Source organism: Adiantum capillus-veneris, chromosome 10, assembly GCF_014529385.1.
Source record: "Adiantum capillus-veneris isolate H3 chromosome 10, ASM1452938v2, whole genome shotgun sequence".
Classification (NCBI taxonomy): Eukaryota; Viridiplantae; Streptophyta; class Polypodiopsida; order Polypodiales; family Pteridaceae; genus Adiantum; species Adiantum capillus-veneris.
Window position 1 is genome coordinate 146,600,323 of NC_140940.1, and position 72,089 is coordinate 146,672,411.

Genomic DNA, 72,089 nt, shown 5'->3' on the forward strand with positions numbered 1-72,089 from the left:
TTGTGATTGAGTTAAATGTAAGAGAAATTGAGAGTTTCAATAACCCTCCCATGATACCTGAGAGGGACAACAAGGTAAAAAAATCCCCACAAAAAAAAGAGTTTAGACAAAGAAGAACATTATTAAGTGCTTTTGAAGTTGATTGTAAGAATTTTATGTTTTAAGTTAGGTATTCCACCACACCACTATCCCTGAAATAATCAAGCCCGATAGACTAGGGAGGAGTTAGATGTTGAGGGTTTTGGTAGGGACAAGATGGAATGGCACATGGAGGGAGATATAAACACACTAAATTGTATGTACAATGTGTCAAAGGGTGCCAATACCAAAAACCCTTGTATCTTCTACAAGGGTTCATCAAAGGAGTTGAATCCCGCTAATTGGAATAAAATCTCATATAGACTAAAGATCCAAATGTTAAAGCAATTTTGGATATTCTCTCTCATGTGTCTACCTATGCACATTATATACACTGACAAAATAATTGAAAAGATTTTGCACCTTTACATAGGGCATGCATAGAAATTGCAACCTTTATCCAACCAAGAAAATTTCTATTAAAAAAAGGATTGAAAGGGTATTATTGTAAAGTGTGAGCTTTGTCCTAAGGTGTGAGTCAAGGAGAGGAGAGTGGATTTATCCCACATGCTGTGGAGCAAGGCTGTAAAGCTACTTAAAGCTCATTTCATGAATGAATAAACACAACTCCATTTTGCACTACATGCTTGTCTATGGTGAGCTTGTGCTAAGCTAAGTCAATACTCAAGATTGTGTTTATGAGTCCAAGCTAATTCTATCTTGGAACCTAATTCACTTGAGTGATAACCTTGCTTACACACGCTCACACATTGAAGCTATGTTTCTCTTTCATCCACCATAGCTAGCACGATCCAATTCCTAACATATGGTATCAGAGCCATGGTGTGCTAGCTAGGATTGTTGTTATGCATTTGTGTGTTAGTACAACTAGCATTACTCTACCATCATTAGATAAATCCATTTTATTTGCTCTTTTATTGCATAATGCATACCTAATTAGTATTCCATTGGCTAGCATGAGCATGTTCTTGAGCTAAAGACTCTTGAGCCACTACTCACTGGCTTATTGGAAGCTTAATTAGCGTCAAAATTCATTAATTTTCCATTAGGAACTTTGTATCCAAAATCTGCTCCTTGTTTTAGTAAAATTGGCATTTACGATTGGTGTGTGTGCGTAGCCTGTCTCAAGAGCTCTCTACCGACTATTTCCATGCTCAAATCGCACTTCATATGCACATTCTAGAGCTTGATTAATTTCCTCTTGAACACTCTCATTCTCTGAAATTTTCTGCAGAACAGAGCCACAGAGGCACTTTGTGTGTGTGGGGAGGAAGGAGCATTTAATACATTCATCCATTGTTGGGTTTTTTGAAAAAGAGTCGGTGGGACCATTGCCTAAATAAGGCTAAAGGGAATTGACTTTGGCGAGGGCACGCACGTGAAGCCAAGCCCACTCGCGGACGTGAATTGTGCGGTCAATTGCATTGGATGGGAATTTCGGCTTCGAACGGCCGACCGCCGCAAAGCAAGGATATCTCCGCTCGACCAGCGACAGTTGAGTCTACCCCCCGACTGCCCGATCGGCCACGAGTGCCTGACCTCGCCGTCCGGTGTGCCTCGTTTACCCACGCGCTCAACTCCTTTTAAAAGGAATTTCGGGTCCGCCCTTGTTGGGGCCCCCTTCCCGCGCTGCCTCAAGGGCTTCAAGCTCACCTTGCCAACTAGCCCTAGCACCGGATCTCGCCTACGTGACTGCCCGAGCCTCAAGAGCTCCAATCTTCCCGCGGGCCTCAAGTTTCTGAGAGCTTTTTTAGCCCCTACTCCCACGGAGTAGCAATCCCAAGAGGCCCAAAGCTCACCAAGGGACACATTCCCACGAGCTTGCTCAGAAGACCCCTTTAAAGGTTTGCTCCCACCAAACTGCAGCAAGGCACCCGAAAGCTTTCAAAGCCTCAAAGGCATCAAAGAACTCCGAGTGGAAGAGATAAAGCAACCAAAGGCTTTGATATCAACAATTCTTGTCCGAAGAATTTCAAAAAGCTTCATCAAGATTCTCCAAAGCACTCAAAGAAAATCTTCAAAGCATCACCAAGCATCCAAAGGAGCATTACTTCATTGTGAAGAGGGGCTTCACCGACAGTGAAGAGGAGCTTCACATTGAAGGGAAAATCCAAAGTACAAATTGAAATCTTGCAGTCAAGCACAACTTCTTGCAATGTATGTAATTGTATTTGTCTACATGGATAACATTATGTGCTTTTGTAATGGGATAGACATTGGCACTGGAGAGTCTCCAAATTGCTAAAATCTCTCCATGTGTGAAGACTTTGTGACAAATTGTATAAGAAATTCCGCATGCTTGGGCTCTCGGAGTATGACCAAGATGGAAGAGAGCATTAATTTTTGCATAAACCTTTTCATAGGATATTTTAGCATATTGTTGCATGTCATTATGACGCATGGAATAAAGCCTCATTGCACAACAAAAAAGGGGACAGAAGCACTCGTTCGAGGGGAGGATACAAAGTCAGACCATGAAGCAGTTGAAAACAACAGTAGAAGCAACAAAGGCAAGAGACCTGACAGAGGATCAACTCACATAGTAGAAGACAAAAAGGATGAAGACGAGAGCAACGTTGTCTTTTGTGAAGACCCATTTTAAAGATGCACTCTCTACTTGTAGAGGACGACTTTTTCCTGTGTATACATCTTTCTCATGGATTACGGTGTGCCATTGGTCAGATACGAACATCTTACATCTTCCACCGGCTTGAGATTGAGACTAGTAGATTCAGAGGGATACCAACAGCCAGTAGGATATGCCGCCTATGCCATACAGAGCTGGAGACGAAGATGCATTATATATGTCAGTGCACAGTGTACTACGAGATACAGGGTCGCTTCCATTGTCTATTCAGGGACGGCTTCTGACCCCTGTCTAGAGTCATGAGCTATCAAGACCAAAGATGCCTTGGATTGTATCTACTTGACACAGACAACTTACTACGGAGATCTGAAGAGAGACAATCCCAAAGACAGATTATCGATTTCTTCACACCAAACACTAGAGTGACAGAGGAGCAACCACCACGGCAAAGCTCAGCTCATACTCACACTCACGGTACTCTCATTGATCAAGCATTGCAACTAGTAAGGTCGAGATGCCTGAGACTAATGAGAGGAGCGTCACAGCACTGACAAAGACTAAAGCTGAGGATTCGAGCCATACTATCTCGACATCCTGAGTACAAATGAGGATAGACTCATGACCCATTATATCACTCTCTTGTACTAGGCACCCGCACTCCTAGTTTCATTTTAGCATCTTTGTTTTGTACCCATACATGGTATCAAATTCACCAATTTGTAGCAGTTTGGTCTCATAGGTCATTTTGGCCTTTTGAAGACTGCACATTATTTCATTTCATTTCATTCATATTCTCTCTCTCTCTCTCTCTCTCTCTCTCTCTCTCTCTCTCTCTCTCTCTAATTGTGTGTGAGAGAGAATCACAAAAATAAAATTGTTCTATTGCATCGTCAAAATAAAGGTGGAAAAGCTCCGCTGTACCCAAGCTCATAGATGTTTTCTCGGTCCTCGTCTTCAAGTCCCCCTGCTACATGTGATTTCAATATAAAATGTTTCGTCTTAATCGGAACATACGGCTCACATCTCTCTGCTCTTTTGCTAGCATGTTCTATTTCTAGTCAACACATGTCAATATTTGAGTTTTGAGTGGCTAAATCTCTGTATCGTTTTTCCCCATTGCACGGCATCAATTTATCTTTAAGAGTAACATCTTTCAAAGCACAATCTGATCATCCTTCCCATGCGTTCTGCATTGCTTACTTCCAAGCTCCCAAGCTTTTATTTCATTGGTTACCGTTTTTACCCCAAAGCTAGAAAGTCCCGCTTGTACACCAAGTTTCCACATGTTGGTTCATCAAGCATACATCTTATCCGCCATGTGTACGAAAAGTCTTGCTTGAACTCGTGAGAAAATCGCCCAATACTGGTACGGCTAGTCAGAACGCAGTAAGGCCCCATGACCGTGTTGAAACAATCCCCGGATCATGCCTGACAAAGAGATGGTCATTATAATTCTATATCACTCATCATTGGGGGTTCTGCTTCAGATTGTAATTATTGAAAACCTCAGGGGTTTTTCATTTGCCTTCAGCCTTGTAATAATATGAAAATTGTACCAAGCACTGTTTTCTCACAAAGAGGGGGAGGGGGAGGGGGAGGGGGAGAGGGAGAAGGAGAACACCGATCATTTAGGCAAAACCCTATTTCTAGCAAAAATAAAGGCACGAATATCCATTGAAAATAATTTTTCCTCGTTTTGGACTTCGCACCACCTTGCTAGCAAGAAGTAAAACAGTACAGCAACTGTTGAATGTGTACTGAGCACTATGCTTTTATTGCAAATTTTTGACCAGTGCGAGGGTGCAACCTGCAATCTCAAGCTCCATGTAGTGGAATACTGCTACCATGGAAGGAAATTCGTCATACTCGACAGTGTTGCCTGTTATGAGCTTGCCCAATCTTTTGGCAAGTAACAGGCAACACCTGTGGCCATGGAAGAGATTACATCCTTCTTTTGGCCAGCTTTCTTCATGGATGTGTAGAAACTGTAGTGGGTTGAAACCTTATAATCTCTCTCTCACTCGTTCTCTCTCCAGCACCTGAAAAGGTAAGTCAAAATAGCAAGCTGTACTTGATGTTGCAAACTTCGTCAACAAGATGCTGGCCACTCATTACTGTAGAGCAAAAATGCGAGGTAGCTGGATCGACTCCTTCGACACTGTCAACCTCAGAATGTTAGTGGCAGCTTGATTCCTCGAAGAAGAAACCTTAAGATAGCTCCAGCCCTGAGGTGAAAGGCCAATTAGCACAGTACAACTCTTCCTGTTCCTAGCCCAACTTTGACTCATGCTCCTCAATCTCCAAAGGCCAACTGCTAAAAAAGCTTCTTTTCTCATTAACTGCAATTTCACTTGAGGAAACTTGATGATAAGAGTAGATTGGCTTTGTTTAAGGTTGACCTGTGGCATGGGACCATTGAGCTGATGTCAGATCGCAGCAAAACCTTATACAACGAGCAAAGCACCAGTCCCTCTAGCACGTGTAAGACCAGTCAAACGATAAAGCAGCTGCATAGTCTCTGCTACTTATGTCTGTTCATCAACGAGCTACTTTTTCAAAGGATGTCCCGCCATCATCAACCAAGTTTTTCTTCCTCCTCTTAACAGATTTTCCACTACCAAGTAACTGGTCGCTACTTTCCGAATACTGAGATGCTGTCCGGGCCCGTAGCTCATCAAGACTTTCACTTTCCTTGGCTTTCTCTATCACCTGCATAATGCCAAGCTATTGCTTAGACTATACGGACCCTATGGTTGCATTCATTCAACAAATGGAACAGGTTAAACATGTACCAGATGACGCCCGTATAAATGGGTGCTTGTGAGTGCATTGTAAGCATTCATTGCTTCTTGCTTGGTCAGAAATTCCAAAAACGCAAAACCTCTGTGATTCCCATCAAATTTTTTTGGCAGTCGCAAACTCTTGATCTGTCACAAACCATTCCCTTAATTCATACAGGTTCAGTGCGTTCAACTGTCTGAACTATGCGTTCAACTGTCTGAACTACGAATGCATTACTGACAAATCAACAAACTTTCAAAAAGGAAGAAATTAAAATGGTTTTGGATTCTTTTCAGCTAACCTGACCGAATGGACTAAAAAGCTGTTGAAGATCCTTCTTTGTTGCTTCAAACGCAACATTTCGAACAATCAGCTTGGTAGAACTCTCATTGTTATCAGCTGGCTTGTTATTCACTGCTGTCACTTCTTTCATGTGACTTAACTGCAAGACAAGTGCATGACCCTCCAAAACTGTCCCCTGCATTCACCCCAATTCCACATTAAGCATCGCACAGTATCTAATTGAATCTTGAGAGTTATGTGCTAGCTGCAAGTGCTCAACTTTGACATAACAGAAAAGTACATACCTGCAACTGTTTGCAGGCAAGGTTAGCCGTCTCTGGTGAATCAAATTCCACAAATCCATAACCCATAGACAACAGCTTTCCACCCTTTTCTTTGTCACCCTTCTTCCCCCTTTTCATTTTGATCTTGAAACACAGGCAAAAAATTTGAAAGGAAAATTGATGAATCTGTGAATTTAGTGTAAATATTGCAGGATCCTGAAAAATGTTCTTACAGTAACACTGCGAACAGATCCTTCTTTCAGCTTCTCTTGTAAGTGCTTTTTCAACAATGTTTCGGAAGTCGAAAAATTAAGATTCTTGATGAACACCGATCTCGACTGAAAGAAAGAAAGTTTCCATGCATTAGGCTTGGCAGGCATGAAACATCGAAGTCTTGGACCTGATCTCAGTAGATGCTGCACCTCATTCGAATCATAATCTGTTTTGGAATTTGTTGAGACTGTTAGCTGCTGCTCCAAAACTGCTCGCTTCACTTCCTTGGATCCAATTGCTGGGGGCAACTCTCTCCCTACTCCATTACCTTCTTTCTTGAAGGTACCAAGTAATATGTTTTCTGGGGCCCATTCCAAATATAAAGGAACATGCCTGAAAGATAAAACCAGTTTATCACTTTTGAAGTACATGAAATGATCTGCACAACAATGGGACACTTTTGGAACACTCTACTTAGAAGTAAACTTACTTAAAACGCTTGTAAGCCAAACCCTTCATTGCTGCTCGTGCTTCAGAAGCTTCAAGGTATACAACCTATAATAAGAAAAGTTATAGAGCAGGGACAATCATAGAAAATAAATGCCTCAACACAATCTTGGGAAGCAAAATTATATTTTTACAAGACCGGCAAAGATCTGAACGTACAGCCTACTAATACACTTGCATCAAACAAACAGTCAAAAGACAACTCATTTACCAAAAAAAGAAAGGTTCGAGATACATAATTTGAACTCAAGTTGTTTCAAAAAAACCAAAGAAAACTTAAAAACAAATAGAACAAAAAGAAACTAGAAATAAATGAACTTTGCACCAGGCACAAACCAAGAGAGAAAAAAATTCAGTTCCTTAAGGAACCTCGAACCAAAAAAGAGAATCTAAAACAAGAAGACCTGCAAGCATTACACACCAACTTTAAACATTATCCTCAAAACTTGACAATGTACCACCTGAATTTCCTTGCTTGCCCATACAGGAATTAAAGATCATCACCATTATCATTCATGGCTTGAATGATAACTATGCCCTTCCTACTGTTAGAGTGTGCAGTCTCGCTACCACATGAGAGTCGCCAAACAAACTGGTCAAAGAATGTTCATACATAACAGAGTTGGTGGGATCGATTAGCCAGATCTCTATGCCCCCCAACACCCCGCCGGCCCCCCAAAACACCCAAAAAGAAACCCATCCAATGGCTCCTCTTGCGCCCTTCTCATATGCGACCTCGACGTGAATGCCTTTTGGTGGTTTCATAGACTTTGTATTGTGATCCGGCTTGACTGTTTTCTTCACTGGAATGAAGTGAGCTTGCTTGCTAAATCTGTCAATAACAATCCAGATACCATCACGCCCACTCTGTGTCTTTGGGAGATCAAAAATGAAATCCATAGCAATACTTTCCAAGGGGGCGGGTGAGAATGGGCAAAGGCTGTAACAATCCCTGTGCTTTATGCCTGTCAAACTTAATCTTTTGGCATACCAAGCAACTGCATACACACCCGTCCACATCCTTCTTGAGTCTTGGCCAAAAGAAGTAACGCTCCACACCTTTCAAGGTGGTGTCGATGCCGCGGTGACACGTAAAAGGTGGACAATGACACTATTTCAATTTCCCTCAACGGCTCTGTAACGCACAACATCGTTTTCTTCATCAAGTAGTCATCACGTATGGAATATCCCGCTACTACCTCCCCATTCTGTATCGAGTGAATATATCCGAAAAATCGGGATCTGTGGCGTACTGATCAACCATGTCCTTGAAGCTTCTATGATGAATTGCGAAAATAGCCAAGGCTAACGGCTTCCGAAACAAAGCATCTGCCATCAAGTTCTTCTGTCCCTGAACATGGACAATCTGGAAGTGAACCTGTGACAAGATGTTAGCCCACCGCATCTGCTTTTCCGAAAGCTGCTTCTGTGACAAGAAGTAGCGTAAACTCTAATGATCAGTGACGATCATTAAATCGGCTCCGAGTAAGTAATGTCGCCATTGAGTAAGAGCATGGATTACTGCCAAGAGCTCTTTCTCATAGATCTGTGCTGTCAATTCTGGCCTTGAAAACAATCGGCTTTCATAGGCAACCACATGGCCTTCTTGCATTAAGACCGCTCCAAGACTACGACCGCAAGCATCACAATATACTTCGAATGACTTTTGCAAATGCGGCAAAGTCAATATTGGTCTAGTGGTCAATTTCTCTTTCAGTGTTTCAAAGGCAGTCACCTCTATTGGTCCCCACGAGAAAGGGACTCCTTTTTGTGTCAGAATGTGCAAAAAAGAAGCTACCTCTGCAAACTTTCGAATGAACCGCTGGTAGTAAGAACACAAGCCCAAGAAGCTTCTAGCTTCATGAACATTCTTCAAATCAGGCCAATCACGTATAGTCTCAATCTTGGCCGGGACCATCTGCACTCCTGCTGCTGAGACGGTGTGCCCCAAGAAGTGTATCTCCAGCAAGAAAAATTCACTCTCTTTGGCATTGATAACTAGCTTGTGATCTCATAATGCCTCAAAGACTTGTCGCAGATGGTGTCGATGTTCTGATTCATCCTTGGAGAAGACTATAATGTCATCAAAGAAAGTGCCGACAAATGATCTATACTCTCTGGAAATCCTACCCATCATTTTGTTGAAAGTTGTTGGAGCATTGGTAAGGCCAAAAGGCATCACCAAAAATTAATACAAACCGAAGCTCGTCCGAAAGGCTGTCTTGTAGACATCTCCAACGCGATTTGAATTTGATGATATCCGCTTTTCAAATCAATCCTGTTGAAACAAGAGAATCCCTGAAGTCGGTCAAGAGTATCATCGATCCTAGGAATCGAAAATCTGCTCTTGATGGTGATTTTATTGAGAGCTCTGTAATCAATGCACATTCTCCAAGATCCGTCTTTCTTTAATATCAACAACACCGGAGAGCGGTAGGATGAAGTACTCGGCTAGATAAGACCCTTTTCCAGGAGGTCTTTCACTTGGTTCATGATCTCTTCATTTTGGGCTCGGCTAACATAGTAAGGTAGCCGGTTCGGTGGTGTGCTTCCAGGTATCAGATCAATCGTGTGATCCTCACGTCGAGATGGGGGCAACTCGCCTGGCAGGCCCTCAGAGAAGCAATCGGCATGAGTGTGGAGAAAATCTTGGCGTTCTTTATCAAGTCTGTGTTCATCATTTAACTCTTTCAAGTAGATCGAGTGAACAAAGAGACCGAATTTCATTAATTTAGGAATGGCTGAAGCCGATACAATATGGACGAACTCGCCCTTCAATTTTACATCAAGTACAATTTTTCGGCCCTTTTCATTCGTCAACGTTGTTTTCTTTGCCCGATAATCAACCATGGCGTTGTTCTTATGGTACCAAGGGACGTCACAACCTTCCAAGGGCATTATGTAAAAGTTCTCGTGCCCCAAATACCCCTGACAATGCAACCGAAGTTTGCCAATGACAGCTGTAATGGCTATGTCCCGCCCGGATGACGCTAGAACAGCCTCTGCTGGTGATCCCATCCTATCAGGTGTAATCTCGAGCCGTGCCGCCAATTCGGGTGAAATGAAGTTGGCCTTGGCTCCTCCATCAAAGAAAATTAGGGCTTCTTGATCTTTCACTTTGCCCTAAGCTTGGCAAAGTTATGTACTTTCATCAATCAGGCTTGGGTCAGTACCCATGCAATCTAGTACCAGTCCTGCTTTCTTCTTGCCTTTTCTGCCACGTTCCTCTGCTCCTCTCGAACTCTCCGTCATGTCTTCACTTTGTTCTTGCTGTACCTATTTGGGGCACTTTGCGGAGATGTGCCCATGTTCTCCGCAACCAAAACACTCCTCTTCTTTGATGTAATTGGCCCTCTCTCGAAGAGTGAGCCAGGGTTGTGTATCCTTTTCTTTTCTTGGGAACTCTCTCTCTTTCTACTTTCGCAATTAGAGGTCTGTTGGGTTCTCTGAGTCAAGATCTCATCAATGGGGTATGTCCAATTTCCCAAATGTATCGCGAAACCCCGTTTCGCGTGACCCATTAATTCTTGAATAAAATTTGACTTTTGTTCCAGGCAATAGTCTCGGATCTCTGTAGGGAGTCAGCAGCAACACCGCTCAATCTATTCCTTAAGAAAAGAGTTCCAAAATCTTTCGTACTAAGCGTCCAAAGAATCTCCCTTGGTCATCCAAAGATGATTCCAAGCGGTTCTTATATCTCGTTCGTACTCTCGAGTCAACCAAGAAGAAATAAAGAGCCTTTTGAATTTCAACCACTTAACTGGAGCTTCCTTTCTCAGAAGAAGAGTGCACCACCACGTTCGAGCATTTCCTTTGAAGAAAGATGTAGCCCTCCTTATCTTAGAGTGCTCTGAGTAGTGCCCTCTAGAGAAGGCTATGTCAAATTGCTAAATGAAGGCCAAAGCCCTCGGAGCATCTCGGAACCCAGAAAAGGATTCAAATTTAATTGATTGTCCACCTTTAAATTCTTTTACTTTCTTGCTTTTGTCTTCAAGGAAGTCATATTGCTTGGCTCTATAAAAATGCTTCTTCTTTGCATAAAACATATGGTCGTCGGAGTCCGAACTGTCAAAGGATGGCTCCTCCATAGAACTGTCAGAAATTGGACGAAATATGGGTTTCTTTGCCTTTTTCTTGCCCTTTCCGAAGCTTTGCTTTTTGCTTCGCTTTTTGTCTTTTCTATCCTCCTCGCTCGAGTCAGGAGAGCTAGAAGAACTGTCAAAAGAAGAGGAAGAATTGGGTAGTGTCACAAACTGCTGACGTGTCAAAGCCCTACAGAAGGGAGCCAACTTGCAGATGCCAGCTGAGGGGCCTAAACCCTAAGAAGAACAAGTAACAGAAGAAGAAGTCCTACCAACTTATGGGGACCCCGTCCGATGCGGCCCCAAGTGACATAAAGGAAATAAAGCAAGACTCACACACACACACACACACACACACACACACACACACACAAGAACTTGCGAAGCAGACTGATGACGTGGCAGATTTCCAAAAATCACGCTGGCTGATGACGTGGCAGAACTGTACGGATTTCAGATTTTCACGCTGGCGCTGCTAACGTGGCAGGATTGTACGGATTTCCGTAAATTGCGATGGCAGCTTTTGGCATTGCTTTTGGGACCAGAAGCTTTTGAGTTAACAAAATTACCATCAAGAACAGATTTCCGATTCCTAGGATCGATGATATACTCGACAGGTTACAGGGAACCTCGTGCTTTAGCAGAATTGACTTGAAGAGTGGATATCATCAGATCCGAATCACGCCGGGAGACGTCTACGACACAGCCTTTCGGACGACTTTTGGGTTATTTGAGTTTTTGGTGATGTCTTTTGGCTTAACCAATGCTCTTGTGACATTTAACCGGATGATGGACAGGATTTTTCGAGAGTACAGGCTATTTGTTGGCACTTTCTTTGATGATAAATCATTGTTTCTCCAAGGATGAGGCAGAACACAGAGATCATCTGCTTCGAAGACTTTTGAATCACTTTGTCGCAGCAGCAGGAGTGCAAGTGGATTCGGCCAAGATAGAGACTATACGTGATTGGCCCGATTTGAAGAATGTGTTCGTACTACAGGCGGTTCATACGAAAGTTTGCAAAGGTTGCTTCCCCTTTGCATATCTTGATACAGAAAGGAGTCCTTTTCTCGTGGGGATCCACAGAGGTGACTGCCTTTCAGACATTGAAAGAGAAATTGACTACAGGACCAGATTTGACTTTGCCGGACTTGCAGAAGTCATTTGAAGTATATTGTGATGCTTGTGGTCGTAGTCTGGATGCGGTCTTGATGCAAGAAGGCCATGTCATTGCTTACGAGAGCCGATTGTTCTCTAGGCCGAAGATGACAGTTTGGTGATTATCCATGCTCTTACTCAGTGGCGGCATTACCTACTCGAAGCGGATTTTACTGCCTTTACAGACCATCAGAGTTTGCGCTACTTCTTGTCATAGAAGCAGCTTTCGGAAAAGCAGATGCGGTGGGCGAACATCTTGTCACAGTTTCACTTCCAGACTATCCATGTGCAGGGACAGAAGAATGTAGTGGCAAATGCTTTGTCTCGGAAGCCGTTGGTTCTGGCTTTTTCCGCGATACATCATAGGAGCTTCGAGGATAGGGTCGACCAGTATGCCACAGATACAGATTTTGGAGATATTTTCACACGCATACAAGATGGGGAGACAGTAGCTGGATACTCCCTTCGGGAAGGCTACTTGATGAGAAAGACTATGTTGTGCCTTACACAGCCGTTGAGGGAAAAGGTTATAACTGAATGCCACTGTCCACCTTTTACGGGTCACCGCGGCATTGCTACCACCATGAAGGGGATAGAGAGATACTTCTTTTGGCCGAGACTCAAAAAGGATGTGGAAGAGTTTGTGCGCAGTATGCCAGAAGGTCAAGTTTGACAGGCATAAGGCACAAGGATTGTTACAGTCTTTACCCATACCCACCCATCCCTGGGAAAGTATGGCAATGGATTTCATTTTTTATCTCCCGAGAACAGAGAATGATCATGATGATTTTCCGATTACATGGCACGTCTAAGACGATTGTCTCAGACAGAGACCCCAGATTTATGAGTTTGTTTTGGAAGGCAATTTGGGAGAACATTGGCACGCGGTTGCAGTTCTCGTCATCGTTCCACTTGCAGACTGACGAGCAATCTGAGATTGCCAATTCAATGGTTTTAGATTTATTGAAGCCTTGTATCTCCAATCAAAAGACTCAATGAGAAAAGAACTTACCTTTGGTGGAATTTGCCTAAATAACAAGATACACTTTTCGACAGGGAAGACGCCATTTGAGATTGTTGAAAGTGCTGCGAAGGTTCCATCCTTCCTGAGCACGAAAGATTAGATATTTGAAGCGGATGAATATTCGCGAGATTTGGATACGGCTTTTGCCAAGGTTCACGAGACTTTGCAGAAGTCTCAAGAACGACAGAAAAAGGCAGCGGATCGCCATCGTCGCGACTTGAAACTGAAGGAGGATGATTGGGTGCTCTTACGTTTTGAGAAGGCACGCCTACAAAAGAAAAAGGGAAAGGAGAGGCTTTTTCCAAAGCTTAGTATGCGATACTACGAACCTTTCCATATCACTCAAAAGATAAATGATGTCTCCTCTCGATTGAACCTGCCAGATACTTGGAGGATTCACAATGCATTCCATGTGAGTCCCTTGAAACCTTTTAAGGGTGAAGTGCCTGATGATGGGGAGCCTGATGAGCAACCTGAAGTGGAAGAAAACGAGGAGATCCTTGTTCCTGAACAGATTTTGACACATAAGGATACGAAGACTAAAGGTAAAGTTCGAAGGCGGTTCTTGGTTAAGTTCAAGAACTATCCTGCACTTGAAGCGAAGTGGATGGAGGAGGAGGACCTAGCAGATACTCCTCGGATCGTGAAACTTTACCTCGATGTTTTGGTTTAGCATAGTCTACTCCAAACGGAACCCAGAAATTCAGCTTGGCCGAGGATCTGGTGCAGTGGGATGCACAAGAGGAGAGTTACTCCGCTCCTTTGTCAACAGATGCCTTGATTTTGATACTAAAGTCACTGATCTCTCTTTGAGCTTCAGGGATACTGAGAGCTGACAGTATTCTACTGGATGACTTTATGAAATGGAATTCCTGATAATGATACTGATTTGTTCTCGACTTCTCTTAAGTGCAGGAACTGACAGACGAAATGACTGCAGCATTTTGGTCTGATTGATCTCGAATAGACATGGTTGCAATAGGGGTTAGTCAATCGGACATCGATGAGGTCCCGATTGGACCTAGATGTGATTGCTAGCTACATTGCCGATAAATCATGGTCTAAGATCCGGATGAATGTTGAATGTCATGTGATGTCCTGTAATGTCTAGTGATGTCCTGTGATGTCGTGTGATGTGACTGTCGATTTGGTACATGTGCTAGATGTGTGTCCCTAGTACGTAGGTACTAACAGTCAGTGTCTTCTAAGACGGTTTATGGCTTTTATCGGTTTTGCACGCGTAATCGCGGTCGGTTACAATGCTTTCAAGAGGGGGGTATGTCACAAAGTGATGACGTGGCTACCGACAGCAAAAACCCTAATTTTTGCCAGAAACCCTAAAATTCTTGCAAACCCTAATTTCCGGAAATCACGGAGGTTTTTTTCTTTTTTTTAATTAAATTTTTGAGCGACACAAATCCCAGCTTTTGGCTTTTTGCTACGAAAAGGATTGGATGAGAGAGAGAGAGAGAGAGAGAGAGAGAGAGAGAGAGAGAGAGAGAGAGAGAGAATCTGCTTTTGCTTTCAAGCTTTTGGGGCTCTGCTTTTGGGCATCCCTTGTAATCTTTATATACACGGTTTAGGGCTCAATCTGCAGAGCATCTGGACGCAGAGTCTGAGAGTGAAACCCTAACCGCTCTTGTACTTTGACATTGATTAATACATAAAGAAATACCGAAAGGGGCGCCAATCTTTGGGGGCCAATATCTCTAGGCACGGAACTCTGCCGGGCCAGTGTAAGTCTATTGTGATCTGTGAATTGTTTTGAAGTGGTTATTTGGTGTTGTTGCGATTGATTCTTGACTTGGAGTGTCCAAGTCTGTTACATGTACCTTCCGGTGTCCTTCTTTAGATATGTTCCCTTGGAGACCCAATGCGAGCGATACACCATTGGACTACCATCACCATTGCAAGAATATTGTCTATCCAAGCAAGTCTCTACCATGCAAGAAATTATGGACCATGCCGCGGTTGCTACAAACTGATGAAGGGAAAGCTAGAGTTTACCACAGAAGAATCTCCGGCCACTAACCACAACTCTCGGCAACAACGAACAAATTCTCGAGAGTCTCGTGAAAATCAACCGCAAAGGCCTCGTTTGACACCTCAACAACAACACACCGTACTACAAGAAGGCCAATGCTTTGGATACTTCCAAACAGGGCATAATCATTCTAATTGTCCCAAACGCACTGATAGACCAGAGGAGTCGACGCCCGCACCAACAGTCGACAAAACCCTAGCGCCATCTCCTGCTAAGAGAGCTAGACCCGCTATTGGACTAGTTCCTGATATTTATGGCGTACGCCTTGAGAGTACAAATGAATTGTGTCCAGCATGTGTCAAAGTCAATGGCTTCAAAGCACTTATTTTCTTTGATCCCAGAGCTACAGAGAACTTCATCCATCCAGAATCTTTAATGCAGATGCACTTTGATTATGATGCATAGGGTGGAGAAATTGAAGCTGAGCTAGCCACAGGGCAAACTCAGAAAGTAGTGCCGCTCATTGGTGCTCTTCCAGTGACTATTCAAGGTTATCATGGAAAAGCTGATTTCCACATCATGAAGTTGGGCAATTGCGACGTTCTCTTGGGCGTACCTTGGCACGACAAGAATGATGCAACTCTCCAGGTTCGGAACCAAACCATCACTCTGATGCAGAAGGACAAGCCAGTCGTCCTCAAAGTTCGGTTGTCCGAACAAAACCTCCAATGAACTCTCTCTATTTGTTTTTCTTTATAGCTAGAAAGTATTGTTTGAAAATTTGTTGAAATTTGTTTAAAATGGAAAGTATCTGTTTTGAACTTGTTTTGGTGCCGATTTGAGATGTTTGACTCTGGTTTTAATACTGGTTTCAATGATTGGTGATTTTGCATATGTAAGCATTTGTGTTGCATTGAGATGTGCCAATTACTGAATATTCCTAATTGGATGAGATTGCCTGGGTATGTAATTTTACTGCATCAAGACACCCGTGGAAGATCAATACGGTCTGGGTGTGATGGCTAATTTTACTACACCGGAATATCAAGAGTTCCGATCTAGACGAAAGAAGAAGCCAACTCCTTGAACAAAAGAGCCGAAAGGAAAAGCTAACTCCTTGATCAAAAGAGCCGAAAGGAGAAGCTAACTCCTTAACAAAAAGAGCAAAGTGATTGTCCCTCGAAATGACCCTCGGAAATTTTTTAGCTAACTTGAGTTGATTTGCAAATATGTTGTAATCGCGGACGATTACTCACTCTCTTTCAAGAAGGGGAGATGTCACAAACTGTTGACGTGTCAAAGCCCTAAATTGGGAGCCAACTTGCAGATGCCGGCCGAGGGGCCTAAACCCTAAGAAGAACAAGTAACAGAAGAAGAAGTCCTACCAACTTATGGGGACCCCATCCGATGGGGCCCCAAGTGACAAAGGAAATAAAGCAAGACACACACACACACAAGAACTTGCGAAGCAGGCTGATGACGTGGCAAATTTCCGAAAATCACGCTGGATGATGACGTGGCAAAATTGTACAGATTTCCGCTTTTCACGCTGGCGATGCTAACGTGGGAGGACTCTACGGATTTCCGTAAATTGCGTTGGCAGCTTTTGGCATTGCTTTTGGGACCACAAGCTTTTGAGTTTGAAGGCTTTTAAACTGCTTTTCATAGGCCAAGGGCCTTAAATATGTGCTAAGGACTCATTCTCTGGCATGCTTCCCGGAGAAGGTGCAGAGTCTAGAGTATTGGCTTGTACTGTGTTGATGCGAAATAAAGAAATACCGAAAGGGGCGCCAAGGTTTGGGGCCAATACTCTCTGGGGTGGAATTCCGCCACTCCGTGTCGCGTGTCATCTCTCTCTTTCAATTCAGTTGTTATTGAAGTGCTAAAAGTTTGTTCAGTCTGTTCTTTTCTATTGGCACGTGGTGCCCGTCTTGTGACGGGTACGGGTAGTCCTTCAAATCGTACACACGCTTTTGCTTTCTTGCAGATGCAAAAGAAGATTGACAGCCCAAATGACAATGGTAGTCAGTCCCCTTCTTGCGCTTTTTCACTTGCTTTTTGGATTGATTGTTCGAGTCCAAAAGCCGACAAATCTGTGTCTGAACCACCTCCTGTAAATCTTGCTTTGTAAACATCCTCGGAGAAGGTGGTTTCTTAATTGCCGGTTTGATAGGTGGTTCTGTGGCTTTCTGCCACTGGGTGTGCACTTTTGCGATGGATTGCTGAGACAAAATTTTGCAAACTGAGGATCCTTCACAAATTTAATCATCTGCTTTGTGCACTCGTCAACCTGCTGTCGACGTTCCATCTCTTGAAGTTCATACTGAGTAGGCCGATGTGGCCCGTACGCTTCCTCTGTTAAGTCATCAAAATCTTCTTCGTGATCTCCTCCCACATTAGCAGAAGAAGTCGATTCATTCTTGTTAGAATCCATAAGTGTCGCGAGAAAAGCATCAGATTTTCCGGTAGAAAAAAAATCGACCACGCTCTAATACCACTATAACAAACTTGGACACCCCAAGTCTAGATTCTACCGCAACACAGCAAAGATTCACTTTAACACAATTCACAAAAGATGACACGGCCCGGCATAGTTCCGTGCCAAGAGGTATTGGCCCCCAAAGACTGGCGCCCCTTTCAATATTTCTTTTTATATTAATTTGTGTGCAAAGTACAAGGGAGTCTGCGAGATCTCACACTCTGCATTCAGATGCTCTTGAGTAATGAGGCCCAACAGACTAATTTATAGTTACAAGGGATGCCCAAAAAGCAAAGCCCCAAAATCTCAAACTCAAAAGCTTCTCAAAATTAAAGCATCATGCCCAAAGCTGGCCAGCCTAATTTGCGGAAATCGTACGGACTACCACGTCATCAGCCCAACGCGTTTTACGAAAATTGTACGGACTGCCACGTCACGTCAACCTGTCGGCGCATTTTTCGGGCTGCTGCCATCTCAGCAGAGTGTGTGTGTGTGTGTGTGTATCCGAGAGCCTGCTATGTCACCAGTTTGTGACAAAGCATCAGCATTTAGCCATTGTATCAGCATTTGTGCAAGTAATTAAAGCAAGTACTTTTGGCAACAGAGGGTGGTTGGGACCGACGTGCAGTGTCGTCTCTCTTTTCTACGTAATCGTTTATAGTCGGCCGTCTTATAGGGTTCAATGCCACACACGAGTGCCTCTCGTCCAAATTGTCCCATGCGTGGTAGCGAACTAACCTAAAGTCAGCCGCAAGGATATACTTATTCATCCAATTATGGATTCAGGTCATCCAAGTCCATTTCTTGAATGGTTGGTTCTTAGGCTTCTTGTTTACCAAGAAGCCAATCCACGTGGATGAAACCGAGCGGTATTTGTCAAAAGCCTTCGCTTGTTGTCCCCCACAGAATGCACGTACGAGCGGGATGTTAAACTCGTGATGGAGAGTCGCCATCCCCACGAAGGTCGACCTTGCTCCCTTCTCGACTAACATTCACATCCCAGTGGCGACAAGATGCTGCAAACAATGGAGGACACGATGATCATGGGCCCCCTTAATCTCCGCGCCATAACAAATCACTACATATGTGTTAAGAGGTACACCACCGTTGCTTCGCCATTTTGTACGGCTAGTGATTGTCTTGGGGTTGGCCACCCATCGCACAGCATGTAGATTGCATGGACGGACACTTTTAGCATGTGTCCGGTCGGTCATTTTCTGAGCCTGGCTGGGTGCACACATTTTTAGCCATTTTTGGGCTTTTATGTTTTTTGCACCAGTTACACATTTTGCCCTACCTCAACCTAAGATTCTATAAATAGAATGCTTAGGGTCTTGTAGTCATCCAAATTGTGTACTGAGAGCATCATTTGCAGAGCACTTGTGTTCTCTCTCTCTCTCTCTCTCTCTCTCTCTCTCTCTCTCTCTCTCTCTCTCTCTCTCTCTCTCTCTCTCTCTCTCTCTCTCTCTCTCTCTCTCTCTCTCTCTCTCTCTCTCTCTCTCTCTCTCTCTCTCTCTCTCTCTCTCTCTCTCTCTCTCTCTCTCCAGCGTTTTCGGCGCACGTGGCTCACACTCTTTCGCTGCTCACTCACATGGTATCAGTGGCCAAGACACAGAGAATCTTCATCGACCCCTCCTCTTGAGGCTAGCGCTTGTATTTTTGGACCCTTCTGTCGCGGAAAACTGCAACTTCAGCCTAGCGTTTTTTGAATGTGCTAGCGTTTTTGGTGTAGCCTGGCATTTTTGCACTTGCGGCCAAATCTGCTATCAATTTCCCTAGCGCTTCCCTCCTGCAACAGAATCGCACCGAACATCAGCTAGCATTTTTGCAACACCTAGCGTTTTTGGACAAATCTGCAATTTGCATATCTTGTTGCGTTTTTTCAGTGCTTTGCTGACATTTTTGTTGACTTGCGACGTTTTCCACAAAACGCTGATCTTGTGCACCTAAGGGAGCGGCCAAGGAACACCAGGAGTCTTCTGCACTGCTTGGAACTTGCAGATCTACACATCGGACAGGTATCTACACCCAATCGGCACCATTTTCGGTACTTATTACTTGCTGTTTTTTTCCGAGCCATCTCCATCTAGTTTCGACAAACTGTCTTTAAGGCGTGCGAATAGGCTCTTTCTACCCTTGTCCGCTCGATCCTGAACGATGCGCTGCATGGAGAAGGTAGAGTCTACGATGACGCCAAGGTACTTGTAAGTCTCACCCACTGGAACCATCTCGTCTCCCAATCAAAAGATCCCCCCATGGAACACCGTGACCATGCATTCATCAATTTCAAACTTCATACCCGATGTCTTCGCCAATTCATTTACCTTATCAAGGCTCGTTTGTAGGCTTTCAAGTGAATCAGCAAGCAGAACTAAGTCATCGGCAAAAAAGAGCCCCTTAATTCTCCTGAGGAAGTTAGCTATTTCCAAGCCCCATGTATCCCCGTGTGCGTCTAAAATATCGTTAATGTATATGTTAAAGAGACAAAGGGATGTCGGGCATACTTGGCAGACTCCTCGCAGCATCGGTATCAAATCCGACAACTAATCCATATGTCGGACTTTGACCTATAGAGCGCTTGGAAAAAATCGAAGTGCTCGACCTTGCAGGACCACCGCAGCGAGCTTCAAGAACAGCGCCTCATGCAGCTGTGTCGAATGCCTATGCATTCCTCTCTAGCGCAAAATCCTGCTTGGCCGAGATTGAAGAAGTTCCTCTTTTCCAATACCTTAGTGATCCACCTAATCACGACCGTGGTGAGAATTATATGGCCACCGAGATCAAGGGGATCCCGCGATAGTTATCAATGTTGGTCAAATCGCCCTTCTTAGGGATCGACACAATCACTGCGTCGCTAGTGCCGGCCGGATTATCTGATGTGTCATAAATCTCCTCGATCATGTACAAGTAAGCCTTGCCCATTTCCACTCGTGCTTAAGCGGATCCATTCAAAGCCCCTTGTCTTTCACAAGCAGCTTGAAAAACTCAGGCAGTAACCCACCCCCGCTAGCTGCCTTGTGCCTCTTCAATAGCCGACAAGCATCCCGCACCTCGTACCAATTCAACGGGTCACAAATCTCCGACATACCAAGCCAAACGCTGACGTGTTTCTCATACCATGCAAGCAGATCCTTGCTGGTCCCGTCTACGTCTGCAAAAATCTTCGAGTAGTGACCCTCCCATACTTGCAATCGCTTTACTGGATCCGTCACTAATTCACCATTTGCGTTCAAAGGTTGGTTGACAATAGTTCCTTGTCCCTTCCCAACTATTTTTTTGAGGTGGGTAAAGTACTTCTTCACCCACCTCCATGAAGCGCTCGAAGGATCTTCGGTTGTTTTCCTTCACAGCGGCTTTGATCACTTGCCGACCAGCCCTAGTGTTCGCAATTCTATTCCTCACCCTCTTCCACGCTTTCAATTGATAACTCTTCGAGCCCAAGGTTCTAGTCGACAGCTGTAACAAACTTGGACACCCCAAGTCTGGAATCTGCCGCGGCATGAGAGAGAATGGCTTTAAACACTTCAAATTAAATCACAGTTCAATTGAGTCGACACGGCCTCGCGTAGTTCCGTGCCAAAGAGATTGGATTGGCACCCCTTTCGGTATTTCTTTTTGTATTAATAATTGAGCAAAGTACAATTGCCCTTGGGTCGCCTCTGCTCACCGGCTCGTCAGCACAGTGAGCCAGAGAGGGCCTAGGGGTCTTATTTAAAAGGCCCTTGGCCATGGGAAAGCAATTACATAAAAAGCTTTCAAACTCCAAAGCATGATCTCCCAAAAGCTGGCGCTCAACTTCAGCCAATGCAATTTATGGAAATCCGTACGGCCAACCACGTCAGCAGCCCAACGCATTTTACGAAAATTCGTACGTCAGCCACGTCAGTAGCGTGAATCGCGGAAATTCCGTACAGCAAGTCCGTCAACTGGATTAATTCCTCTAGTGTCCCTTGGGGCCCTGTTGGCAGGGTGCCCATAAATTGGAACAACTTTATCAATAGTCCTTTGTCCGTTAGGCATGCCACGTTTTGTAACATACCCCCCTCTTGAAAGAATGGTAATCACCCTCGATTACGCCTGCAAAACAGACAAAGGCCATAAACCAATTCAATAGACAGACACTGACTCTAAGTACCAACGCACTAGACAACATACATCTAGCACTTGCACAAAGACGACATAGCCAATGCACATTCACATCAGATCAATCACATAAAAATTGATTCCGAATCTAAGACAATGATACCTTGCAACATATTTAGCAATCGATCTAGATCCATCTCGGACCTCACTGATGTCGGATTAGCTAATTCTTATTGCGATCATGTCTATAGATTCTCAAGACCGAAATGTTGCAATCATTTCGTCTTTCATTCCTGCACTCAAATAAATCACATGAGAGAGTACACATCAATCAGTTTCAAGTTCGGGAATTCCCATTTTCAATATTCATAAACTCATACAGCAGAATACTGTTAGCACAAAAGTGTTCCTGAAATCCAAAGGGAAATCAGTGACTCTATTCCATCCAGGTAATTTGTGACAAAAGAGCGGAGTGATTCCCCTCTTGTGCAATCGCGTCTGCACCAGATTCAACCTTGTTGATCCGCAGGATCTTTCGGAGTTGAGGCAACTAATTTAAAAGCCTCAAGGTAAAGTTCCATAATCTGAGGAGTATCTGCTAGGTCCTCCATCCACTTCGCATCCAATGACGGATAGTTCTTAAATTTCACTAAGAACCGTCGAATCACTTTACCTTTCACTTTTCTTTTCTTATGTGCCAAAGAATCTATTCTGGAACAAGTATCTCCTCGCTCTCTTCCACTTCAGATTGCTCATCAGGCTCCCCATCAACTGGCACCTCACCCTTAGAAATTTCAAAAAACTCACATGAAACACATTGTGAATCTTCCACGTACCTGGCAACTTGAGTCTAAAGCATGCTGCATACATCATTTCTCTTTTCTTTATTCCGGAAAGGGCCATAATACCTCATGCTAAGCTTAGAAAAAAGCCATTTCTTTCCTTTTCGTTTCCGTAGGCGTGCCTTCTCAAAACATAAGAGCACCCAATCATCTTCCTTCAACTTCAAGTCACGTCTATGTCGATCTGCTGCCTTCTTGAGACGTGCTTGAGACTTCTCTAGAGCCTCGTGAACCTTGGCAAAAGCAGTGTCCAAGTCCCTCGTATACTGATCAACTTCAAAAATCTTGTCTTTGGTGCTTAGAAAAGGAGGGACCTTCTAAGCGCCTTCAATTACCTCAAATGGCGCCTTCCCCGTCAAAGAGTGGACGGTGTTATTATAGGCAAATTTCACCAAAGGCAAATATTTTTTCCCATTGAGTCTTTTGATCCAAGATAAAAGACTTCAATAAATCCAAAACCACTGAATTGACTATCTCAGATTGCCCATCCAAATAGCCCTCCAAAACAAACTCGTGAATCGGGGATCTCTGTCGGAGACTATGGTCTCAGGCATGCCATGTAACCGAAATATCTGAGCAATGAACAATCTTGCTAGATGATCAGGCTTGACTGTTTTCTTTACTAGAATGAAGTGAGCTTGCTTGCTAAATCTGTCAATGACAGTCCAAATGCCATCGAGCCCACTTTGAGTCTTAGGGGGAGCAAAGATGAAATCCATAGCAATGCTTTCCCAAGGGCGAGCGGGAATGGGTAAAGGTTGTAGTAGTCCCTGTGCCTTATGCCTCATAGGCTATGTAACACACAACAACGTTTTCTGCATCAAATAGCCATCCCGTATGGAATAACCTGAAATCGTCTCCCCATTTTGTATCCAAGTAAAAATGTCTGCAAGGTCAGGATCTGCGGCGTACTGGTCAACCATATCCTCGAAGCTTCTGTGATGAATCGCGGAAATAGCCAGAACCAAGGGCTTCCGAGTAAATAGTGTCGCCACTATGTAAGAGCATGGATCACTGCCAAAAGCTCTCTCATATATCTGTGCTACCAATCTTGGTCGTGAAAACATCCTGCTTTCATAAGCAATCACATGGCCTTCTTGCATCAAAACTGCTCCCAGACTACGACCACAAGCATCACAATAAACTTCAAATGGCTTTTGCAAGTCCGGCAAAGCCAACATTGGTCCGGAGTCAAGTTTTCTTTGAGTGTGAGTGTGTGAAAAGCAGTCACCTCTGACGGTCCCCACGTAAAAGGAACTCCTTTTTGAGTCAGTAAATGCAAAGGTGAAGCTATCTCTCCAAACTTCCGAATGAACCACCAATAATAAGAGCACAAGCCCAAAAAGCTTCGAACTTTGTGACATTGCCAATCGCGGATAGTCTCGATTTTGGCCAGGTCCATTTGTACTCCTTCTGCTGAGACAATGTGTCCAAAGAAATGTATCTCCGCTAAGAAAAACTCACTCTTTTTGGCATTGATAACCAATCTATGCTTGCGCAATGCCTGAAAGATCTGTAGCACATGATGTCTGTGTTCTACTTCATTCTTGGAGAAAACAATAATGTCGTCAAAGAAAGTGCCAACAAAAGATCGATACTCTCGAAAAATCCTATCCATCATTCGATTGAATATTGCTCAAGCATTCGTGAGTCCAAAAGGCATCACCAAATATTCATATAAACCAAAAGTTGTCCGAAAGGGTGTCTTGTAGACATCTTCCGGAGTGATTCGGATCCGATGATATCCACTTTTCAAATCAATTATGCCAATATAAGAGGATCCCTGTCTGTCGAGAATATCATCGATCCTTGGGATACAGAATTTGTTCTTGATGGTGATTTTATTGAGCGCTCTATAATCAATGCACATTCTCCAAGATCCGTCTTTCTTTAGTACTAGCAAAACCGGAGAACAGTAAGGTGATGTACTCGAGTCTCGATTGGATGAGACCCTTTTCTAGAAGTTCTTTTACTTGGTTCATTATTTCTTCATTCCGGGCTTGGCTAACTAAATAAGGTGGCCGGTTCGATGGTGTATTTCCAAAAATCAAATCAATCGTGTGGCCCTCAGGACGAGGTGGAGGTAATTCGCCTAGTAGGCCTTCAGAGAAGCAATCAGCCTATGTGTGCAGAAATGCTTGTCGTTCTTTATATAATTCAACATATTTGTTCTTTGTTCATCTTTCAACCTTTCAAGTAGATCGAGTAAACAAAAAGACTGGATTTCATTAATTTTGAAATGGCCGAAGCCAATACAATAGAGACGGCTGGCCCTTCAATTTTACATCAAGCACAATTTCCTTGCCCTTCTAATTCGTCAAAGTGCCGTTCTTGGCCCGATAGTCAACCACGGCGTTGTTCTTGTGGTACCAATGGAATCAAGGATTCCTAGGACGTCAAACCCTTCCAAAGACATGATGTAAAAGTACCTGAGAATGAAAATGAAGTTAGCCAATGACAGGTGTAATGGCAACATCCCGTCCGGGTGCCGCTAGAACTACCTCCGCCTGTGGCCCCATCCTGTCGTGCGTAATTCCAAGTCAAGCCGCCAATTCAGATGAAATGAAGTTGGCCTTAGCTCCTCCATCAAAGAAGACGAGGGCTTCTTGATCTCTTACTTTGCCCCACACGCAGCAAATTTTTGTGCTTTCGTCCATCTGCTTCGGGTCGGTCCCCATACAATCTAGTACCATTCCTACTTTCATCTTTCCTTTTCTACCACGTTCTTCCGCTGCTCTGGAGCTCTCTAGCCTATTTTTTGATTGTCCTCGCTGCGCCTTTTTAGGGCACCTTGCAAGGATGTGTCCTTGTTCTGTGCAATCAAAACGCTTCCCCTCTTTGAGATATTTTATTCTTTGTTCCCCAGTCAATCGGGGTCGTGCATCCTTTTTCTAGAACTTCCTCTTTCTTATGTTATCATTCGTTGCATTTTGTCTGGTCCTTGGTATCGAAACTTGATCAGTGTAGTAAGATACCCGAATGCATAGCAAATCCTCACTTAGCATGTCCCATCAACCGTTGGATGGACTTGGACTTCTGCTCAAGGCAAGAATCTCTGATCTCTTTAGGAAGTCCACATTAAAACCGCTCGATTTGCTGCTTAAAAGTGACCTTCTTAAAAGAAGAGGCCCATAGAAAAGCATCCCAAAACCTCTCACAATAAGCATCTAAAGTGTCAGCCTTGGTCATCCGAAGATGGTTCCAAGCGGTCATCACATCTCGTTCGTACTCCTCAGTCAGCCAAGAAGAACTAAAGAGCCGTTTGAACTTTAACCACTTGGTAGAGGCTTCTTCCCGTAAAAGAAGAGTGGACCACCACGTTCGTGCATTTCTTTTCAAAAATGATGCTGCCCTCTTTGATCTTGGAGTGCTCTGAGTAGCGCCCTCCTGAGAATGCTATATCAAACTGCTGAATAAAGGCTAAAGCCTTGGAAGCATCTCAGAATTCTAAATTGATTGTCCACCTTCCTTAAATTCCTTGGTCTTTTTTCCCTTGGCCTCAAGAAAATCATATTGATTGGCTCTATAAAAAAGTTTCTTCTTTGCATAGAACATGTGATCATCGAAGTCCGAATTGTCAGAGGATGAATCCTCAGTAGAACTGTAGGAAACGGGTAGGGATCTGCTCTTCTTTGCCTTCTTCTTGTTCTTTCCAAAACTTTGATTCTTGCTTTGCTTCTTGCCCTTTCTATCCTCCTCGCTCAAGTTACAAGAGGAAGAGCTATCCGAACTGTCAGAAGAGGAAGAACCGGGTAGTCCTTCGAAACGTACATGCTTCTTCTATTTTCGTGCATTTTCAAAAGAAGATTGACGGCCCAAATAACCAAGATAGTCAGTCCCCTTATTGTGCTTCTTCGATTGCTTCCTCTCCCAGAAGTTGTTTGACTCTTCTTTCGACGACATCATCAAGTTCTTCTTCAGTAAACATCCTTGGGGTAGGAGGTTTCTAGAGGGCCGGTTTTATCGATGAGTCGATCGCTTTCTGCCAATGAGTATGCACTTTGTCAATCGGGTGCCGGGTCAAAAATTTGGCATACTGTGGATCCTTTGCAAACTCGAGCATCTGCTTTGCGCACTCATCAACCTGCTATTTACGTTGCATCTTTATAAGCTGATACTGCGTAGGCCACCCTTGGGTCACCTTTGCTCACCTGCTCGTCAGCATGAAGTGAGCCAGAGAGGGCCTAGGGGTCTTATTTAAAGGCCCTTGGCTATGGAAAAGCAATCACATAAAAATCTTTCAAACTCAAAAACATGATCTCCCAAAAGCTGACGCTCAACTTCAGCCAACGCAATTTATGAAAATCCGTACGGCCAGCCACGTCAGGTACCCAGCACGTTTTACAAATACTCTCTCTCTCTCTCTCTCTCTCTCTCTCTCTCTCTCTCTCTCTCTCTCTCTCCAAAACCTAGCCTTGCCTCTGCGCGTCGAAACCTAGCCTTCATACTCTGCGCATCTCCCCTAGGCGAGGGCGGCCCTGTGGGGGGCCAAGCCCTGCTCCATGTCCAAGCCCGACTCTGCTGCGGTGCTCGTTATCGCACAAGGTCGTTTTGGTTGAAGATCTGCTGCAAATTGCGCCCTGCTCTTCAGCGTACAAGATTTGGTTCAAGAGACTTCACCCTCCCCCTCTCTCTCAGCTCGTCCAAAACTAAGCCCCATCTCTGCTCGTCGAAAACTCCATGTTATCCCGCCGACACAGAGCATGGCTTAATGCTTCCACTCCAAAAATTTAAATCAAAATAAGCCCTTGATCTCACGCACCACTGTGTCTTTCAATCGGAATTCCCTTTTGTAGCCTGATGTCATCCTTTGGTACCCCTATTGCACGCAAGCGCTTTCTTGCGGTGGTAGCGGCACCAAGGAAGGACCACGCCACCCACCAAGAAGCACGAATCTTGAAGATGCGAAGGAAGTAGAGAGCCAAGCTCTGCTTGAAAAAGCACACGCAGTCGAAGCCTCACTCACCGAAACTGTCATTGTAGTGCAGAAAGAATCACATGAAGCAACACATAAGAAGATTGACACCGAGATACAGGAGGCCCTACAAGAATGCCGGCTACAAGAATCTCTTGGCCTCAAGGTCAGGATTGGGGGGCTACACTCACCGTGGTGTACCACAAAGGACACCCTTGAGGAAGCAATCACCAAGCTCAATGACATTCTTCAACCTGTCTACATCAAGCCCGAAACTATTGCTTGGATCAACGATACACATAGACATGTGCCACCAAAGCATTGCATACTCACTTTCAAGGACAAAGATGAGCGGTGCACAACTAAGACAGGCCTATCCAGACTATCACAAGATGGGGAGCATACTGAGTATGGACGACACTTGATAGAGATGGGGTCTGCACATGGATTGGTCATCTTGAATGGCCTATAGAGATTTCCCGTTGCGGGGGGTTTTACATGCTTTCCCCACAGACATGGAGCTAGCACAGTGGATTATGTCATGGCACAGCCGAGGCTCATCTCTAGTATCCAAGACCTCACGGTTGGACCCAGACCTGTTGGTGTGGCAGTGGACAATGCTCGTGTCACTGACCATCTCTTTCGAGTTTAGTGTAGCACACAGGCCACAGGCAGAAGCTCCTACTCGCTACACCTTCACGCGGGAGACGGACTCTGTACACATAGATGGGATCTACAGACGCTTGTGTACAGAAGAGCCAGAGGAGCTTACTACTATACTGACGTAGATGTTACATGATGCAGCAAGAGAGGCATACCCACACACAGCCTGAGCAGAGACGTCGTTCTCGGAGCATGCCCCAAGACAGCTGGTATGATAAGGAATGCCAAGAGACCAGAGCTAGACTTCACAGGGAGGTGCTTTTGGGGGCATCACTCACAGACAGTCATAGATTGACTTCCGACGCCTAGTGCGGCGAAAGAAGAGGGCATTTTTGGCTCGCCTAGAGCAAGATCTATACCAGCTATTCTTGAGTCAAGACTCACGTGAGGCATGGCGGCTCTTTCATGAGCACTCCCCTCCCCCTGCCATTACCTCCACAGAGGCTTGGGGCCAGTACGCATCATCTCTGTACACAGTTCCTGGACAGCCGCCCCTTCCAGACCCTCCCAATCCATGCCCCCACACATGTGCTTTTTTCACCGCTGAGATGGTGAGGAAGGCCGTTTATAGGATGAGGACTGGGAGAGCATATGATCATGATGGCTTAGTGGCTGAGCACTTCATGCATGCCACAGATCTACTAGCAAAGCTCCTAGCAGATATGTATAATTGTGCCATGTGTGAGGGCTTGCCTGATACTTGGAACCTATCTACAATTGTACATATCTTCAAGTCGGGAGACCCTATGGAGCCTGGGAATTATCGCACTATCATGATCGGACACACATTGGCACGGTTGTAGGCATCCATTCTTGAGCAGCAGCTGAGTAGATGGGCAAAGAGGGAAGGGATACGCACAGCCGGGTGATGAGCGCGCGGCGGTGTGTGCAAGTGATAGAGAACGCGAAGATGTGCAAGCCTTGAGGCTTGAAGCGGAGGCACTGTGCTGCAGAAGGGAAGCGCTAGCAGAACGAAGAGGGAGAGAGAGGGAGCTCACGTTTTTTGGGAAAACTCAATAAGTGAGTTTTGGGTTTTTCCACTTTTATTATAAGTGACCTTTAAAAAATGTGTCCAGGTTCAATATGAACCTGGACGAACCTGAACAAATATGAACCTGGACACATTTGAACCTCGACAAAGTATAAAAATGTACAAAAAGGGGTTATTTAGGCCTTTAACCCAACAACCTCCCACTTAAAGGCATAAATGACGCCTTTAAGTTAACCAACTCCCACCAGCTGTATGCAATGCTCATGTTGAGCCTTAGCAAGAATCTTGGTGAGAACATCTGCAAGGTTATCCTGTGTATGAATCTTAGTCAAGCTGACTAGACCATCCTCCAATACCTGTCGTATGAAGTGGTACCGCACATCTATGTGTTTGGTACGCGCATGAAACATGGCATTTTTGGCTAAATAGACAGCACTCTGGCTATCACAACCCAACACGGGTGTATGAGCAGGCATGCCAAGTTCTTTTGCAAGTTTGCCCAACCAAATGGCCTCTTTTGAAGCCTCTGTGGCTGAAATATATTCAGCCTCAATAGTACTCAATGCCACAATTTTATGTAACCTAGAACACCAAGAGACTGCACCACCAGCAATGGCAAATACATATCCACTGGTAGATTTCCTGGTATCCATGTCACCTGCCATGTCTGCATCACAATATCCCTGCAACTTTAAGTCACTTTTGCCACAACAGATACACTTTGATTGTGTACCTTTCAAATATCTCAGAATGCATTTGACAGCTTCCCAATGCGCTTTGCCAGGATTCGACATGTATCGACTAACAACTCCCACTGCATAAGCAATGTCGGGACGAGTGGCAACCATAGCATACATAAGAGAACCACAAGCTGATGCATAAGGGATTCCCTTCATTGCTTTCAATGTTACCTCATCCTTTGGGCAATCTGCTTTGCTAAGCTTAGTGTATGGAGGTAAAGGTACTCCAAGAGGCTTAGCATCAGCCATATTAAACCTATCAAGTACTTTTGCAATGTACCTTTCTTGAGATAAAAACAGCAATTTCAGCTTTCTATCTCTTTTAATACGCATGCCCAAAATATGCTCTACATCACCCAAATCCTTCATAGCAAATGTTGAATTTAGCTTACGTTTCAGAGCATCAAGACTAGTCTTATGTTTCCCGGCAAGCAGCATGTCATCAACATAGAGAACAAGTATGATGGGACTACCATCTTCATCCCTTTTCGTATACAAACAATGATCTGCATGGCTACGTTTAAAGCCTTGAGACAGCATAAAAGTGTCAAACTTCTTATACCACTGCCGTGATGATTGTCTCAAACCATACAGAGCCCTTTTCAGTTTGTAGACAAGTTCCTCACGTGTAGGAACTACAAAACCTTCAGGTTGTTTCATGTATATGTCCTCTTCAATGTCACCATGCAAAAACGTTGTCTTTACATCCATTTGATTCAATTCCAAATCAAGCACCGCAACGAGAGTAAAAAGGACACGTAAAGTTTTAAGCTTTACAACGGGAGAAAAGATTTCTTGAAAATCAATTCCTTCTTTCTATGCATATCCTTTTGCAACCAATCTTGCCTTGTACTTGGGTTTTTCATCCACAATCTTAATCTTGTATACCCATTTGTTAGGAAGAGCCTTTCTCCCTTTAGGCAATGGCACAAGATCCCAAGTATCATTTGCATACAAGGATTTCATTTCCTCTTGCATTGCAAGCTCCCACTTACTGCTTGACTCACATGTCTTTGCCTCTTTATACGTAAGAGGCTCTCCCTCATCTGTCAACATAACATGATGCAAAGAGGGCTCAAAGCGTATATCAACCTTCGGACACGAGCAGACTTGCGTACCCAATGATCTACATTCTAAGGCACAGGTTCTACATCAGGAGGCAACTCATTTTCAGCATGCTCATGCTGCTGAAAATCATTTTCAGCCATGACAGGTGGCTGTCCATCCTCATTTGGAGCATCTAAATCATGTCCTACCTCTTCTGGCTCAAGGTTAACCAGCTGATTATCAATTTCAGCTTGTGGTAATGCATCCTGAGGCTCTTTTTCAACATCAATAGGTGGCAAGAGAGGCTGAAATTTAACCGATTTCTTGTCAATTTCAGAAGATGTAGCATTTTTCAGCAATTTAGCCTCATTGAACACTACATCTCGGCTGCGTACTACCCTCTTAAACTGAGGCAACCATATCCTGTAGCCCATTTCACTCTCTTCCCCATAACCTAGGAAGAGTCCTTGGATGGACTTGGCATCTAGCTTTGTCCTCAAGTCATTACGAACATGGACAAAAGCCTTGCAGCAAAACACTCTCAAATGATCATAAGAGGCAGGTTTGCCAAACCAAACCTCCTCTGGAATGTCATTTTTCAGCGTACTGTTAGGAGAGCGATTGCATACATGAACTACAGTTTTCAAAGCCTCTCCCCAAAACCCATGAGAGAGATTAGCCGTGGACAACATGCAACGCACTCTCACATAAAGTACGGTTATACCTCTCAGCCACACCATTAGAAGATGGATTATAAGGGACTGTCAACTCCCTTTTAATCACATATTCTTCGCAATAACGCTGAAATTCAGCAGACGTGTACTCCCCCCCATTGTCAAATCTCAGACATTTAAACTTACTACCCTTTTGCGTGGTCACAAAAGCATGAAACCTCTTAAATGCATTAAATGTCTCACTCTTACTCTTTAACAAATATGCCCAACCTTTCCTAGTGCAATCATCAATGAATGTAACAAAGTATAATGCACCACCAAAAGACTTAACAGCATTGTACATACATCGGAGTGAATTAAATCAAGAGCATTAGCTTTGCACGAGACACCAGAATAATAAGAAGACTTCTTTTGTTTACCATACAAACAGTCATTACAAAAATCTAACTTGGTGCCCTTTACATCAACCCTCTTCAAAGAGGAGAGCACATCAAGTCCCTTCTGGCTCATATGGCCAAGTCTTTTGTGCCACAACTCCAAATGAGAAGCAACTTCAGCCACTGCAAGAAACTTGCCAAGCAAAGCTTTGCCATGTAAATAGTACAATGTACCACTTTTGCATCCCTTGACAATGAGTATTGATCCCTTAAGCAACTTCCATGAACCCCCAGCAAAAATGGTTGTATAACCATGTGCATCCATCTGGCCAACAAACAATAGACTCTTCTTGACGCCTGGTACATACCTGACAGCTTTAAGCATAAACTCTTGGCCATTGTTTAATGCCAAGCGCACAGTGCTCATTCCTTCAATGTCACAAGCATGGTTATCCCCAAGGTAAACCTTGCCATACTTGCCTGCATGATAAGAAGCAAAACACTCCACAGATGGAGTCACATGAAATGAGGCACCCGAGTCTACTATCCAAGACTGTGTAAGGCCATCATTTGCACTTAGCAATGCATCAATGACATCTCTACGTGAGATAAGCATGTCTTTTGCATTTGCTACAACAAAGGGCATGAAGCTGCAACCAAGATCTCTTCACTGTCGGATAACTCTGTGATAACCACACTAGAGGATACATTGACAGTCTCCGAATCCTTGGAGGAGGTACCTGCTGATTTTTCCCCTTTCTTATCCTCTGTCTTCTTCTTCTCCTGTGATTCCTTCTTTCTTTCTTGCTCTTTCTTGAAATACCTGAATCAGGCTTCTTATGGCCTTTTCTGCCACACTAATAACAAGTCACATCCTTATCCCTAGACTTGCTTTTGCTCCTGTTTTGAGTCTTGATATCTGTATTTTGCTTTTGACTTCTGCCTCTCGCATTGTAAGCAGAACTGCCACCTTCCCCACCACTAGACTTGCGTCTAATTTCCTCATTTAAGATGGAGCCTCGCACTCCATCATATGTGAGGTTGGGGCTATTACTCAAAGAAACCACAAGCGTTTCCCAAGTCTGACAAAGTCATCAACAAAAATATGGCTTTCAACTTGTCATCAAAAGGTTGAAGCCCAGTATCCTGTAGCTGACTCATAACACTGGTGAAAGCACTTAAGTGCTTAGAAGCCGACTTGGCTTCGTCAAGCATCATGTTCACCAGTTTGCGCATCAAATGCACCTGATTCACAGGGGTGGCATTCTCATAAGTGGCCTTCAACTTATGCCAAATTGCATGTGCACTGTCCAAGCCCTTTATGTCCACCAAAATGTCATCGATCACAGCCATTTTGATGTAGGCCTTTGCCCTCTTGTTGAGCTTCGCCCAATCCTCATCCGGCATATCCTCAGGCTTTACAGCCAAAAGGACGTCCTCACAATCCTTGAGGAACAAAATCCCCTGCATCCTGTCCTGCCATAGGTCGAAACCTGTACCGTCAAATCACTTGATTTCCATCAGCTCTTGGCATCAAACGACGAGGAAGTAGAGGCCATTTGCACGGATAAAAATGCAACAGAAAGTGTCTCCACAAAATCTGAAAATTTCCAGTGATCACAATGTACCGCACGTTGCATACAATGTGCTGAAAATTTCAGCAATTAACAAGTATCCCCAATGCGTACTTGCATAATCCCACAAAAGGCGTACATAAACCTCAATTTGTGTACATAAAAACAGTCCAATTCTGAATTTTCTGCAAATTTACTGTTTTGGCGCATCATGCATCAAATGGACCTGTTTTGAGTGGGAAAAGCAAGCGGCATTCACGAGAATTGATTTAGAACACCTGCATTTTTCTGTTTTGACCTGTAATTTTCAGGTTTTTACCTGTTTTGACCTAATTTCAACCTGTTTTAGGCTGTTTTGGGAACCCTAATCACCCTAGGTGACACCGGAAGCAAGGGGCTTCGCGATGAAAGCGGAAATTTGACGCGAGAGAAGCCTTTTGCCTGCTGTCCAGCCACCTGCGCAAAGCTTCTAAAACCCTAATCTGGCTCTGATACAAGTTGATGAGCGCGCGACGGTGTGTGCAAGTGATAGAGCACACGAAGATGTGCAGGCCTTGAGGCTTGAAGCGGAGGCACTGTGCTGTAGAAGGGAAGCGCTAGCAGAACGAAGAGGGAGAGAGAGAGAGCTCACGTTTTTTAGGAAAACTCAATAAGTGAGTTTTGGGTTTTCCCACTTTTATTATAAGTGACCTTTAAAAAATGTGTCCAGGTGTGTCCAGGTTCATATTGAACCTGACAAAGTATAAAAATGTACAAAAAGGGGTTATTTAGGCCTTTAACCCAACAACGGGCAGGCAGGATTCAGGAGAGGTTTTTCTACTCTTGACCATATCTTGACACTCAGAGCCATCGTTGAGGAGGGCAGATCACATGGGAGACGGATCTGTTGCAGCTTTGTTGACTTCCGCAAAGCATTTGACACAATACCCAGAGCTAGATTAATGCGCAGATTACAGGAGATGGGAGTACCCACAGAGCTCATTTGTGGAATAATGGCACTGTACAGGTCAGTAGTGGGGCATGTACGCATCTCACAGGGCCTATCCACAACGGTTCATTCCATTATTGGGGTGAAGCACGCTTGCCTGCGCTCTCCTACTCTGTTTGGTATGTATGTGGATGAGGTTTCTGACTACATTGAGGGAGATGGTGATAGAGGTGCACAACTGGCAGGAACATGGATCCCACTACTTTTATATGCTAATGACATTGTGTTGATCTCCGACTCTCCAGAGAGGATGCGATGTCACTTGAATGCTTTGCATAGCTTTGCCCATGAAAGTGGTTTGTCTGTAACCTTGGTAAAACCAAGGTCATGGTATTTAATACCACCCCACAGTGGATCAGGAGGTCAGCGCCCGCATTCACATACGGCCAGGAGACAGTGGAGTATACAGATGCTTACACCTACCTTGGAGTGGTTTTTAGTGGACCAGCATTTTCATTGAGAAGAGCAGCAGAGACTAGATTGACCAGAGCCCATGCAACATTGAGTAGATTGGAGAGGATGTGTTCACATGTTCAGGTTCAGGAGCCTCAGACGAAGCTCTGGCTCTGTGTAACAAACTTGGACACTCCAAGTCAAGAATCAACCGCGACAGCACCAAATAACCACTTCAAAACAATTCACAGATCACAATAGATTTGCACTGGCCCGGCGGAGTTCCGTGCCTAGAGATATTGGCCCCAAAGACTGGCGCCCCTTTCGGTATTTCTTTTTATATTAATCTATCATCAAAGTACAAAAGAGTGGTTAGGGTTTCACTCTCAGACTCTGCGTCCAGATGCTCTGAGAAGTGAGGCCCTCACCACTAATTTAAAGGTTACAAGGGATGCCCAAAAGCAGAGCCCCAAAAGCTTTTAAAATCAAAAGCATCAGTTCTCTCTCTCTCTTGAGAATCTTTTCTCTTTTTTTTATAAAAAAAAAGCAAAAGCAAAATTCGCGTCGCTCATCATTTTCCAAAAAATAAATAAATAAATAAATAAATAAATAATCCGCCTCCGCGATTTCCGGAATTTAGGGTTTTTGGCAAAAATTAGGGTTTGCAGGAATTTTAGGGTTTCTGGCAGAAATTAGGGTTTCTGATGTCCGCCACATCATCACTTTGTGACATACCCCCCTCTTGAAAGCATTGTAATCGACCGCGATTACGCCTGCAAAACCGACAAAAGCCATAAACCGTCTTAGCAGATACTGACTGTTAGTACCTACGTACTAGGAACGCACATCTAGCACATGTACAAAATCGACAGTCACATCACACGACATCACAGGACATCACCAGACATCACAGGACATCACATGACATTCAACATTCATTCGGATCTTAGACCATGATTTATCGGCAATGTAGCTAGCAATCACATCTAGGTCCAATCGAGACCTCATCGATGTCCGATTGACTAACCCCTATTGCAACCATGTCTATTCGAGATCAATCAGACCAAAATGCTGCAGTCATTTCGGCATCAGTTCCTGCACTCACAAGAAGTCAAGAACAAATCAGTATCATTATCAGGAATTCCATTTCATAAAGTCATCCAGCAGAATACTATCAGCTCTCAGTATCCCTGAAGCTCAAAGAGACATCAGTGACTTTAGTATCAAAATCGAGGCATCTGTTGACAAAGGAGTGGAGTGACTCCCCTCTTGTGCATCCCACTGCACCAGATCTTCGGCCAAGCTGAGTTTCTGGGTTCCGTTTGGAGTAGACTACGCTAAACCAAAACATCGAGGTAAAGTTTCACAATCCGAGGAGTATCTGCTAGGTCCTCCTCCTCCATCCACTTCGCATCAAATGCAGGAAAGTTCTTGAACTTAACCAAGAACCCGCCTTCGGACTTTACCCTTCTTCGTATCATTATGTGCCAAAATTTGTTCAGGAACAAGGATCTCCTCGTTTTCTTCCACTTCGGGTTGCTCATCAGGCTCCCCATCATCAGGCACATCACCCTTAACAGGTTTCAAGAGACTCACATGCAATGCATTGTGAATCCTCCAAGTATCTGGCAGTTTCAGTCGGAAGGAGACTTCATTTATCTTTTCAGTAATCTGGAAAGGGCCGTAGTATCGCATACTAAGCTTTGGAAAAAGCCTCTCCTTTCCCTTGTTCTTTCGTAGGCGTGCCTTCTCAAAACGTAAGAGCACCCAATCATTCTCCTTCAATTTCAAGTCGCGACGATGGCGATCCGCTGCCTTTTTCTGTCGTTCTTGAGACTTCTGTAAAGTCTCGCGAACCTTGGCAAAAGCCGTATCCAAATCTCGCGAATATTCATCCGCTTCAAATTTCGAATCTTTCGTGCTCAGGAAGGATGGAACCTTCGCAGCAGTTTCAACAATCTCACATGGCGTCTTCCCCGTCGAAGAGTGTATCGTGCTATTGTAGGCAAAATCCACCAAAGATAGGTTCTTTTCCCATTGAGTCTTCTAATCCGAGATACAAGACTTCAATAAATCTAAAATCACTGAATTGGCAATCTCAAATTGCCCGTCAGTCTGCAAGTGGAACGATGACGAGAACTGCAACTACGTGCCAATGTTCTCCCAAATTGCCTTCCAAAACCAACTCATAAATCTGGGGTCTATGTCGGAGAGAATCGTCTCAGACGTGCCATGTAATCGGAAAATCATCGTGATCATTCTGTATTCTCGGGAGATCAAAAAAAATGAAATCCATTTCAATATTTTCCCAGGGGCGGGTGGGTATTGGTAAAGGCTGTAACAATCCCTGTGCCTTATGCCTGTCAAACTTGACCTTCTAGCATACCAAGCAACTGCGCACAAACTCTTCCACATCCTTCTTCAGTCTCCGCCAAAAGAAATCTATCTCTACCCCTTTCATGGTGGTAGCAATGCTGCGGTGACCCGTAAAAGGTGGACAGTGGCAATCAGTCATAACCTTTTCCCTCAACGGCTGTGTAACGCACAACATAGTCTTTTTCATCAAGTAGCCTTCCCGAAGGGAGTATCCAGCTACTGTCTCCCCATCCCGTATCCGTGTGAAAATATCTGCAAAATCTGTATCTATGGCACACTGATCGACCATATCCTCGAAGCTCCTATGATGTATCGCGGAAATAGCCAAAACCAACGGTTTCCGAGACAAAGCATCTGCCACCACATTCTTCTGACCATGCACATGGACAATCTAGAAGTGAAACTGTGACAAGATGTTCGCCCACCGCATCTGCTTTTCCGAAAGCTACTTCTGTGACAAGAAGTAGCGCAAACTCTGATGGTCTGTAAAGACAATGAAATCCGCTCCAAGTAGGTAATGCCGCCACTGAGTAAGAGCGTGGATAACCGCCAAAAGCTCTTTCCCATAGATCTGTGCTGTCATCTCCGGCCTAGAGAACAAACGGCTCTCGTAAGCTATGGCATGGCCTTCTTGCATCAAGACCGCACCCAGACTACGACCACAAGCATCACAATATACTTCAAATGACTTCTGCAAGTCCGACAAAGTCAAATCTGGTCCTGTAGTGAATTTCTCTTTCAATGTCTGAAAGGCAGTCACCTCTGTGGGTCCCCACGAAAAAGGTACTCCTTTCTGTGTCTAGGTATGCAAAGGGGAAGCAACCTCTGCAAACTTTCGTATGAACCGCCTGTAGTACGAACACAGTCCCAAGAAGCTTCTAACTTCATGGACATTCCTCAAATCGGGCCAATCACGGATAGTCTCTATCTTGGCCAGGTCCATTCGCACTCCTGCTGCTGACACAGTGTGTCCCAAAAAATGTATCTCCGGTAGGAAAAATTCACTTTTCTTAGCATTAATCACTAATGTGTGATCTCGTAATGCCTGAAAGACTTGAAGCAGATGATCTCTGTGTTCTGCCTCATTCTTGGAGAAAACAATGATGGCATCAAAGAAAGTGCCAACAAATAGCCTGTACTCTTGAAAAATCCTGTCCATCATCCGATTAAATGTCGCAGAAGCATTGGTTAAGCCAAAAGGCATCACCAAAAACTCAAATAACCCAAAAGTCGTCCGAAAAGCTGTCTTGTAGACATCTCCTGGCGCTATCCTGATCTGATGATATCCACTCTTCAAGTCAATCCTGCTAAAGCACGAGGATCCCTGTAACCTGTCGAGTATATCATCGATCCTAGGAATCGGAAATCTGTTCTTGATGGTGATTTCGTTGAGAGTGCTATAATCGATGCACATTCTCCAAGATCTGTCTTTCTTCAAAACCAACAACACTGGAGAGCAATACGGTGAAGTACTAAGCTGGACAAGACCCTTTTCCAAGAGGTCTTTCACTGAGTTCATAATCTTTTCATTCTGTACTCGGCTCACACAATAAGGTGGCCGATTCGGTGGCGTGCTTCCAGATATCAGATCAATGGTATGATCTTCAGGCCCTCTCAAAAGCAATCGGCATGAGCGTGGAGAAAAAAATCTTGGCATTCTTTTCTTCAGGTCAAAACATATTCAACCTTTATCCATCGTTCAGTTCTCCCAAAAGAATGAGTAAGAAAACTGAAGTTCATCAAGTACAATCTCTAAGCCCTTCATTTATCAAAGTCGCTTTCTCGGCCCGGTAGTCAACCATGGCGTAGTTCTTGTGGTACCAAGGGATCCCGAGTAGAACGTCACTCACGTGCCCTGAACACCCCTGTCATTGCAAACGAAGTTTGCCAATGCTCGGTGTAATGGCAACATCCCATCCGGGTGCCAGTCGAACTACCTCCGCCTGTGGCGTCAGTCTGTCGGGCGCAGTTCCAAATAGAGCCGCCAATTCCAAGTGAAAAGAAGTTGGCCTTGGCTCCTTCAAAAGAGCTTCCTGATCCTTCACTTTGCCTCGAAAGCGGCAAAGTTTGTACTTTCATTCATTAGATTCGGTGCAGGTCCCATGCCATGTGGTACCAAATCTGCTTTTCTATCTGCCTTTTCTGCCACATTCCTCAGCTGCTCTCAAACTCTTAGGCCTGTCGTCGTCTTTATCATTCTGTTCTTTCTGTGCCTTTTTAGGGCACTTCGCGGAGATATGTCCAGTTTCCCCGCATCCAAAGCACTTCCCCTCCCTGATGTAGCGAGTCCGCTCCTGAGGAGTAAGTCTAGGTCGTGCATCCTTTTTCTCTGGGTTGCTCTTTCTTTTTCTACTTTCATTCCCAGAAGTCTGTCCGGTTCGTTGTGTCATGACCTCGTCTGTGGGGTAGGTCAAACTGCCAGAGTGAATGGCAAAGTCCCGCTTCGCATGACTCATCAACTCCTGAATAGAAGCTGACTTCTGTTCCAAGCAGTGATCTCGGATCTCTGTAGGTAGACCCAAGGTAAACCGCTCAATCTGTTCTCTGAATGAGATCTTCTTGAATGAAGAGGCGGGTAGAAAAGAGCTCCAGAATCTTTCACAATAAGAATTCACTGTATCGCTCTTGGTCATCCGGAGATGGTTCCAAGTAGCTCGTATATCTCGCTCAAACTCTTGAGTCAACCAAGAAGAAATAAAAAGCCTCTTGAATTTCAGCCATGTAATTGGCACAGTCTTGCTTAATAGAAGCGTGGACCACCAAGTACGAGCATTCCCCTCAAAGTAAGAGGCAGCTCTCCGAATCTTGGAGTGCTCTGAATAGCGTCCTCCCGCGAAAGCGATGTCAAACTGTTGTATAAAAGACAAAGCCTTCGAAGCATCTGAGTAGCCTGAAAAGTATCAAACTTGATCGAGTGGCCACCTTCCTTAAACTCTCGGACTTTCTTGCTTTTATCTTCGAGAAAGTCATACTGGTTGGCTTTGTAAAAAAAAATTCTTCTTGTTCGCATAAAACTTTCCGTCATTGGAACCTGAGCTGTCTGTAGACGAGTCCTCAGTAGAACTGTGAGTCTCTGGGCGAGATTTAGCCTTCTTTGCCTTTCTCTTGCCCTTTCCAAAGCGTTGCTTCTTGCTTCGCTTTTTACCTTTTCTGTCTTCTTCACTCGAATCCGAGGAGCTAGAAGAACTGTCAGAAGAAGAAGAAGAAGAACTGGGTAGGTCTTCAAACTTGACGCGCTTCTTCAATTTCTTTGCCTTGTCAAATGTCGACCGACGACCTAAATATCCCGGGAAGTCAGTGCCTTTCTTCTGCTTTTTGCCGTGCTTTTTGGCTTTCTTTTGCGTGTCAAAAAGCTGAGCAATCCGTGCATCAACCACGTTCTCCAGTTCCTTCTCCGTATATTTCTAGGAGGCAGAAGGTTTCTTGAGAGCGGGTTTCGGGAGTGGTGTTGTGGTTCTCTGCCACTCCATCTGTACCTCTTCCAAAGAGGTCTGGTTCATATATTTTGCTATCTTCGGGTCCTTGGCAAAATTGAGCATCATCATTGTTGCATCGCTGATCAACTGGCGACGCTCTATCTCTCGCCGCTCCGCCTAAGTAGGCCAAGGCGGGCCATACTCTCTGCCTGAATCTTCGTTGTGATCCCAGCCCGCATCTCAAGATGCAGAGGGAGTCGACTGATCATTGCCTGAAGCCATAGGTGCCGCAGAAAAAAATTCGGGGATCGGATTTCCCGTAGAAGAGAAATCAGCCGTGCTCTGATACCACTGTAACAAACTTGGACACTCCAAGTCAAGAATCAACCGCGACAGCACCAAATAACCACTTCAAAACAATTCACAGATCACAATAGATTTGCACTGGCTCGGCGGAGTTCCGTGCCTAGAGATATTGGCCCCAAAGACTGGCGCCCCTTTCGGTATTTCTTTTTATATTAATCTATCATCAAAGTACAAAAGAGTGGTTAGGGTTTCACTCTTAGACTCTGCGTCCAGATGCTCTGAGAAGTGAGGCCCTCACCACTAATTTAAAGGTTACAAGGGATGCCCAAAAGCAGAGCCCCAAAAGCTTTTAAAATCAAAAGCATTAGTTCTCTCTCTCTCTTGAGAGTCTTTTCTCTTTTTTTTATTAAAAAAAAAGCAAAAGCAAAGTTCGCGTCGCTCATCATTTTCCAAAAAAAAAAAAAATTAATAATCCGCCTCCGCGATTTCCGGAATTTAGGGTTTTTGGCAAAAATTAGGGTTTGCAGGAATTTTAGGGTTTCTGGCAGAAATTAGGGTTTCTGTTGTCCGCCACGTCATCACTTTGTGACACTCTGACACCCCGATGGCTTCTGCATTGCTCTGTGGAGCTGAGATTTGGGGACCTTCATTGGACCATCATGGGAAGATAGGTCGCACTGATGGATGGGGGGACATGGAGAAGCCACTAGTCTCTATGATCTCACAGCTCATTAGAGCCAAGGCTTCAGTACCACGTGCCATTATACGAGCAGAGCTAGCTGCCTTCCCACTAGTGGTTGAGGCGCTCACCAGATCTGTCTCCTTCATACACCGCATCTGGGAACTTCCCAGAAACAGATATGCCCACCTTACACTTAAGTCCTCTCGACAGTTAGCCATGCAGGGAGATATAGCATGCTAGTATGGGGAGATGACATCATGGTTTCAGGCGCATGGGTTCAGCATAGACAGACTGCCCCCCTTCCAATACTCACTGGATGCACCCTCTCTGACTCCCACAATCCGAGATTACCAGGCTCATCCGCCAAGACCTGACTCAGCTAGACACCAAGAGGACATGGATACAGCCAACACAGGAGCTGGGCACGAAGATGGCTTTCTACAGAGAGCAGCTTCTCCAGCTTACGGAGGACGGTTTTGTGACGAGACCCAGATACATGGACACCCACTTGTCTCATGGGATACGATGTGCTATTGGCCAGATCCGCACATCTTCACACCAACTGCGGATCGAGACTGGAGATACAGCAGAGTACCAACAGGGGCCAGGACATGCCTCCTATGTGACATGGAGCCTGAGACAAAGTTGCACTACACATGCCATTGCCCCGTCTACTACGAGATACACGGCCGCTTCCACTCCTTGTTCAAAGAGGGCTTCGGACCACTCTCCAAAGTCATGCGGTACGAGGATCAGAGATGCTTGGGTCTGTTTTTGCTCAAGCAACGCAACCACAGAGAGAGCCTAATGAGAGGAGAGGCCAGCCAGTCTCAGAGACGGATCACAGACTTCTTTAGAGCAGACACTGGACACCCGGAGGAGCTACTACCACGAGAGGTCGCCGCCTCACACCGGAGGCACGCTGATTGACCGAGCGATTGAGCTAGGGAGATCCAGACGCCCACGACTGCGGAGGACTACACAGCATCAATGGAGGTTGCATCAAAGGATTCGGATCACTTTGGCCCAGCATGCACAACGCCCGGTCAGGCTATTGACCATGGAGGAGATTGATGAGATCCGCCAGTGACCAATGTTGGATCTTTTGTGATCTGTGATTTAGCTATCCCACCTATCTGCTTAGATCACACCTAGTTGTTTCGGATTCCATAGCATTTTATTCTGTCATTTTTGTTACACTGACTTTGTATCAGATCCACCACATTGTAACTTTCTGGTCTCATAGGTCATTCTCGCCTTCTGAAGACGTTAATATAACATTTCATCTCTCTCTCTCTCTCTCTCTCTCTCTCTCTCTCTCTCTCTCTCTCTCTCTCTCTCTCTCTCTCTCTCTCTCTCTCTCTCTCTCTCTCTCTCTCTCTCTCTCTCTCTCTCTCTCTCTCTCATTTATTTACGCATCTTGGGCATATTCCCCAAGCAAGTTCTACATACATACTCCCGTATTACTCTACCTTCGCGTCATGGCATCACATGATGCATCTCCGCACGAGATTGGCGCAGCTAGCACATGTCAACCCACGGAATAAACGCCATTGTCTACTCCCGACTCCACACACTCGCACCGGCATTGCCCCAATGACTCTTCTTTTCCATCTCCCCATTCACATGCGTTTCCCGTTTTTCGCCCGGGATGAAGAGTCTCGTCTCTTCAAACTTGTTCAGGCCCACACAGTAGAGCATGACATAGATGTCTTGCTACACTCACTCACGCTAGAAAGAAACAAAGAAGTGAAGTTATATCGACGCCAACCGAGGGCCAAAGTTAACCTATGAGACAAATACATATGTTTTAGTACCTTCCCTTTGGGGTACCAATGGCACAATCTTTTCTTTTCTTTTAATGAGAGCCAGCATATATATGGGCAGCCCTCTCACATGTTAGATGATGGGCCACCTTATAAAGGTGGAGAACCTCATTGATCCAAAATGAGACCCACACCCTACATGCCGATGCACAGTGGGTGGCAAGCCCAAGACAAACAGCCGAGGACAAAAACTAGCCATGCAAGCATGCTAAGACAGCCCGAAGCAAAAAGAGATAACTCAACATCAATGCTAACAACAAGAAAGAAGCTACAGGTAACATTGTTTGCTAACAAAGTTACCCGTTAGCAAACAACCATAAAAACTACCAAAGCATGGTAATCAGAAGAATCCAGTTTTCAATGCATGTGTGTAACTATGATTATATGTCCACACACTCGCATGCTTGCACACACACATATATATTCTGTATTAGTGATACCTAACTGTATCCCATAAGAAAGGAACCAGAAAATGCATAACTACCATGGCAAGAGTTTTTGTTGGTGGTAGGATGATCCTCTCTATGCTACCAAATTTGCCAAACATTGTCAGTAACTCTGTCTCCAATGTTGAGAATGTTAGATTTTTAACAAGAATTACGTGCTTGCTTCTATTGACATTTTCTAGCTTTCCAGAGGCAAGGTCCTCCAGCACCTCAATATTGACACCTTCATTGTTCAGAGCCTTCTTTGTCTCAGCAATGACTTGTGTTTCTCCCAGAGCCATGCGCACAGCAAGATCCTCAGCTTCTGGGTTTAGCAAATCACTCTTAGATAAGCCATACCTTCTGGCAACATTCTCTGCAACCTGCAAGCAAAACATATGCCTAATAATAACAATATTTACAGCAAAAAACTATTCCTTTTACTTCTTGGTTTGAAGAATACCGTATCTGAACGCATAAATAAGGCATTCCAGGCTTGCGTACTTCCACTTGCTTCTGCTGCCCTTCTTTGAGCTTCTTTGTCTTGCTTGAACTGATTCATTCCAGGAGTCTTTGTCTTGTTTTTCCTGACAGCAAAAACAAAATATAGTATGAACGGTTGCTAGCTAACCTTGCATGTGACCTTAAACAAATCTGAGCTACATTAGAACCAGGAAACAACAGAAAAGAGAGAAAAATAAGAGCTTCTACACTTAGAAAGTTGAAAACTCCATCAAGTAAACCGCTTTAGTTCTGATAAGGAAAGCTTTTGCAGCCCAACCCCTTACCTAGGTTTGACTGTTCATTAGTGACTTTAACATGGGTGAGATCTAAACTGCGCTGAACTTTTCTGCACACAAGCCAACGCACGTAGAAGCTTTTGGGTAAGGTTTATGATCACCGGCTGAGTACACAGACCTCTAAATAAAGGTAAGCAACTAGTTTAATTTCACACCAATGAGCTGCCACTTTGCAACTTGGATCTGATAAGGCTAACTACTTCCCCTTGTATTGATAATTTGTAAGGCATGGCTTTTCAGAACAAGAGAGCAGTGGATGTGAACGATAAATTTTTTTTTTGTTTGGTCAGGTGGAAAAATGGGGCAAGAGAGCAAGATCAAAGAAGCAACTAGAGGCAGGAGAGGTGAAACATACAAGTCTTTCTCAGTCACTGATGGAGGTCTTTTAGCCGGAAGTATGTGAAGAAGTCGCCCTTGAAATGTTTTCATGTCCAAACTCTCCATTGCCCTACATAGAAGTGCAATTTGTAGGTTAGTTTCATCAAGGAAACCCTGCTCTTTTGCTGATAATGAAAATGTAGCCAGCTTGTTAAAAGATTTGAGCACGTACTTTACGGCAGATTCTGGAAGCATGTACAAAACATAAGCGAATCCTTTCGAGCGCTTCGTCTCTTTGTCAAGCACCAGATGAACTTCAGATAGCTCTCCATATTGTCCAAACAAGTCCTGTAAATCTTCTTCACTGTTTGAAAAGAGGGATTATCAGCAAGACTAATACATGGACAAATTTTTAATGCAAGTGTTTGTGGTCTGTAACCACACCTTGTGGTATAAGATAGATTTCGCACAAAAAGACGTCCAGTTTCAGCTACACTTTCCTGTTGCTCTGCTACAACTTCTTCGATATGACTGTTTTGAGCATCTTGCTCCTGACTAGGAACATTCAAATCCTTAACACTCTCGTCCAGCGAACGGTTGTCCATTGCATCATCAGAGAGAGAGAGTCTCTCAATCTCTGACTCTGACGAGGCGCTTTCACTATTGCTACTAGAAGTTGCATCTTCATGCTCCCCCTCTTCGTCACTCCAGTTGTCTTTTGTCCTTTGTTTGAGGTAATCCATATCTGAAATGGTCTCATCTCTGGCCAAGTTATGAGCTTCTGCTTGTGAAACCTTGGATTCTGTAAAAAGACTAGCTGACGCAATGTTTTCTGCTTCCTCATCACCTTCATCCTTGGGTGTTGACTTTTTGGCTGGCCGAATGTCTTTATAATCTACCGTAGAATGTAAAATACTGGCTTTCTTCAAGTTCACAGCCTTTTCCTGAGCTTTCTCTGCCAGATTTGTATCCTTTTGTCGCTTCAACTTCTTAATTTCATTTGTTTTAGAACTGATTTTTTTACTTTTCTCTTTGTCTTCCATAGTATCATTCGCCCAGAGCTTGCTTTTGCTGCGTGTCTGCATAGCTTGTAAAAACTCTGCAAGCTCGGGATCCTCACTTGTGTTCTCACCACCTTTAGAGCGTGCCCCTTTGTGGTCTTGTAGTGATTGCACAGGAAATTTTTCATTTTTGGAGATTTCATGGCTTTTTTCATAGGCTGAGCTTCCCTTTGAATGGCGACTCCATGGGCGAAACTCAATTTGATCCCCAACTGGCCTTGCTATCTACACATTTCATAGAACTTGCATCAGTACATTGTCAAGAATGGTAGAACAGGCTAATGTTTAATTCAAACAACCAAACTACAACAATATATAATGCTGGAGTGTCCTGTAAAGTCACATGGAATGAGCCAAAGGTAATAACAGGCCCTCTCTAGATCAGAACTTTTCGTGCAACAATTGCCGAGCTACCCTTGACACAACCATGCCCAGATTGGCCTAGTATTGTCACAATAGGCAGCTGTGACGAATTTAGGACCCCTCTCCCTTGGTCTTTGGACACTCGACCTTAATCCTAATCGCAGGTCCAATTGGCCGCTACAAATGAATTTTTCTCTCAAGAGAATAATTTCCTTTCTCTAGGGAGTGATTTTTCTCCTTTAGCCTGCTACTTTTTGATTTGTTGGCATAAGATCTGGTTTCGTGCGACCAGGGTTTTGTGATCGCTAAAATTTCGATGCTTTTGGTATTTCACACTGTTTTATACAGCCTGGGCCTGGCCACCATCAACGTTTCATGGACGCATTCGTGATAAAACTTTTAGCTGACCACAAAAAATATGACAAGGTGGTGAAGCTTTCAGCATCCAAAAATGAAGGAGATAAACTTTGCACACAGATTCTCACAAGCCATGTGTTGCAGCCACTTTAGAGTCCAGCTATTGTCATGGTAACCTGTGAAAGGTGGATATGTGGCAATGTCCAGCTTTTGTGCAATCCATGCAAAAGCTTTGCACACAATAACCATGTTGCTAGGTCTACTAATTGCGAAGAAGGTGGTCAGGCTCCTTGAACTAAGATCACTTATAGATTTAACTTGCTCATATTTATGTACAAAAAAGAACATGGTAAGAGGTACCTCACATATAAGTCGAGAAGTGTCAATAAAGGTACGATTGAAGTAATTCACTGCAGCTAATGCTTCTTCCTCTGAGCGATACCCAACAAAGGCAAATTGGCGAGATCTTCCATCGCTACAAACAGCCACCAAGGTTCACCTTTGTAAGTTGTGTCTGTGTGGAAGCGTGCATAGCATGTGTACAAGCGTGCACCTAGATGAGAAGGTTTTTGTGTGCAGTCAAATTTCTTTAAATCTTTCATTATTACAATGTGTTGCGCATTCAGCAACGTGCAAACAGCCACTTGGCCGACTATCTTGAGTTTCTTTGTGGAAAGTTAACCATCAGCTCCATCATATGAAAAAGCCTGAGTAAAGCACCTCACACCTTGTTTCACCACGTACAGGATGCTCACAGCTCCTTTCTAAGAAGTCTCAGAAAATCATACCGAGTGACGCAATGGTGGTACTCTTTACACACACAAACACAGACTTATGCATAGATGATTCCAGGAAAAGCCCAAATTCATCTTCAAAGGATGGTGCAAGCTATGGAGTCCTGATGTAATCCACAAAACAATATAACAGCTCCATCATGCATATTAAGGCATTCCCACCAACGTCATCACAAACTCTTCCGTCTTTCAAATCGCATAAGGGCAATCCACCCAAATCTCTTCTCTATCCAGCCATCTTCTCTGTGAAATCCCAACCCGCACGCAAATAAGAGGAATATTAACTTCAAAAAACATATTTGTGCCTTTGAAAGCCTAATTTTTTGAGAACTCCAGTGTCCTAGAGACCCCCGAATTTGCAATTTTAAACTTCCCTATGTAAAACATGCAGCAGCAACCCTAATTTCCAACAGTATCACCTGCCACATATGTATACTTACCATCAAAAGAATCTTTCAACCAAAGTTGTTTTTTGACACGAATCATCTAAAAACGCATCTAAAACGCCTCCTTTCAGCAAAAACAAGCTCACAACCAATTTTTTTGTTTGTACCCTGTATGCTTGGAATCCATTGCAATGCATGCATACTTACCACCGATAGTTAAAACTGGAATCCTTTGGCCATAGTTGTTTTTCTGGCACATTTACTTTTTGGCACAGTAACCTCCTTTCAACAAAAACAACTGCAATGCTTGCAACCCAGTTCTATTTCTACCCAAGCGCACACAAACAAGGCCCCATTTAATTAAGACTTTCCATGAGATATGCATGTCTAAATGACCTCACTGTTGTAACGCCACCATTACGGCTAGTAAAGCCACATATAGCCTTTACTCACACTGTTTTCCCCACAACAGTCCATTTGTGTAACCAAGGTATGCATCATGAAAGCATATTGCAGATAATGGAGTGTCAGTAAGGCATTGTACCCTTCCGTTGCCTGCTCTTATCACCATAGAATTTACCAGGCTGATAACACAAATGTTGAACAAGAATGCTTTGATTGCTTCCCAATTAGGAGAGAAATACATGCAGCAGGTTCAGTTATTCTTTGAGATGTTTGTAGTCCAGGTTGTTCTGATATGCTTTTGTCAGGTGCATCTCATGGCAAGGTTGCTACAAGACAGCGTGACCTTTTTTTGTCTTGACACAGTAGGGTTTTTCTGTTGGGCTTTTTCAACAGCTCACAACAAAAGAGATGTGTGCGCAAGTGTCTGTGCGCCCGTGCAAGAGTCTGTGCATGGCAAATGAAAAGCACCTGGTTCGGATGATCTTAGCATCTGTAATTTCACCACTAGCACTGAAGTGGTCTTTGAGTCTATCTTCGGTGAGATAGGCAGGGAGTCCCTTGACACAAACCCTCGACCTGCAACACAGCAGCACAAGACCTCCATTACAATCGCATTCAACACCATTGGGTTCAAGCAGTGGGGTTGGCGCCTGCTTACATGTCACCTTACTCCAGAATAGACTCGCTGAGCTTCTCGCCGAAACAGGAAGTATGGCGAGGAGGAACGTCGGGCACTTGGGGACAAGTTTACAACGTTTTAAGCCTGGTTGTTTGAGCACTCGATCGCCATGATGGGCTGCAGCCAGCAGGCGAACTGGGCGCTCACAAGGACATTTGTTTCAACTTGCACGGAATTTGTATGATTGGAAAAAAAACAAGGTGAAGAGGCACTAAGGCCCTCCTAAGTTAAGGGGAGATGAGGGAAAGTAGGTTTAACTATGTGCTTACAATCATATGAAATTTTTATTGTGTTTTAATATAAAATTATATTATCTATTATACATATATAATCACAAATGGTTTGTATATTCCAGAAGCCTCACTTAAATAATGTGAAAGATGCACATAAACATTTTGAAACAAAATAAAATGAGAAAGAAATAAAATTAAAACAATCAAATTAAAAATTTAAAAAAAAACATTTTAGTATTTTTTTATAAGAGAAAGTAAATTTAATAAACATAAAAAATAATAAAACAAATTAATTCAATAAATCTTTATGAAGTCTTTAAATCAAAGAACCCTTTGTCAATATTTTACATCATGGGATGAAACTCCTAAAAATACACTTTTTAATTCAAAAAAATAAATGCAACTTTAGAACATAGCATTTAAAAGACCATGATTTCTTTTCATTCACAAGACTTTTAAACCTCCTTTGGACACTTGTCAAGCAAAATTGAAAATTGAACAACCTTCACCCATCGTGCACTAAAGCCTTTAGCATGCCAAAAAGATCAAAAACACCACTTGCCACTGTCAACCAAGCTCATTTTTTCAAAGCTCTAAAGGTCAAAAGAAGAAAGGACTCAATTACTACTATCACAAATTAGATGGGGAATGTAGTCCAAGACTAGAATGATATGGCCATATTAGTGCTCAACCACCTTCGCCAGCTTATTGGTCAACTAGAAGTCTACTCGTTATAAGAGGACGAAGATGCGAGAACAATGCTACTTAGCAATGTGAAGAGCAGTATTTTACCAAGAGAAGTGGAAGCCCTGGAAAGGCCCAATGTTGGGTTAGTTGCTCTAAGCTCTTCTTCAATAACAGGGTTGTGGGAATGTTTGAAGTGATGAGATCAATCAAGAAAGGTTGCCCGCTTGCCTCGCTACTCTTTGCAATTGGTTCACCTCCTCTTGTGACTTCACTCGAGGACAAAGCTAAGAAGAGCACTCGGGATCGTCCAAATGTTTGCAATTGCATCAGGCTATAAGTGCAACATTGAAAAATCAAGATTAATTTCACTCACTAAAAACGATTCGTTTGACCGTGTCGAATGGTCGGGGGAGATTATTTCAAAAGGCATAGTGTTCAGACACCTCGGTGCACCATTAGGAGTGGACATCTGTGACAAGCAAAGATTTGACTTGGTCCTAAACAAAAATAACAGTAAGATGAGGTGGGAGTTTTCACTTGTCCCCTTCCACAGCATAGTGGTTGTGATTAACTCCTTCATGACTCCCTACATATCCTTTGTCTCGCCGGTTTTGAAATAGCTAAATGCAATTGAAGAGAATATTTGAAACCCACCAAATGGCTCCTATGAAAAAATAGCACTAAAGACACGTCTCTATGGTAGTGGGGGAAATGGGAATGGGTGGCAAGACCTAAGGACCAAGGTGGCATGGGGATCCTAGACCCAGCATCGCATGTTGAAGCCATGTGTACAAAGCTTCTAGTCTCCTTAACAAATCAAAGGCAAGGCTGGGGAGTCATGGCTTAGGATATGGCTAACAAAGTAGAGCTTTTCTTGCAAGGAGACCCATGGAAGGAGGCTAAATTACATGTGTTTGCATATGCTATTGCGAAAACCCCTTCTAGCCTAAATGTTGGAATTACGGTTGTAGGAAAATACACACAACTTGGAGAAGACAAAGGAAGCTTAAGGCAGCTTGACTTTTTGACCATACATCGTGCCATTGCCGTAAGTGACCTGTTTTTCCTCTCAACAATCCCATTTTGCTAAGGCGTATAAGGCACTGTATATTGGTGTTTTATCCCACGACTAGCCAAAAATGCATTAAATTCATGAAACATTTACTCACCCCCTCGATCCGAACGAAAGGTGCCTATAGTACATTTCGAGACATTTTCAGCCATAGCCAGAAATTGTTTGAAACACATAAAAACTTTGGACTTCACTTTATGTGGAAATACCCATGCATGCCTGGAGTAATCATCAATGAAAGTCACGAAGTAAAGGTAATTTCCCAAGGACGGAGTTGGCATGGGCCCACAAACATCACTATGCACAAGCTGCAACCTGCATGTGGCCCTAACTGAACCATCCTTTGGAAACTTACAATGTTGCATTTTACCCAAAATGCAGCCTTCACAAACATGTTTAACAGGTGCTTAGAGGGAGCAAAGAAGAAACCATATCAGATTTCTGCAAACGCAGCAAACTGACAAAATTTAGATGCCCAAAATGTGCATGCCAAAGTTTTGCATCTGAAAAAGCCTTAGAATCCACAACTAAATTTGCAAAATTATGCCCACACTCATCATACAAAGTGAGCTTATACAGCCCAGACATAAAATGCCAGATGCAACAATTTCATCACCAAAACTGAGATCATGAATTGTACATCTGTCATCCACAAACTTGACTACAAGTCCAAGTCTAGCAAGTGCAGATACAGACAAAAGATTCCTCTTGATCCCATGTACATAAAGTGCATTAACGAGTGTGAAAGAATTTCCATTTACATCAGTAAGCACAATCTTCCAACTCCCTGAACCGAATAAGAGGCATTGTTGGCACAAGTGACTGAATTCCCATGAGGACAGACTCAAGAGAGGTGAACAATTCATGATGTGAGGTAATGTGCTTTGTAGCACCATGGTTGAAATACCACACATGTGAATCTACAGCAATTGACATGCATGCATCATGGAAAACAGGATTGTAAGTGCACTCTGCACTAAAAGCCCATTCTGCATCAACATCAGCATCACAGTCTCCTTTCACAGAAGACTCAACAATGGCTGCATTTGTAGTGGAACCAGCATTTGCAATGGAACCACCCTCTTTTTCTTCTTAGCCTCTTTGGCCTTCAACTTAGGACACTGCTTGATCAAGTGATCATTAGCTTTACAATAATGGCAACGCATCTTCTTTTTGCCCTTATCACCAGAATTTCCAGATAAATTGCTACCAGTAGAAGCATTAAGAACATGTGATTTTCCACTTGCAGAAGAACCATAAGAAGTGGTTGCATTGATGTTACCACCCTTTCTTTGAGCAGCAATAAAAGCATGTTCAATTGCACGTTGTCTAGTCCTGTTCTTTCTGGAAAGTGACTCTTGCAACAACAATGTGCATAATGCATCAAACGTGACAACTTCAGGATTTCCTTGGGTCATAAGTCTCCAAGTACTAGCAAAAGTCTGGTAAGAATCTGGTAAGGCATCAAGAACAGTCTGCACAAGGGAATTGTCTGAAATGAATTCACCTGTAGAAATAAGTTGCTCATTGATATCCTTGACACCAACAAGGAAAGTGTCCATATCATCTTCCTCATGCATAATCTTCGACTTCAGCTCTTCACGCAGCAATGCAATTTTTGCCTCATTGCGGCTTGCATAAAGACCAGTAAGAATATCCCAAGCATGTTTTGCAAATTCTGCTGAACAAATGCGAGGAGTAATGGTGCACTTCACAGACAATGCAATCAACACATGAGCTTGCGCATCCTTTACATCTCAAAAACGAGCTTGTTCTGTCGTAGGCAAAACAACTCTAATAGCAACAATCCTTGCATCAAGACCTGCAACATCCTCAACATTGCCTACATCCTCAGAATCAGGACATACATCAATGCCCTGCACAATATTCCAGACGCCCTTTGACACAAGAACATGTTGCATCATGTAAGCCCACATAGGGTAATTGTCCCCATCCAATCTGTCCTTAATAGCAAACATCTTGAACACATCTGTGTTGTTGTCAACCATAGAAAATGCATGCACCTGATGTGAAAACTACCCAAAATGAAAAGAAACTGAGTAGGACCAGCACTTGCTATATAGCACGACCCGTAGTAGACTGTATGGGACATGTTATGCAGTAATTGGCATTGACAAAAAATTTGCACAAAATGACAAAATTGCATGTGCAAACCTGGTTGTAGTGGAAACGGAGGTCGAAATGAGCCCGAATCAAAAATCTTGGTAGCCTAAGCTCAACGAGCCTTCCCAAAATTTTGTTGACCTGCGAACGCTCGCCAAAGCTCACTGAAATTGAAGAAAGTGAGCAGGCGTGTGCCGGAGTAGCTGGCGACTAAGCTCGGGAGGACGCAACCTGGTTTGATACCAATTGTTGGAATTAGGGTTGCTGGAAAACACGCACAACTTGGAGAAGATGAACGAAGCTCAAGGTACACAACAGAGAGAGTATTACCTAGTGTGCAATGGAAAGATAGATAGCCCTAGAGTGATGGGCGTATAAACAATGCACGGGGAAAAAAACCTCCTAAAGAGGGAAAAAATGCCCCGGCGGTCCTAGTGTGTTACACACATCACTACCACATGTATATGGTAACACTAAATTCTCTTGTAATTACTAGATTATGAAAAGACGTTGAAGAGCTCTCTGAGTAAGTATCCTTCTCTCATTAATGTAATTGTATATGACCATGGGAACTAGAGCTTGGAGCTATATTTTAGAATCCCTAAGTTTAAAGCTCAATTTTAATGAGATGGGAGGACAACTTTGGCCAAGCTATGTACGAGTGAAGCTACATACACAAAAGCCATTTTGCAATCACCATTACCCTCATTTTGGTAATCTAAATTAATTTCCTACAAGTAAATTGTGTTTCTCTCCTCGTACTCTGTTTATTGAATGTAATCATTGCCAGTGTGATGAATGTTTGTAGATATGATGTGTGATCTTAAAGCTACTATTTTGATTATATTTTCAAGTGATAATGCTAATTTTGTTCACGTTTTGACGGTTTGCAAAATGAAGGGTCGTGATTCATATACCTCTCAAAAAATGAGGATTCATGGTCCAAATAGGTTCTATTAGTCATGCCTATAGTATCCTAGAGTTTCGGAGTATGCTCAAAAGCATGATTCGATCGCATCAATTTTGATGCTAGCATATGCTTAAAAGCAACTTCACAATTTTCAAACTCTACAAGCATAAACTGGGACAAATTGCTCAACTGAGCATAAAGCGCATAACCATATAGACTTGGATAATCCAAAGATAATACTCTCCCATGGTGAATTAGGGTTTGGCAATGGATGGAGTAATCCAAGTTTCTTCCCTCTATCATATTTGATCTTTTGGCATACCACACATTTTGAAACATACTCTTGTATGTCCACTTTCATGGTAGGCCAGTAGAAGTACGTCTCTACTCCGCCAAGAGTAGGTTGAATGCCTTTGTGTCCCACATAGGGAGGAGCATGGGATTCATACATGACTTTCACGAAGGGAGTGGGTAACACATAGCCTATTTCCATGGAGAAGATAACCATCCTACAAGGTGAATGGTACCTCTTTCTTCCCCAAAGCAAGGCCTATAAAGTCAGGGTCAATAGCATACTCATCTATCATAGAAGATAGATCATTGTGAGTTGCTATAGACACCGCATTAACTTTTGGTCGTCATGAAAGTTCATCAGCAACTTGATTGTGCTTACCAGCAATGTGAGCAATATGAAAATAAAATTTCGAAAGAAAATTTTCTCACATCATTTGTTTGTCGAAAAGCTTGGTTTGCGTCATGAAGTACTTGAGACTTTGGTGGTCTGTTTGTAAAATGAATAAAGTCTCCAATTAATAGTGCTTCCATGTGTCTAGGGCATGTAGAACAGCTAAAAGATCTTTCTCATAAATGCCCGAGACCCATTCATTCGTATTGAGCCTTCGGCTCTCATATGCTATGGCATGCCCTTCTCAAAGCAAGACAATCTAAGGCAACCATCACAAGCATCACATTGGACCTCAAATGGCTTTGAGAGATCCGAAAACATGAAGACAAATGGAAAAGTGAGAGTCTTTGCTAACCTCAAAAACATAAATTCTACTAACATTAGAGACAATTATCCTCTTCCCATAAAAGATCGTGTGTTAAAAAGAGTGATTGACAAAGAAGCTTATAGCTTTCTAAATGGATTTTTTTGGCTATAACCAGCCGACAATCAAACTTGAGTATCAACACAAAACAATCTTTGCCACTAAATGGTGTATCTACACTTATAGAGTTATGCCATTTGGCCTAGCCAATGCTTCAACTACTTTCTAGCATTGATGAGTCACGCCTTCAGAGAATATCTATGAATATTCTTGGAAATCTATATGAATGAAGTGTGTGTTATTCTTTGTTACAAGAGGACCATATCAAGTATTTGAGAAAAGTGTTTGAGGAGTGCAAAACTTACAAAAGCTACTTGCACTCTAAAAAATGTGTCATCATGGTAAGACAAAGAAAAATTATTGGTATCAAAGAACAAAAAATCCACTGATTCGAAAAAAAAAAAACATGATAGTAGAGTTTCTTAGACCCACAATAGTGAAAGAGGTACAAGCCTTTACGGGCATTGTGGATACTATCATACATTTACCTACATGTATGAAATACTTGCAAAGCCTCTTTATCAATTGTTCACAAACTTCAAGTGGACCGAGGAATGTGAAATAGCTTTCAACAAGTGAAGAGCTTCCTAATTTCAACACTAATCTTGAAAGCTATAGTCTAGTTAGATATTTTTCATGTCCACATTGATGCATCATCTTATGCTATATGGTGCATACTAGCCCAACCATGTGAGGGTAACATGGGTTTTTCCATTTGTTACGCTAGTATGCAGGTAAATAGTGTTGGAAAGAACTATACCACCACTAAGAGAGAAGAGTTAGAAATGATCTACATAGTGAGAAAGTTTAGACACCATGTACTTGCAAACAAGTCCTACCATAGCCCGAGCAAGCATGAGCGAGCATACCGGAACTCGAGTGAATATCTATGATGGTGGTGTTGTCAATGCATACGACCTTACAAGAAAATAAAGTAAAACATGATACTAGTTTCTGAAAAAAATGGATAGAGCTTCCTTCATACATGGATCAATATTTAAAAACAAACCATTAGCCCTTTAAGGCACCGCACACGAGGATTTGATGTTTTAACCAAAATGTTCCAAAGAGCGAATAGTTCTCGTCCACGATTCAAAACATTAGAACATTAACTCAAAAGTTTTCAACAAAATATGATGAGAACCGTATGAAAACAACAAGAAATGAATTTCAATTCTAACATCCAATGTTACAAATCCCTAAATTCTTATGATGAGTCAGATGTAGACATTTTGCCTCCGACGCGTTGTAAATGTACATGACCTTACAAGAAAACCAAGCAAAACATAATATTAATTTCTATAAAAAAATGGACAGAGCTTCCTTCGTACACGGATCAATATTTCAAAACAAACCATTCTCCCTTTAAGGCACCTCACATGAGGATTTGAAATTTTAACCAAATTGTTCCAAAGAGTGAATATTTCTCAAACCATGACACAAAACATTAGAACATTACCTGAAAAGTTTCTATCAAAACATGACAAGAACCATATATGAAAACAACAAGACATGAATTTCAATTCTAGCATCCAATGTTGCAAATCCCTCAATTCTTATGATGAGTCACACTCATCGTCGATGTAGACATTTTGCCTCTGCCATGTTGTCAATGCATATGACCTTACAAGAAAACAAAGCAAAGTATAATACTAGTTTTTGGAAAAAAAATGGACAGAGCTTCTTTTGTACACGGATCAATATTTCAAAACAAACTATTAGCCCTCTAAGGCACTTCACATTTGAAATTTTAACCAGATTGTTCCAAAGAGTGAATATTTCTCATCCACGACTCAAAACATTAGAACATTAACTGAAAAGTTTCTATCAAAACATGACGAGAACCATATGAAAAGAACAAGACACAAATTTCAATCTAACATCCAGTGTTACAAATCCCTCAAATCTTATGATGAGTCACACTCATCGTTGATGTAGACATTCCACCTCTAACGTGTCTTACAGATTTTAGAATCATATGGCATTTCCTCCGCCATGGTCTAAGACATCTCCTCTGCATAGACTGGCATAGAACTTCCAATCAACAAGAAATGCATCAAGGCAAAATACTATACAAAACATAGAAGCTATATCGATGATATATAAATACCAACAATGACATCAAAAGGATGACAAAAAGAATGCACAGTGTCAATGTCATAGCAAGAGGTGGGATCACCAGTCATCAAAGGGATTCACATGCGATGGCATGCCACCCTCATCATCAATATCTAAGGAGGTGGAGGGCTCCTCTCTGCTCCGCTTTCTATGACAGAGTAATGGTAGCACATATCTTGAAATTAATGGCTCATCAACAACACGTCCATCTTGATCCCACACAAGCCGCTAATGCATGGTTTGTACAAGTTTGTACAACATCCGGGCTCCAAGCAGTTGCCTCCATGCCGACAAAGGAGCTCCACAAAACATGCAACAAAAGAATGGTTCCGTTGCAAACCACCTTGCAATGGCTTGCCTGACGACGATTATATGGCTTGGGATAGATTTGCAACATGATGCATCATAAAAGAAGGGGATGGAGGGACAATGAAAATAACTGAAAACATGTGTGATCTCAAGTGCTAACCTCATCTTTTATCTCCCATCGAACTGTCTGCAAGCCATTCTCCTAAGGGGCTAGTGTCTCATCGATCCATGTCCCATGTCCATAGATAGAATCTCCCCTTCTTGTGTTTCTAACTCCTCTACCATGTTAGTAGCTGAAATCAAGGAGACTTGGTCACTCTTGTCCACATGACCATAATAGACACCATCAAGACTCCTCCCTCTCCGGGCACATCCACTTGATCTAGGGTGATCCAACATCAATAAGCAATTCAACATTTTTAGTAGCCTTTAAAAAAAAATCAGTCTGATGTCATAAACATTCATGGCACTATGATCATTAAAAGTATTGTTATGGAATGACAAAAATTAGACAGAGTTTTCCTTGTAAGAGCATTATTTCAAAATATACCATAGCCCCATGGGACACCACTTGAGGTTTTCAGAAAACCAGATTTGAAAAAAATAGACAAAGCTCAAAACGTTTAGGATTTCAAGACCAATCTAACTAATGGGTATGTATTCCAGCGTGATTACAAAAAAATAAAAATTGTAGGATTATTTGACTGCAAAGATTTAAAACTTTGAAACACCTGGTAGGAGGACGTCCTCTTTGGGATGATGTACCATTTCTACTTGCCATTGGAATCCATTGTCATGAATTGAGCTACAAGCATGAACAACATTAGGCAAGATTAAACAGACATGAAGGAGGCAAGATTACAACACTAACTTATACAACAAAGTGATTTACAACACTAAGCATCATAGCACTCTCTTTCTAGCTCAACAATATGCATCACAACACTTGCTTTTGTATCCAAAGCTAAACTTTAATGCTTTTTGCATCCACAATGCTAAACTAGGAAAACTTGACATGTAGCCTAAGCAACTCTACACTAAACGATTTGGTTATATTTGCAAACAACTAAAGAAAAATCATAACATCTTGGTCCTTTGTGTTGCAATGCAATGCACAGTCTTTGTGTGTCCATAATGGCGCATCGTTTCACAAACAATGGTGAGCAACTATGGGCTAAGTAGACTGAACACACACACATCAAGGGGATCATTCACATTCACATCAAGGGGATATTTCACATGTTGGGACACACATCGTGGGTGTACAAAGTTTTTGACAGTACAAAAGTTAACATAAGAACATTTCACAAGGCAAAAAAGAAACACGTACTGTCATAAAATGTAATATCTAACTAACTCAAATAATTTTCTCATATTAAACTGATCATTTAATGTGGGAGAATAAGCGGGAACAAGCATTACAATATAGACATGTGCTTATGGATCTATCTCAACACAAGGCCAAAGTTAATGAGTTCAAATGAGATATGGTCTGTCAAATAGATAATAGAGCTTGATAGACCTAAGGGTTAGATTCATTAAAGACCTCTAAAGGTTAGTGTTAAAAGTCCTTAAACATAGGACCTTAGGCATGCTAGGGCTGTGCTTGAGGTGGGAACCCGGCCCAAGCTTGAGGTGCTTATTGTGCTTGTTGACTAAGGTGCTTGAGGTGCTTAATGACTAAGGTGCTTAAGGGGCTTGAGGTGTTCCAAAAAGTCAAACACACATCCCTACACAAGGGGATGGGAGCCCTACAAGTAGGGGCATGAGAGAGAACACACACACACACACTCCATGCACGCCAATTCTAAAGAGGCAACAAGGACACATGTCAAGTTCCTCCCCATGTTGCCCTCATAAGGTGCCTAAAGCCTATTGGTTGACCTCTAAAGGGGTCCTATGAGAATTTAGTTATTTGATTAATTTTTTAAATCAATTATCAAGCCCTCTCTCTCAAAGGGGAAAGGAGGACACTTTTCCTAATGCTAGCATGGTTGCTTGATATGACCCAAGTTTGTGATTGGCTAGGCATGAGAGAGCCAATGAGCTTCAAGCAAGGCCAAAAAGAGGGGGTCGACCATGCAACTTGGGGGATATATTGGGGGGGTATACTCTCTCTCACACACACACTCACATGCTCATTCTCACTTGGTGAAAGTGCAAGAACTCCATCTCCTTCTCCAAGCTTGTTGAGAAGTTGAGAGCCTACACCAACACTCTTGGCTATGGAATGCAAATACAACCAAGAGCCCTGCTTCAATGCTTAAGCTTGCCATCTTCTCCATCTTCATTACTATGCTATTATGCTATGCGAAGCAAGAAGAGTGATGATAAGTGAGGAACTATTTCTTTCTCATATAAATGTTTCTTCTTTCTATTCCCTACCCTCGTTCCCTGCTAGCTCTCTCCACCTTTGAAGGTGTTTGAGGTCTTGGGATTGAGGCCGGGGACAAGTTATTGCTTTCAATTAGCTAAATTACGGGCATAATTGTGGTTCATGAAGGTCTCTATCTTCATTGCACCATCAAGCTCTCAAGGAACACAAAGCTTGTATTGTATCAAGTCTCTCTTTATGGGATAAATTATAATACAAAAGCCTTTTGAAAAGGGGACCAGCTCCACATAAATACGGTCCCAATTGTTGTCAAGTTCTCCAATTCTCGCTCTTGCAAAAGTGTTGTTGATGCCAAGTTAATTAAGTATAATGGTTATGTTGCTACCACTAATTAAGTTCACCCTCTATGTTCTCAAAGTAGTCTCATAAAAATGCTCGCTATAGTTCTCTTAATTCCGCTATTCTCAATTTTCATAGGCCATTGCCATTACAGTGGTATCAGAGCTATTGGTTTCTCTTTTCTTGCTTAAGAAGAGAGGTCCTTAAGTTGTCCATGAAAGGTTGGACCTGTTCATTGCAATAGGGTAAGTGGGATAGGTATCTATTATCTTGGTTGAAAATGACTTAGTTTGAGGTACACCTTTGGGAACTATAGTCTTAATAATGGATTCTCTTGGAGCTTGCCTTTGGCTTAACCATTATTGAGCTACTAGCAAGCTCAATAGGAACCATAATCAACCGAGAAATGTTAGACCCTCTCCACTATTCTTTGTAATCAACAGTCTCTAAACCACGGGTGTGGCTACTTGAGAACTAATTTTAAAAGGTAAAGAAGAGTAGCAACTAAGGTTTTTGAGGGTACCAAAGCACAAATTATTTTATATATAAGTTTAATTATCATGGTTGACAATAATCAAGAGAGTAGAATGAATATTGACAACTTTGATTTTGCACTTGAAGGTGCTACTGATGATGCCCCAATGTTATTTAACTTTCTTGTGACTAGGTTGCAATAAGCTATGGGCAACCCCGCTTTGCAAGCCGAAGTTACCCTAAAACTTCATGCTTATGGGATTTCTCTACCTCTCCAAGAAGAGAGAGAGATTAGGAAGCCTCTTGTTGAGACTTCCAAAAGAAGACTCTCTCCGATAAGAGAAGAGGAGGAATCCAAGGAAAGATCAAGAGTGAATCCCCAAATTCCTCTAAAGATGTGGCTCCACAAAGACGGTGGTCTAGACGATCGCCAAATCCATGAGTACTACTATTGACCCAGAAAAAATAGCGACAATTAATGCCAAACTCTCTAAAGTTAAGAAACATGTATATGTGGCCCACTTCGGGGCTAAAAAAAGCCTCGTAAAACTTGTCTCTGGCCTTATCTCATGAGAGCTTGCAAAGCAAAAGGGGATCTACTTGGTTTCCCTGCAGCCCCTTCTAAATGAAACCATTTTTGAATTTATGTTATGGTTAGCTTTACCTTTCTTACTATTTGTCTTTGAAAGCAATCTAGTTGGGTGACATCTATAACATGTGGGATACCCTTGCATCACATGCATACAGTGCCAATGCTAATTATATGTTGTGTTGTTTCCATGAGTGCACGTGAGGGTTACCTTCTCAACTATGGTTTTCAAAGTTCCTTGGCTTGAAGATGGCAGACTTATATATCTCCAGGCTTTTTGTTTCTCTTGTACTTGTGTATAAAGATTGTTCTATACTACGAATGGAATTATACCACCTTTTCATTGACATAGTTTCTAGTGTCTTTTGTAATTTGTAAGGATTCTTTGGTGTATGTTATATTTTTATTGGAACACACACACACACACACACACACACACACACACACACAACTGCCTTTCCATGATACTCTCTTGGTTACACCAACCTTGACCTTACCTAATATTTTCATATATATTTTAAGAATATACATGCTCGGCACCTCACAAACTATGGTATGCTTGCCCTATGTGCAATAATATTGCTTAATGTTTTTTCCAAACCATTGCCCCTCTAGGCATGTCTTATTGCAGTGGAGAAATGCAAAGATGAAAAACCAGAAAATATAGAAGCCATGCTCATTAAAACCAAAGCAGAGGTGGAAATCACTCTCACAAAGGAGGTCAAGTCTCAAGTGCAGGAAGTTGTTTCTCACAAGATTGATGAGCGTGTAACATTCACGTTACGCGAACAACAACAACAGGAGGACATTGCTCTTAATGTTCGCATCGGTGGTCTCCCAATTGATTGGAAAGGGCAGGGAGACATCAAATTCAAGAAGGCCCTTCCTCAAATTCAAGCGGCACTCCCCATGGTACAATGGGATGAAGAGGCAATCACCACTATTACACACGAGCATCGAACCAACCATGCCATCTTCACTCTCAAGACTAGAGAGGATCGAATGAAACTCCTACAATGATCAAGGCTTCTCAGAGACACTAAGCTTTGGCTTGTAGAAGATCTTACACCCACTCAACTCAAACAAAAGAAGACAAAACTTCAAAAGATGCGTGAAGCACGAGCAATAGGAAAATGTGCAGTTTATTGAGAAGGTAAAGCCATCATCCAGGAGTTTTTAACTCCCAAACTGGCTTCCCTCTCACCTCCCCCTTCTTAGGTTGTCCTTTTTGTTGGACCCTCAATCCTTAACTAAGATGTATATGCGCCCCACTTAGCAGGCTCGCTGTACGGTTTTGTTTCTGGTCCCATAGGTCATATTTGACCTCGATGGATGATAAAGCAATCTCTCTCTCTCTCTCTCTCTCTCTCTCTCTCTCTCTCTCTCTCTCTCTCTCTCCCCCCTTTTTTCATCTCTCTCCTATTTCCTACTTCCTCTCTCCCCCCGATCTCGCAAGCTAATAACTTTTCCTTGCCTTGGAAATTTTTCTACTCAGTGGGAAGTATCCCCTTTGGACTACATACCAAAAATTACTAATTGGGGTTTGCCTGTCGTGTAATATGCACCCTTCTCAAGGTTTTTTTTTTGCGGATGGCCATACACTCTCTCTTCCCTTGTGCCAAAATAAAGGCTAGCTCATCTAATTTGTTGCTTGCTATTCAATACTCATACCATATTCTTTGTACCCTTTACAAATGCATACTAAGAATATCTGGCCCATCTTGTGGATTCCATAACTGACTTGCAACATCTCATGCTACTACCGAGGCTGCTTGGAGTATGACACCTAGCTGGAACTAGCTGGAATCTGCTCACAACTAGGTGTCGACATCTATATAACTGGTGAAGGGTCCTTTTTTCCCTCACTTAGCCTTGCAATAATTTCTGAGAGAGTGAGGGAGGTTGTGCATCCTTGCCATGGCAAAACATTGCTAAAATACTTGCTTCACAAGTTTTTTCACCTTACTGGTTTTATTTTATTAAAGTTGATGTTGGCCTATCGTTTGGTTTTAAAATTATATCACCTCTACTGTTAATGAGGCTTACCTACTGCGTTGATAATACGGTGCATCTGGAATTAATATCGGCTTTACTGATTGCTTTCTGTAAAACTAGTGTGACTGTTTAAATGGGGATTGGAACTCCTTTTTTTGTAACAAAACTAGTTTTTTAAGAATGGTATCGATTTTGATATACCAACAACCTATTTTTTGAAAAGTAATTAGTGGTAGTTGTTGTCCGACCTCTCGGGGTACTAATGTGTTTGACTCCTTTTGCTGGTTAGTGTTGTTTGTATGACACTTGCTGCATTCATACCTTCCTACTTTGCTAACTTAGATCCGGTCTATTGATCTCAAAATTAATGTTTACTAAGCTGGTAGTGTATCTATCTAAGGTTGAGTACATCAGAAATCATGTTGCTAGCTTTGATATGATCCACCTAATGTTACGCTTGCTCATAAGTTGACTATGGTATGCAATATTTATCATGAATTTTCTACTGACTTTGAAAAGGATATTGTCTTGTAGACTTACGAAGTATGATATTGCCTTACTTAAATTTTTGGTGAGGATAGCAATGAATTTAGAGCTAATAACCTAGTTTTAGATGCTACTAACTTGAATACTCTTCAAACTTTGTCATTATCTAAATCCTACATACTAAGCATAAGAACAATGCAATAAGAGGCACCAACCTTCCAAGATGATTGAGGTTTTTTGGAGACATGGTTACATTGATGAAGAAGCACAAGACATTTGCCAATGTTAAAGGCGTGAAGGCAAATAGTTGGCACATGCCAGAGTATGTCACTCACAATGTCGTTCGTGAAAGAAAGGGCAAAAAGAGTCCTCCAGCTCCTTCATGTAGATAAGCACTTCGAGAAATCTTCTTGTCAATGGTGGGCTATCCTTCGTGGCATCAAGCTTGGTGGGGTATAGGAAAGGTGGCAGATGGGATCTAGGCACAATGGAGTGTTGGCTAAGTTGATAGCATGTGAGGTACCCTCATTGGAGAAAGGAAATTGTTGGGGTAAGTATTGATTGATGTTTTTATATAGGTTTTAGGATGCCCATCTAATTTAGCCTTACTACATGGCGCCAATGGGATACTATTCCATTGTTTCTCAATATCTAGGTGACCACTACATTGAGGTTGTTCCTCACAATAATCTCTCAAAAAAGTCACATCATGTGTCATGGCTAGTAGATGACCACTACATTGACGTCATTGGGATACTATTCCATTGTTTTGCTTCTAGGTGACCACTACATTGCGGTCGTCCCTCAAAAAAATATCTCAAAGTCACATCACGCGTCATGGCTAGCAAGTGAAGGTCACAAGCAAAAAGTTTCTTTGTACGATACAATAGCTTTGGACATTGGGAACACATTCCTTCAACAATCCAAAAGAATGGCATATACGGAGGGTAAGTCTATAGGAAACATATTAAGCATAAGAACAATGCAATAGGAGGCACCAACCTTCCAAGGATGATTGAGGTTTTTTGGAGACATGGTTACATTGATGAAGAAGCGCAAGACATTTTCCAATGTTAAAGGCGTGAAGGAAAATAGTTGGCGCATGCCAGAGTATGTCACTCACAATGTCATTCGTGAAAGAAAAGGCAAAAAGTTGTTGTTTGGTGGTGCGACACAAACCACCAAAGTACCCCCTACGCATGAGGAGAATGTCGGGGTGAGGACTTGGGCCATCGAGGTTGACACAAATGACACCATGTGGGCCATTCGTAGGTGCAAAATGGAGGGTAGGTTTACTTGCCAAGGAATCATCAAAGGAGGAAAGTGCAAGAAGAAGGTGAATGTATACACTGATGAGGGAACAACAACACCAAGTTTTGGGGAAAACGCAATTGGGAGGGATGCAACATTGACACATGGGTATGGTTTAGTAGTGATGATGTTAAACACGTGTGGAATGTATGTCCACACATTGTGATGCGGCCCCCGATACCTCAACTTGAGTGGCCGTGGCATGGGGCACATCCTTAACAACATAAAAAATTAAGGCGTTATAGCTTGCGGGGCCTCATATGGAAACAAAAACTATGCAAGTGCAAGGGAAATGATGTGCAGGTAGGTACATGATAGATGTTTGTGAAGAGGCCTCCAAAAGGATAGATGGTGTGCTAGGGCTAGAAATGGACATTGAACAAGTGGAAGTGATAAAGATAGGAAAGCACAAGGTCTTCATTATGAAATCTCAAAAGCAAAAGTTATGCGGTGATAAGTACGAGGTCACAAGAGCTAAGAATCCCAATTGTACTTGTAGAGACTTCCAAAGGAGGGTGGGGGAGGGAATGACCTACGTAGCTTGCAAACATTTGTATTACATCTACTTACTTGAGAGTGTTTGGAATGGGCATAAATCACAACATGTTCATTCACTAATCTAGCATGGGTGATAATGTCACATTGAGCTCAAAAAGCTATTGAAGGGCAAAAGGCTATTTTAAGAATTTTGCATTTTTGGCTTATCATATTCACTTTGAGATGTGCAAATGATGATATTGTCTTGAATTGACCACAAATTGACTTCTTTGATTATTGCCTTTTGATCTGTAATTCGATTTTGAGTCTATGACAATAAAAGATTTTGGTGACTAGATATAAGTATAGGGAGATAGGAGAGAGAGAGAGAGAGAGTTAGAAAAATAAAGAGATATAGAGAGAAAGATAGAGGAGATCCTCGGCTACTCCACTAGAGAGAGTGGCGGCAATGAGCGGTGGTCGTAGGAGGGGGGTGGCACATGGTGGTAGTAAGCTATCACCACCAACCAGCGATGGTGGGCTAGGGTGGTTGTGGCCATGGGTGGTAAGGGGTAGTAATGGTACATAGTGATGGTGGGATGGAAAAAAAGACCCCCTCTCAAGGTAGAGCTTTGATGGAAACTTGATGACTTCAGCTAGTAGGGTGAATAAGATAAGTAGCAATGGTTGGATATCACAACATTGGATGATTTGGCCCATGGAAATGTCCTCTATTTGTAGTGCTGATCAAGAATGGTAGGTTTTTGTATACAACATGGGTGGCATTGACTGCACACCACCCAGGACCATCGTCCACACCAACCAACAGCGATCAGCCATTTGCTAGTAGGGAGTATACACATGATATAGCATACAAGAAAATATTCCCTTAAAATTTGGCTAAACCCCAAAGTTGGGCAAGAATGGTAGGTTTATGTATACAAGATAGGTGGCATTGATTGCTACGTGGGTGGCATTGACTGCACATTACCCACGGCCATCGTCCACACCAACCAACACCGACCTGCCATTTTCTAGTATGGAGTATACACATGATATAGCATACAAGAATATTCCCTTAAAATTTTGCTAAATGCCAAAGCTGGGCACTTGAATTAGCTCACCACCATCATGATCACAACAACGACCACTTCGGCATTTAAGCCGGAACCCCACGAAAGGTATGCACACTAATGGCTTTCCCTCATAATGGGAGCCTCACAAATGTGCAACATATAACAAAGTGAGATTCATGCTAAGACGTGGGATATATACTAACACTGAGATCATTCAAATCTTTTAATGTGCATGTATTTACAATGCGTATTGCTCATGATCCAAGACGTGGATCACTCAAAGAAGTTTTACAAGATGACAATGTAGCCTACAATGGGATGAATTGCAAACTCTGTTATTTTTACGAGGCCAAGTACATATTGCTTTGACATCTGTGATATCACACAAGTATTTGAACGTGGATGTGATTAATGATGTAATACTCGCAATTGAAAATGGTCCAAGATATTATTCAATTACGACACAAAATATTTTGCACAAGAAGCTTTTGGAAATGCATGCAAGAATTGGATCACACATTTTTTTTCTTTTCCATAATGTGCAACTGCCATTTTTGTGGCCATAGCTAGTAAAAATGACCTCATGCACAACATGAAAGCTTGCATGGCTAATTATATGGAACACATGACCAACATGACAAATGTTTATGCATTGAGGTCATTTAAAGCATTGTGATTGACACGTGACCAACATGACAACTGTTTATGCATTGAGGTTATTTAAAGCATTGTGATCGACACATCCCAAATTGATACGGCCTTTGTAAAACAATGATAACAAGAACCAGATATTTAGATAAGTACTTTCATTAGTAGTCAAAGGTTCACCTAAAGATCATGTTGATGCAGCACCATTTTGGTCCAAGCTTTAGTCGAAGATATTTGTACTCTTTTGCACTCAACATATATGTATGCTTCATTGTCATAGTCAGACTATAATGCTATCAATGGAAAATGGAAAGCTTGAAATGGTTTTCCTAGGATAAATCTTTATAGTGTTTATGTGAAACTGCATGAGAAAATGCTCTGACAAAATAACAAAAACTTTTATCTTTGCATTTACAAATTTGTGATCCTTTATGAAGGGTCAAATCATATAAGGATTCAATTATGTATGCTAGCAACGGTGAAATAATATAACCAAACACAATGATCAAACACATGGATAAGCCATGAAAATTTGTATGTTAGAAGGTCTTATAGAGGACAATGCCATCTACAAGTCAACAATAGGGAAAATGGCTATGCTTTTTTTTTTTTTTTTTTTGGTTGCAAAACTCACAATTGTGAGTGATTGAATTATAATGACACCAAGAAATCTTACAAACCAGCCTCAAGCTCATGCCGAGCCTTGAGGGACAGAGGGTTACATCCGAGCTTAGTTAAAAGTACCTAGTAGCGTACTATTTTGAACATCCCAATCCTTTACAAGGTAGGGGTCGATCAGATGGCTAGGGTTGCCCTAAGCCAATCATCAGAGTTATACACTTACCTACCATATATAATATCTCCTTGCTTTCTTGTACACTCTCGCAAAAGCTAGCCGCAGAATGGTCGCTATCAAAGGCACGACAATTCTTGGCCTTCCAGATATTACTGAAGAAACGGAATCTGACAATTTGAGTAAAGATTAAAAGTATGAACTTTGAAACTGTTTACCGCCAAGGCACATATATTTCTTGAAAAACCCTATCTTCCACCTTTTTTGTATCCATTTGCACACCTTTCCAGCAAGGCCTCTAATAGCCGGGCATTCCATAAAAGGGTGGGAGAGGTCTTTGCTAGCCAATTTGCACCCTGAACATCTATCGGGCCTGATGCCACGTGCTTGGATCTTGACCCCTGTCAGCAAAGCTCTCCATAAAACCTTCCATAGAAATATCTTCATAGATTCAGGCCACTGTGGATTCTAGATGTTCTTCATAACCTCTACTTATCGAGCCTCTTACTATTGCTTCTTTCGCTGCTTATTTAAAGGGGAAAACCAATTAGCCTCGTGTATCAAGACTTGGTAAATGCCCTTGGTGTAGGGTTTAGCGAATCGGTGACTCGTGGGCCATTTCCAAGCTTTCCACTCTAAAGTAGATTCACGGATTGGCATCAAAACATTGTCTAGGCACTCAACAACCTTGTTGAAAGGTATCTACTCAGTGCAATTGAGTTGAAACTGGGTAGCCACCTGATTAGAGGATTTCCAACACTTGCTATTTCTATCCAAGAAGTGGCTCAACAATCGAAGCCCTTTATTGTTCATCCTTCTTGTAGTTTCTCTCCAATAAGGGTTCATGATAACTCCAATAGCTTTAGGTAGCAAATTTTTGCCATGTCTATCATATCTTTGGTCATGATAGCCCAAGACTGGTCTTGTTTTGCAATCGAGACCACAAACTTGGCGCACAAGGCCTCAACATGAATAGCAAGGTTGATAATTTCGAGGCCACCTTGGACCAACGGCCAAGCTATACCTACCCACTTTGCACAATGCCATGGCGACGAGGCTTTAGTGTTATTTCTCCATAAGAATCTTTTAACAAGTTCCAAAACCTCCTTCTAGTTACATTTGGCTATTTTGAGGAGTGGGCTAATGAAGGCAATATAAGGAAGCATAAATGAGTTGATCATGCAGACCCGACTCTAGAAGGGAAGCAACACCTACTCCCACCTCCTCATTTTCCTTTGGATGTTCTCAAGGACCCATTAGAACCTTTGTTTGTGAGTAACATCCACCCCTAAAGGGGGGGCCCCAATGTCAAAAAATCCTACCTTTAGGGACAATCTCCCCTGACTAGACAGATGGGTCAAATGAGTCGTTTTGAGTTAGGGAGATTAGTCTAGACTTCGCAATATTAAACTTTGATCCGAAAGCCATAGCAAATGTCTGCACAATTTCTAGAGCCTTTATGAGCATTTGAGGACAGGCTTTCAAAAACAGGAGGGAGTCGTCCACAAAACATTTTGGCCAAGAGCTAGGGTTATTGGGCAAGGTTAACCCTTGTATTTCCCCCCACGTAGCAGCAGCTTCAAGAATCATTATTAGAGGATAAGATCCGATAGCAAAGAGAAGAGGGGCCAGGGGGCATCCTTGCTTGATCGATCTTTTGGCTTCAAAGGAGCCCACAATTCTACCATTGAATAAGAGCTCATATTGGCTGCCTTCACCCAAAGTGTGTATAAGTTGACAAAGGCGAGGCCCAAAGCCCAGTGATTTCAAGACATCTTCAAAGAAGGACCACAAGATCCTATCATTAGCCTTGTCCAGATCTAGTTGTAGTAGAATGCACTCCTGTTTTGTGAAGGTTGCGTACTCAATGCCAACCATTGATGTCAATATGTTGTCATATATTGACCTTCCTTTGATAAACCCGTGCTGATGAGCGGAAATGACTCTGTCCAGGAGGGGGGCCATCCTAAGAGTGATTGCCTTGGAAATGATTTTGTATGGCACAGACGTCATAGTTATAGGACGCTAGTGCTTAAGCTGTGAGAAACATATCTGTTTTGGGATAGGCCTAATAAGCCCTCTTTTCACATTGAGATCCAAAGAGCCCTTGACAAAGGCCTGGTTCGCCATACATGTGACTGGACCCTTGAGGTCCTCCCAGAACTCCCTGAAGAATTTAGTGGTCAGCCCATCCAACCAGGGGACTTCTCCTTGCCAAGGGCTCGCAATGCAAGCGAGCATTCATGTTCAAAAAAGGCCATCTCAAGACGGCTAGCATCAGGTTGGGAAATTTTCCTATTGACACTCTTGAGCAATGTTGCTCTCGCTTCATCCTTCAAGAGAGCGGCTCTCCGTCTGTCCAATGATTTGTCTAAGGTGATCAAGCATCATACTAGCCATTATATCTTGGTCATGTGTAACATTCCCAGTCTCATTTGTGAGTGAGTTGACGGAGCCGCGACTCTTCTTGATTTTCAGGGCCCTAAAAAAATGTGCTTGATTAGCGGGCTTTGGCTAGAGAAAGGTCTCCCTGGATATGAGCCTCACCCTCCTGACCTGCTCAAGCTGGTGGCTCAGCCAGGTTGGCTTTAGCCTCTAGCCACCTTTTGTGTTCTTCTTCAGAGGCCAGCCTAAGAGCTTTCTTGGAATTCAGACTAGCAACCTCCTCTTTGAGTTGCTTCCAATGCTCTTCCCTAGCCTTTTTCATCCGAGGGCTTGAGCTTTTGATCGCTTATTGTATATTTCAAGCAAAGAGGTCCCAAGCTTTAGGTTTTTCAAGATTGATATCCTTATTGAGTTTACCTAAAGCTTTTTTGGTAAGCCCTCTAAATAGAGTGTCTTTGAAGAGGTGTGCCCTAGCAACAAGAAGCTTCTTACTTCCCTTGGGGGCCTGCCCCTCCCCAATGGCTTTCGTGAGTTCTAGGTGTAACAGTAGATGGTCCGACATGCTCTTTGTTGGAAGCACCTTTACCTTGAATAGAAAAAAAATCCAATCACCTTGGTGAGAGCAGTAGCATTTGTCCAGACGAGAAGTTGTGCGGGCATACTATAGGCTTGTGTATGTGAAGCCCGACGTGTGCTATTCTAGAGACCCGCCTCCCACATGTCCATCATAGCCCATTTCTCACAGAGACCCAACCATTTAGTTTTTTTAGAGCCTACCAATAGTCTGGCTGAGCCTGTTCTGTCCTTGCTCTTTTCCACCATATCAAAGTCATCCATCAACGTCCACTCTCTTCAATAGGGGAGTCCCTAAGGTGGATCCATAATTTGGCTCTAACTTTTGATTTGCAAGGGCCATATATGTTGACTATAGTGATCAAGTGATCATTCCACATGACTCTCAGTCCTAGGGCTCTCTCGGAGGGGAGATTAAGGACCACTTTGGGCTCCAGGTCCCTGTCCACAATAGAAAGGACACCACTGAACCCATCCACTCCCTCTCCATACACCAACTTCTTTCCCAACGCCTATTTTCTTTCGTTGTGAGCATCCAGTTGATGTTCTTGGATGGTCCAATAGTTAACATCCTTCTCCTTTCTTACTTCCTCCCAGAAGAGGGCATGCTTCTTTTGGGTCTTCAATCCTTTCACATTCCAAGACTGAAAGTCAAGACTTCAATCATTGAGAGAGGGGAGAAAACTCTTCAACATCTGATCCCTACCAAATCTCCACATCCGTGGCCCCACGAGACATCAGAGGAACCTCCAAGTTAGGGGATTTCTTTTCTTGTAGCTCTTCAATTGGATTGTGAAGCGGGATGCCATTTTTTGCCTCTTTTAATTGGGCGGGGGTGTATAGGAGCCTTTCCCTTTCACAAACCCATTAGCCACTAGTGATATGGATTCTCTGGCCACCGCCTTCACTCTTTTGGCCCTCTTTAGTCCTAGAATTTTCATTGTCAAAGCATTTGTTACTACTAGAAACTTAGGTGTTGATGCATGCAAAACCAACGAATTTTCTTTGCGGGGGTGTTCAGGGGTTTGCAGTGTGAAACTCTGCACCGCTCCAAATTTTCTCTTGCAGTTTGGTGCCTTCATTGT

General features: G+C 42.9%; 1 protein-coding gene across 1 annotated transcript; it reads right to left on the reverse strand.

Moving 5' to 3' along the window:
* Positions 1-4,313: 4,313 nt before the first annotated feature.
* On the reverse strand, positions 4,314-49,072 carry LOC147449810 (nucleotide/nucleic acid binding protein). The gene is made up of 16 exons (XM_086521633.1): positions 49,062-49,072; positions 48,948-49,016; positions 48,751-48,858; positions 47,058-47,172; positions 45,361-46,202; positions 45,149-45,280; positions 44,954-45,046; positions 44,262-44,385; positions 43,858-44,181; positions 6,737-6,801; positions 6,456-6,639; positions 6,267-6,371; positions 6,055-6,177; positions 5,769-5,945; positions 5,479-5,613; positions 4,314-5,395 (listed from the first exon to the last, which is right to left on the reverse strand). The coding sequence occupies exons 1-16, from the start codon at positions 49,070-49,072 to the stop codon at positions 5,225-5,227; spliced, it is 2,778 nt and encodes a 925-aa protein (XP_086377759.1). The 3' UTR covers positions 4,314-5,224.
* Positions 49,073-72,089: the final 23,017 nt, after the last annotated feature.

Bases quoted from the DNA above. Each gene is read 5' to 3' on its own strand.
- LOC147449810 (XM_086521633.1), bottom strand. The intron at 47,173-48,750 runs GTGCTTTTCATT...GGCTGTTTGTAG, and splicing joins GCTAAGATCATCCGAACCAG to CGATGGAAGATCTCGCCAAT. The intron at 6,802-43,857 runs GTAGTTATGCAT...TTCTTATTATAG, and splicing joins CAACAAAAACTCTTGCCATG to GTTGTATACCTTGAAGCTTC.